The sequence below is a fragment of the Mustela lutreola genome, chromosome 15 (genome assembly GCF_030435805.1).
Source record: "Mustela lutreola isolate mMusLut2 chromosome 15, mMusLut2.pri, whole genome shotgun sequence".
Lineage (NCBI taxonomy): Eukaryota > Metazoa > Chordata > Mammalia > Carnivora > Mustelidae > Mustela > Mustela lutreola.
The window spans coordinates 38,525,046-38,596,444 of NC_081304.1; the positions used below are offsets into that span (position 1 = coordinate 38,525,046).

Below are 71,399 nucleotides of genomic sequence, written 5' to 3' on the forward strand. Positions count from 1 at the left end.
CGGAGGAGGATAGGAGGGAAAATACAGTGACATCAAGAGGGAGGAAGATTCCGGATTTCATGCTGGCAAGGAGAAATGGCTTGAGAGATTCCTTTCCCGACAGAGCCAGGTGTCTGGAATTGTACCCCACATTGGTGAAGTAGGTCATCACCAGTTCCAAAACTAATACAGGGAACGGTGTTTTGTATTTCCTTGGATTTCAGTACGCATTTGTTGCATCAAGAGGATGGACCCAGGAATGAGGGGAGGGAATTAACATCCACTGAAACCCACGCTCTGCAAGAAACTTCAGATACTCCTTCAATTCATTCCTCACAATCTGGTAAGTATTGTCACCCCCTCTTCACAGGTGAGACATTCAAGGATCCACACACACCAGCGGACCCTGGAGACCGTCCTTGGACCCCGAGCTGACTCCCAGCGCCACGCGGGTCTTTAGCCAGCGCGGTTGCTGCTGGGCATCTGGGAGTCAGAGGAGGACTGGGATTACTGATTTAATTGAAATTAATACTGACTTAATTGAAACCAAGTCCCGAAGAGTTCTTTACAAAGTGAGAAGTTCTGGTTTTCTCCTCGGAGTTAGGATGTGGGATGGTGCTGAGAACACCCGCAAAGTCAGCAGCATGACCTTCGGGGGGATGGGAAGGGCGAGGGGAAAAAAGGACAGAAAGGAAGTCCAAAGACGTATGGGTCGAGAGCCAGGGGGAAAAAAAATAAAAAAAAAGAATTAGGCAGGGATGTGGGGCAAGAGGAGAGGACAAGCACCTCCGGGAAAGACTTTGCAAAAACGGATACATTTAGGTTAGTCAGCTGAAAGAAGCACAGAGTGCACAGAGGGGATTGGGCAAGGAGTCCTGCCGAAATCACAGAGGGTTCATTGTTTCCATGCCCATTTCCTGCTATCACACTTGACGGAGGGCAACCAGACCGGAAAGGACACCGCCGCCCTCCATACCATGTTTACAAGTAACTAATGACCTCTCTCGAGTATAACACAGGTTCCTAGAATACAGTTGTAATTCTAGAAGCCAACGGGCTTGCCGTAATGGCCTCTACATAATCGTTAGGGCTTTCTGCTCTGTTTGGGCAAGACATGCAATCCTGAAGCTTTCTTTGTTTTTTGTTTTGTTTTAAGGGCCTATGGTCCATCTTCCATCATCAGAGCAAGTGTGAGTTTTGGAAGTTCCCTTGGGCAGAAGCACTGGTTAGACTGGATCTGAGGAGGGTGGTGGCCGGGATGACCTAGTGTGGATTATACCCAAGAGCTTGGTACAAGGGAGTCAATCCACGAATATTTGAATAAAAGGTGCATATTTGCTGAAGCTTTCTGGATTTTGTTTGTTTGTTTGTTTTTGAGGCTATACTTTTTTTTTTTTTTTTTTAATTCCTAAATAGTTTTGAGCCTTTCTGATGTGTTTAGCTCTCTGCTAGCCTTTGGGGATATAATACTCAATAGGGCATGTGTTGTAGCCTCAAAAACTTATGGTTAATGAGATGATTGTTTGAGAATGAGAGCATTCAGATGCTATAAGCTTGACTTTGTTACTTTTTTTTTTCTTATTTATTTGACAGACAGAGATCACAAGTAGGCAGAGAGGCAGGCAGAGAGAAGTAGGGGGAAAGCAGGCTCCATGCTGGGCAAAGAGCCCCATGTGGGACTCGATCCCAGGACCTTGTGATCATGACCTGAGCTGAAGGCAGAGGCTTTAACCCACAGAGCCACCCAGGCGCCCCTGAATTCACTGAATTCACTGAATTTGTTACTTTTTAGAGAAATTCTTCTATCTCTGGTTGGATATCTCTGCTCACATAGAAGGCTATCAGACCCAGAGAAACTTTTGAAAAATCAAGAAGCACAACAGGTTTTGTTGTCATTGTTGTTTTTGAGGTTCATTCATTCATTCAGGAAGCACTGAGGGAGTCTCAGCCCCGTGTTAGGAGCTGGATTTGGTGCTCAGGAAGTAAATAAAGCACCCCCACATCCTTATCTTCTAGGAGTTCATATTCTAGCTGGGGAGACAGACACCACAAGAGAGAATGCGGTAGTGTACGAAATATCAGGGAGGTGACCTTGGGACAGGTGCAGCACATTGAAAGGATGTCAGGTTGTATTCCGGGGTGGGGGAAGTGGGTAGCTCTGCTTCACGGTTCTCTCATTTTGTCTTCAGACAAACAGACCCCTCAACCCTATCCCCTATCTCGCACTACCCTGACCACCACTCAGGAGCCCTTCTGACAGTGCACACCCACGCACCATTTCCGGATGCTCACAATTCCATCAAGACCATGAATGGATGAATTCACTTCCGTGCTCCTTGGGTACCTCCTCTGTGAGATGAACATCCCGTGGCCATGGGGCTGCTGGATGTCAAGGTGAAAATGGATGTGAAAACAGCTGAAGGCCAGTGAGGGGTCTGTTACTGTTTCTTCCGGATGCAAAAGAAATTCTTTTATGAGGCTTTTCCAGAGCTTAAGTAGACACAGGTTTAAAGTGCAGATCCTTGTGTTCTGTGTTTCCACAAAGGGGGGGGGGGTGCTCTGAGTCATAGGAGTGACAGAGTACGGAGGGTCTGCACACAGTGCATTACTGCGGTTGAGTGACCCTATCACACACCCCCCCGCCCCCATCTCAGGGGAAAGGCCCTGAATCCCGCTGGGAGAGTCCTCTCCTGTCCACGGGTTCTAGCTGGACCCAAGCAGGTGCATATTAACCCTGCTCTGCTCACCTGCCCTCACGCTCAAGCCCCGGTTCTTGACGGCACACCTGCCATTTTGCATGGGAATGGAGTGGGGGCCCGGGAACCAGACAAAGATCACAAGTCTGCAGGGTGGCTCCATGGCACCCGGCTCCCCTCTGACAACGCTAGTAATAATAATGTGGGCATTCCTGATGGCAGCCCAAGCCACTGAGCTTTGCTTAGACACTCAGTGCTTGACACATTTTAACCCATCAGAGTCTCCCCTCAGCCCTACCAGGTGGGTACTCTTTCCTATCCCCATTTTACAGATGAGCAAGCCAAGGTTTAGACAAGGTACACAGCATGCTTCCGGTAACAAAGCTAGTGTGTGGTACATCCAGGACTTGAACTCATAGCCATCTGGTGCCAGCACCTGAGCCCTTGACCGCAGCCCTCACGGCCTCATGAGGTGCATGGACAGCAGCGTGATTCAGCGACCCTGGACTCTCATTCCCACACCCGCAGCGGGGTTTGTGGGCAATTTGCTTACCTCCCGAAGCCTCAGTCTCCTTGTCTGTAAAATGGGCAGAATAGCCTCATGGGACAAATTGAGATGTTGGTCTGTGCGGAGTACTTAGTGGGACATTTCAATGTCCACGGTACGCAGCTTGCAGAACCCATTTGATATACAAACACTATGGTTCCTTTAGAACTGGGATTGTCCCTCAAATGGGCTTAGGCATTGGCATCGTTTTAATCCATGACTTCAAGCTCTCTCGGACTAGAACTCCTCCTCACAGGACCACCGGTATCGTGACTTTGAGTGAAGACTGTGGATGTTTTGGTTTCAGGTGGCAACCTCGGCATGTTTTCCCAGCAAAATTAATTAAATGTACCCAGTGCTCTCCGTGCACCTTCCCCGTCTTTCACATAACCAGGCTTGTAATTTCATGTGCTTTCCCTTGATCTATTTTTATACCGCCACATACTAATTTATCCCTTAAATATATCCATCACCCAGGATTTGCATTTATTTATTTTTATTAGGTCCCTTGCCTGTCTCCCATAGTTTAATCGGTGTTTATTCCACTTTCTGAGTAGTGGAGGGCATCAGTGACAAAACGTGGGCCCAAATTCTGGACTCTTGCGGGTTGCCTGCTCTGTGACCCGGGGCACCCCCTCCCCCCCCGCCGCCTCCTGCTGTTGTTCCAGATCTCAGGGTGCTCATTTATAAATGGGAAGGAGACCTACAAGGAAGGATTGTTGTGCGACTCATAGAAGCAAAGGTAGTGTCGTGCGGTAGCCACACAAGGCACCGTCACAACAAATGAGCCATCTTCGTGGGGGGTTATCGTCCATCACCAAGTCCTCAGCACCAAGCATGCGGTGGTAGGCAATGCCATAAAGACAGTAAATGTGTGGTCTGCGGAAGACGACTGGCTGGCCCCCCAGCTCTTGCTGGCAGGGCGACTCTGGACACATGATGGCACTTTGCTATGCCTTGGTTTAGAGAGGGAACAGCTATAAAGCATGGAGATGATAATAGCACCCACCTCCTTAGTCTATATTAAGATGCACTCAGTGGTTCTTAACTGGGAGTGATTCTGCCTCTAGGAGTCTGGAGACGTTGTTGGTGGGGGTGGGAGGCTGCTAGCATCTGGTGGGGGGAGGTCAGGGGTAAGGCTCGTTATCCTACAATGCACGGGACAGCCCCCCCCCCCCATGATCTAGAATCATCTAGCCCAAGATGTTCACGGTGCCCAAGCTGAGAAACTCTCACTAAATGAAACAATCCAGGTAAACTCTTTAGTTTCGTTTTTTGTTTTTTCCCCAGGTAAACTCTTACTGGCACCCTGAAAGTGTCTGTCTTGAGGAGTAAAGCTGGCTATATCTGGAGAAAGCCACAGAAGGTTCTAATGTCAGGCTCAGCGCTAGGATGGGAACCTTCACTTCACGCTAATTCCACTGGAGGTCCCCTGGGTCCATCCGGCTCCCTCTCACATCTGTTCCCTGGTGCCACCTGTGTGCACAGCAGTCCTGCTCGTCCGTCTTCAGCTCTGTGGATGAAGGAAGGAACACAGCCCGATTCAGGCCTTCCTGATGCTTGTTACCCTCACCCGACGCACAGAACATGCCCGGTCATGCTCAGTAAAACCAAGAGCTGCCTCAGAGGTGGTTGGCAGGGGTTGTGGAGGGATAGAGATGTGGGAGTTGTTGGTTCTAGAAAGAGGACAGGGCTCTTGTAGGAGGTGCTTGCTGTTGGATGAATGGGGGAGGGAGGTTCATCCCCCAGGGACAGCTGGCTTTGTCTGGAGAGGATCCTCACTCCCCAAAACTCACAGAAAAAGACACTTAATCTGCAGGAGGAGAAGTTTCCAGCTTTGGGAAGACCAAAGGGACAGAAGCTGGAAGAGTGGTTGTTCACAGGACCACGCAGGGTTAGGTCTGCCAGGGACCACAGGAGTCATCTGACCTCTCCGATCCCCTGAACGAGGAAACATATATCTGTAAAAGTGTCCCCAGAGCTCATGGGAACACGTCTAATTGAGCATTATATCTTCACAGGCTGGTAGAGAACTTGATACACGAGAGATGCTTAATAGGGCATGAGTGGATCTATCAGAGCGTCCCCCCACCCATCTCGGGGGAAAGGCCCTGAATCCCACTGGGAGAGTCCTCTCCTTGTCCATGGGTTCTGGCTGGACCCAAGCAGGTATATAATAACCCTTGCTCTGCTCACCTGCCCTCACGCTCAAGCCCCGGTTCTTGACGGCCCACCTGCCATTTTGCATGGGAATGGAGTGGGGGTCTGGGGGGCAGATAAAGATCACAAGTCTGCAGGGTGGCTTCATGGCACCCAGCTCCCCTTCTGACAACGCTAGTAATAATAATGAGGGCGTTCCTGATGGCAGCCCAAGCCACTGAGCTTGGCTTAGACACTCAGTGCTTGACACATTTTAACCCATCAGAGTCTCCCCTCAGCCCTACCAGGTGGGTACTCTTTCCTATCCCCATTTTACAGATGAGCAACCCAAGGTTTAGACAAGGTGCACAGCATGTTTCTGGTAACAGAGCTAGTGTGTGGTACATCCAGGACTTGAACTCATAGCCATCTGGTGCCAGCACCTGAGCCCTTGACCACAGCCCTCACGGCCTCATGAGGTGCATGGACAGCAGCGTGATTCAGCGACCCTGGACTCTCATTCCCACACCCGCAGCGGGGTTTGTGGGCAATTTGCTTACCTCCTGAAGCCTCAGTCTCCTTGTCTGTAAAATGGACAGGATAACTTCACAGATGAAATGAGATGTTGGCTCCCGGCCCATGTGGATTTGCTTCCCTCTGTGAAAATGCAGTCTGTGCAGAGAATGTAATGGGGTGTTTCAATGTCATGTCCCCCGATATCCCACAGTTCAGGGATCTCTCTGCAATAGGCACAGACCCTGGCCCTGCCCACCCCCTGGGGACATCTGTTGGTTTGACAACCGGCATCTGTACGGAGGACAAGCAGAGACCTAGGAAACAGCCAGACCTCTCCAGATTGGTAGGAGGAACTTTAACAGGCAAGGGAACTTCCTAAAGGGCTTGTGTCCTGGCCGCCTCAAGATGGGTACAGCTCTGCATCGCCTGCCAGAGCCTTCAACGTTTGTACAGAGGCCTGAACTAGATAGGCCTGAACTAGTCGCACATACCGCTTAGTTTTTCAACAGTGCCTTACTCTCAAGGCTGTGTCCTTGCAAGCAGCTCCCACTGTGGGAATGGCAGGCGGAGTGAACATTCCAAGGACAGGGGAGGGGCCGAGAAGCTTTTGATTGTCTGGGCCCACCCAGTTCCCTGGTCAAGCGGGGGTCTTCCATGACCTTCCCCAACAACAGAAAGAAACATGCTGTTTCTTAGCTATTGGCGTCCTCCGAGATTGCTTTATCAAAGTGCCTAGACCAAAATTAGCAGGCCATCAACCCATGCTAAACGGAATGCATAATCAGACACAGAAAAAGGAGACATGGACCCATAGGCATCTGTTTATATTTATATATAGATGGAGAGAGTGAAAAGGCATTTACCTCATTTTCTTTCCACAAAAGCTCTTGAAAATCTGCCTTTGGTGGCTCTTCTGTGGGACTTCATACCACGGACACCGTGACCCCACTTCTGCTCACCTCCGCCCACCACTTGTTCCTGAAGATCAGAAGCTGTTCTAACCAGGAGGAGGGGGAAGAAGTTCCCCTTGGTGGCATGGCAGGTCCAGCTCTTAGGCACCGCGTATTTCTCGGCTGCCCTGGTCACCGCCAGCTCACCTATGGCCCACCTATGGGGGTGCCGATAAAGTTGTCTCTGAAAGCCTGTCTGTGGCGGGCTGACTTCAGGGCCCTCTGTGCCTCTGCCCTCCTGTGTTAAGCAGTTGGCTCTGGGGGTTGAGAGAAAACAAACAGCAATGGGTTCTCTCTCTTCCTTCCTTCCCAGGGAGAAAAGAGCAGCAGTAGTATCCAATAAGAAGACACAGGAAGAGAGAAATACGCAATAAAGAGTATTTTTTTTTTTAAGATTTATTTTTTAATTTGACGGAGAGAAATCACAAGTAGGCAGAGAGGCAGGCAGAGAGAGAGGGAGGAGGAAGCAGGCTCCCCACTGAGCAGAGACCCCGACGTGGGGCTCGATCCCAGGACCCTGAGATCATGACCTGAGCTGAAGGCAGAGGCTTAACCCGCTGAGCCACCCAGGTGCCCCCACAATAAAGAGTATTGAGAGAAGGCAACTAATACGGAGAATGGATGGGGAGTGGTGGGATTGGAGGGGAGCTGTCAGGCCCTATGGAGAAGGGAGATGACGTAACATTAAATCAGGAGCCGATGCCTCAGGTCCTGGGCACCATTTTTTACTCATTGGGTAGATTTGAATCAGACCTGCTTTTTTCATGTGAGAGGGAAATGTGTGTCTTTAAGCAGAGGGACTGGACAGGTCAGATGTGCTCCAGGAATCTCTGCTCAGCCTACCCGGAGGGGTCAGGCCTTAGGTGACGAAAAGACTAGGGGTAGGTGTGTCTCATGGAAAGCAAACACAATAAGAGAAAGGAACCCCTGATTCAGTGCTAAAGGAGTGAGTACTCCTATTACAAACCAATTTTTGGCTATCAAAAAATTGATGGAGGGTAAGGAAGAGTTTGGAGGCTGTCCCATGACTGTCTTCCTTATTTCACACCAGAAAGCATTTATTAAGCACCTACTGTTTTAGTTATTTCTTTATGACATCATTATCCCATCAGATTAGGAAAGCAGAGAAAAGCTTGTATGGGAAATGTCAGGGTCAGCTGTCCATTCAGGCAGGGGGAGTGAAAATGGAATAACCCAGTAACACTGGGTAGGTAAGTAGGACTTGCTTCACATGTGACCTCAGCATCTACCAGCTTTTCTTTTTTTGGTAGTCTATGAAGAAGGGGGAGAACCTTGTCAACAGCCTCCAGACTCAGGATTTTGCATCCAGTAACCCCAACCGAGGTTTTTCGGGTGCACAGTTCCTTGTTGAATTCACCGGCTCGGGCTCCACTGAGGTCTTCCTTTCTCCCGTGTGGGGGAATCAGTGGACAGCGCTGGGGGGTAGGAGGTGTCCCTCACCTTCTCAGGAGCTGGTTTCAGGACAGGGCACAGGTTTCTCAGGATCCAAAGAGGGTCTCCATTCTTGCATCTCCAAGAAGCAGCCTCAGCCTTGGAGGTAAGGGAATTCTCACATCACAGAGGACCTCCTGTGCCCCCATGTTGGGGTGCAGAAAAAGAAACAAGTGATGGGTGCATGAGCGGGGTAGAGGGTGGAGACAGGGAGGCCAGCCAAGTCCCTTCCGAGCCGGTGACATATGAGAAGAAGCCAGCCCTGGGGGAAACCTTTCCAGGCAGATGGAAATGCCAAGTGCAACACTCTGGAAAATGGCTTGGCATGCCGGATAGATAGGAGGAGCTCCTGGAACGTGGCTGATTCTGGTGGGGTCCCCATTCTGCCCTCCATAATCCCATAAAGGAAGAGAGCCTTCCCCACCCCCTGGAGATTCTGATTCAGGGGGGCGGAGGGGGCAGAAGGAGGATGGAGCTGGTCCCCGCATGTTTAACAAGTGTTGGGTGATTGGGGTTCACCTGACCTTGTCATCATCCCACTCCAGCAGATGGTGACATGGCATTAATGACCAGAATCCCAGATTCTAACTCATTTTTATCCCATTACCAAGGCATTTATGATTTGGTCAAGGATCGTGTCAAATTGTAGTGGCATAGAAACCTGGTGCAGGAGGCCCAAAGAAGGAAACAGCACAGAGAGGTTACCTGGTTTTCCAAAGGCCACCCAGCAAGTTAAATCCATCCCAAGGCTCATATCAACTGGTAGCTGAATCCCAAAAGTCCTCTCTGTATGGACCGACTTCTGTAGTTTTCTCCTGGAAGGACAAAAATAAAACCACTGGAAATAAAATCTCAACGAGACACACACTGAATGCCCGCCTTTGCTCCCTGCCCCACCCTGGTACACCCTTCGCGACAAACAATTTGCTAAGCAGTTGCAGGAGGTGTGTACTTATAAATCAACCAAAAACAGGACCTACTTTGGTTTATAAGTTGATCTCTAAACCTTCTTTAGGGCAATGACAACAAGTCAGGAGAAAAGGTATATCGAGGCCTCTCCAAGTTTGAAATAAGAATGCCATCTGTAGGGGCACCTGGGTGGTTCAGTGGGTTAAAGCTTCTGCCTTCGGCTCAGGTCATGATCTCAGGGTCCTGGGATCCAGCCCCGCGTCGGGCTCTCTTCTCAGTGGGGAGCCTGCTTCCCCCTCTCTCTCTGCCTGCCTCTCTGCCTCCTTGTGATCTCTCTCTCTCTCTGTCAAATAAGTAAATAAAATCTTTAGAAAAAAGAAAAAAAGAATGCCATCTGTATCTGAGAAAACAATGTGTCTTTTTCCCCTTTTTTAAAATTAGGGAGTGATGGTGACAGTAGTGCTACCTAGCATGGGTTACATAGGAAATTAGCATTCGAGCCCATAGTCGATCTGAGCTTCCTGGCCCTCCTACCTGTTACCACTTGCAGGAGGCGGCACTCTGCCCTTTGTGCTCACCCTCCCTGAGCTGCAGGCCCAGGACCGACCTCGGAGTCCCCAGGGCAGGAAGAGGGTCTCCCTTGCTGCGTCTCAGAAAAGCAGCATCAGTGTCAGAGAAAATGAATTCATCCATACCTCCATTTACTCATTCCCAAGTGGATACATTTACCAGAGCCAAAATCTCAGCACATTGTTTAAGTGGGGAATTAAATTGCCTGACTTGCAAATGAATTAATCTGGAAATTTCCTTAATGTTTAGCCATGCACTTGATATTTCGCTTTCACCAAAAAAACTCCCCCCCCCCAAAACAAAACCCACAATTACACAAAATTAGGGCAGAGCCTGAATGTTTGGGCCAAACAGACCCAATCTAAACCCAGTCTGCACACCCCCGATACATACCCACCTTGACAATGGGTAAGGTGCTGAGAATCAGACCAAAGAGGAGAATGTTGAACGAGTACAGTGCCATAAAAATATTTTTAAGGATCCTGGAATATCTGATGTTTGTGTATAAGCCATACTGTTCATTGTAATTGAGTCTTATCTAATAAAAAGCATCCTTAAGAGGAGCTGTGTGGAAGATTTTTATTTGCCAGGTTGAACTACTATATTTGGCAGGAAACAGGCATATATATTAGGATTCTTGGAAAGACTGACAAGTACAGATTTCTGATAACTTAGGCTCAATTTACCTTCATGTGGGAGGGGCAGTAATGGACCTTTCTTTTTTTCTTTTTTTTAAAAAAGATTTTATTTATTTATTTGACAGACAGAGGTCACAAGTAGGCAGAGAGGCAGGCAGAGAGAGAGGAGGAAGCAGGCTCCCCACTGAGCAGAGAGCATGATGCGAGGCTGGATCCCAGGACTCTGAGATCATGACCTGAGCTGAAAGCAGAGGCCTTAACCCACAGAGCCACCCAGGCGCCCCAGTAATGGACCTTTCAGGCAGCTCCCTGGGGCTCCCTTCTTGGCCCCACAATATGTCATGGGTTGGTCACTGCAGAGCTGTCCCCTTTCTCCTCCCACACGTCAGTAACATGGGCCCATGACGTTGATGACATAATGTTAACACATAAAGACTTGTCTCTGCAGCGGGACACTCTGCAGGTGTTGTCTCAAAGGAGAGAATTGGGGGGGGGAGTGAACCCATAGAAATTCAAGGCCCAGTCACCAGCATAAAGTTCTGGGGAGTCATTTGGTCAGATAAGACTCGAGTTGTGTCAGAAGCTGTGGTTGGAAGTGTTGGAGAGGATGTGGAGAAAGGGGAACCCTCTTACACTGTTGGTGGGAAGGCAAGTTGGTGCAGCTACTTTGGAACACAGCGTGGAAATTCCTCAAAAAAAAAAATTAATAGAACTACCTTATGACCCTGCAATTGCACTACTGGGTATTTACCCCAAAGATACAGATATACTGAAAAGAAGGGCCACCTGTACCCCAATGTTCATAGCATCAATGTCCATAATCGCCAAACTATGGAAAGAGCCAGGATGCCCTTCAATGGATGAATGAATACAGAAGATGTGGTCCATATATGCAATGGAATATTACTCAGCCATCAGAAAGGATGAATACCCAACTTTTGCATCAACATGGATGGGACTGGAAGAGATTATACTGAGTGAAATAAGTCAAGTAGAGAAAGTCAATTATCATATGATTTCAGTTACTTGTGGAGCATAAGGAATAACATGGAGGACATTGGGAGAAGGAGAGGAGAAGTGAGTTGGGGGAAGTCAGAAGGAGAGATGAACCATGAGAGACTGTGAACTCCGAGAAACAAGCTGAGGTTTTGGAGGGGAGAGGAGTAGGGAGGTTGGGTGAAACTGGTGGTGGGTATTAAGGAGGGCACGTATTGCATGGAGCACCCGGTGTGGTGCATAAACAATGAATCTTGGAACACTGAAAAAATAAAATAAAATTAAGATGTTTAAAATAAAAAGAAGCTGTGGTTTGGAAGGTACCGGACTATCAAGCCCCTAAGAATACGAAGGGCTACCTCTTGAGCTAGACAGGTCTGGGATTCCAGAAGGGAGGGGTGGAGCCTTGGGGCAGAGAGCGCAGAAGGAGAAAATAACCCTGCATTGGGGTCCCAGCTCTGGAACAGCACAGAAACCTGACAGGGTCCCCCAGAGCTTCAGTTCCTAGCAGTATGCACAGTTCTCCGCCAGGTGGAGCCTCTAAACCAAGGAACAGCAGGCCACAGTACGTGCTCCCCTTTCCATCAGAGGATAGGCTGAGAACATGTTCTATCCATTCCCTTCTCCCAATGTTCAAACCCTCATTGTGACCAGAGGGCCATGCCTGCCTGCAGCAGAAGAGCAGCCTGTCCACCAGCCCACGGTTTCTGGAGTGGGGGTGCCGCTGGGCCCCGTAGAGTACACAGATCCTCCAGATGCCACCCTCTCATTTCTTGTAGCCGTTCCTGCGGCCTGTAGGAAGGGAGTGGGGGAAATTCCTGCTGGTGCCTGGACTCAGGAAGGACCCACAGCAGCTGATGGGCTGAGCTCAGAGTGGTTGGCTTGTGATGACTCGTGAGTCCCGGCCACCAGCCCTTTGCACTGACTGCTAGTGGACTATTCCAAAGAGATGAGCCCTATGGCTTGGACAGGGGAAGCTGGAGGTAGATGATCATGAATAAGCCCTCATGAGGTCAGAAAAGGTGGAACAATGTTTGGGTTCACTTGCAAGCGCCTGAGGCAACCCTGACTTCCACCTCCCAGTTCACAGTGCTCAGAAGCCCTGTGGCCACCTGGATGGTGCTGCCCTAGATCAGGTACAAGCTTTAGCAGCTGATCTTTCAGGGATATAGCTGATTAGATGCATAGGAAGCATGGCCACTGTAACTCCCGGGTGGACTGGCATCTTACCAAGGATACTGGATTGCCCTTGAAATACACTGACTTGGTTAATGCAGTGCCCGCACATTATGGACAATGCCCCAGGCCCTAGCCAGAGGGGTCTGGAGCCAACTACCTGAGTTTCTAGCTGGTGAGAGATGGGGAAATTGCTTCTACTGACTCCCTCCCTCTGCGTTAGGATTCTGAATACGCCTGGTTTGTGTGGACACTTGGCCTAACTCGAGCTTTCCCTTATCACTCTGAAAACCAGGCTGCCACCATCCGAGGATTAGAGAAGCTGAGTACCATGTAGGGATGCACGTGCCAAATACCCTGTCATCAGGGGTCACATTCCAAAGGTCATGACGTGCAAGACCAGGCCCAGGAACAGGACATAGAAAGCAAGTTCCAACTCTCCTAAAACCTGCAAGCAGCAGGCATAATAAAAAGAAAAAAACAGAGTGCTAAAGCAGCAGACTGAATTACTAACAAGTAAAACGCCTGTGTCCAGGAGGCCTGAAGCACTGTCCCAGGCTTCCATACATTTGAATGATCAACCAATAGGGCTTGCTCTTCCATATGCCAGAATGGGGGCCCCTATGGAGACACCCAATGCCATAAGGTATGGAAGTTTCTAGAAATAGCCCCGACTATTCCCGTGGATCAATGTGCTATGTTGCTGAAAACACCAAGCCTCACAACGCCCGGGAGAGGCATTATCTACTGGAATCTGCAATAAGACATCCCACCAGGATGGGTGAATTGCTTTGCACCCCTCGGTGAGGGGGAGCTACTCACGTCTCTGTGGGGATCCTGCATCCCGCTGCAGAGCTGACCCGTCGAGAACATTCTACCTGGAATGGAACAGGCACTATCAAGAGTGGGGACAACGTGGGGGTCTGGGTCTGGTCTATCTCCTCAACACCCCCCCCCGCCCCCTGCTGCCTCTGCTGCCAACACGTATGGTACGGACAGCTGGGTGACGTCCCTCCAGCTGCGAACCTCTCTCTCCCCAAGGCCAAGCGCACATGTTCTGTTTTCCACTGCTACAATCATTTGGCCACTGTGTTTGTCCCCTCCACTGGCCTGGAAGACAGCACATGCCTAAACCCTTACTAAATTCACCCAGCAAGCCTTAAATGGGAACTGGCAAAACCTGTCTTTACTGAACACTGGAATGTCTAATGGAAAAAGCTGTCCTCCAAAATAAGATGGCCTTGGACGTTATTGCTGCCTCATGAGGAGGCACCTGTGCCATTATCCCAACAGAATGTTGTGTGCTCATCCCTGGTGAGAGATGGGGAAATTGCTTCTATCTAGCCCGCTGATGTCTCCTCTTTATTAAAATCACACAAGGACACAAGTGAGTGTCCTGAGGGATCTGATTCCCCAACTGAGAGGACTTCAGAAATCAGCGATTTGGATCATGGGGCTCTTCATGGGAAAAACTGGGGGATAATTGGGGGTTATTTGGGGGATAATTAATTTGTGTTTTCTCTTGCATGTGCCTATCCTATTGCTCTTCATTGCACCTGGAGCTTGACACCTCCATGCAGGTGAAACCCTTTACTGAGGGGTAGGTACGTGGTGGAGGAGGGGGCAGGTGAGCTTACAAGAATGGGTCATGAGGGGCGAAATGTTGCAAGGGCTGACGGAGAGGACGTGACCACGGCTTAACCCCGAGCTTGACCCAGGGCAATCAGAGGTTCCTCACCGTGTTCCCTGTCCTTGGAATATGCATTCTGCTTGCCTTCCCTGTGCTAGAAGGTGCCCATGGACACAGCTCTGAGGGAGCGAGGTGCTGTTGCGAGTACTGGATGGCATATGTGACCGAATCCAGTGATGGCCTCTATGTCAACATTTAACCTGCGGGATGTGGAGAGCTGAAGGACTTGCCGAGCCCAAGACAAGCCAGGTTAGTTAAGTTCCTTTGCTTGTAAACCCGCCGCCTACTACTCCGGAGAGGTCTGCCTCTTTCTCCACCTCTTCTTGCCCTTTCTGTCCTGGGGCCAGTCTATAAACCAATACCACCTCTCCTGGCACTGAAGCCCGAGTTATCAAGGGTAAGAAATGTGTCTTACTCCTCTTCGTGTCCCCTAAAAGCAATAGAGGGGCTGGTGCAGTTGGAGTTCAGCACACTTGTTAAAACTGGTGAGTGGCGCCTGGATGACTCAGTGGGTTAAGCCTCTGCCTTCAGCGCTGGTCATGATTTCAGGGTCCTGGGATCGAACCCCGCATTGGGCTCTCTGCTCAGTGTGGCGCCTGCTTCCTCCTCTCTCTCTGCCTGTCTGTCTAGTTGTGATCTCTGCCTGTCAGATAAATAAATAAAACCTTAAAAAAAAAAAAAAAAAGACTGGTGAGCTGAAATTTGAGATTCATCGGGGAAGTGTTCCCATGAAGGAGGGCCTTGGGCTGGAAAATGAACAGCAGGGATGTGGCCTGATGGAAAGGAGGACTTGGCTGCTTTCTGTATGTGGAAGGAGGAAGTAGTACGTGATGAGTGTTTGTGCGTGTGTAATGGGGGAGTGGGATAGCAATGCTTGCCCCCTTCCTACATTTGGGAAGGAGTATTTGGATCTGCTTTCTGAGCTGTGTTTTCCAGGCAAGCCTGCCTGAGTTCAAGGCCCAGGTCTAGCACTTAGCAGCTGTGTAACCTAGCGAGGATACCTCACTTCTGTGAATCTACTTTCTTATCTGTGTAATAGAGGTAAGCAACCACAGCACACACCTGTCAAGATGGTTGGGAGGGTTATATGAGATAAGACAGCCTCACACAGGTCTTGACAGAGGACAGATTCCTGTTTTTGGCGCCCTTGTTTTGAAAACCCTCTGCCTATCTAGACAGCCCTACACGCAGGGCTCAGGGGCCTCGGAGATGGCCCATGTGGGAGGTGGGTTAGCCTCTTCCATTTGTGCTTCTGTGCCATACTTCTGTGCTCTGAGTTCCCAGGATCAATACACTGCTAATTCAGTGTCACATGTTTACTGCCCCTGAGAGCCTTCTGATACTGTTCTGTTTGGATCTGGGTTGGTAAGAGGGCAGATGGGATGGAGAAATATTTTGAAGTAGATACAAACCAGGAGGGACATTCCCAAGGCTGCTTTCTTCTCAAATGCCTTCCAAGGAGTACTTAAGCTTGGCCTGCCCTGGGGACACCAGGTTGGCTGAACAAGGCGCCTTCTTGTGGCTCTGTCCCAGCTTGGCTGTGTGCACTGGGGTGGCCCCTGGACCTTTCCATTCCTCCCAACCTGATAGGATTTAGCACCACTGATTATATAGGTTCTGGCCATTTGATCCTTGACACCAGGCAAAATCACACCCACCTGCTAGCAGGAGCGGACTTCCAGGGGATTTTCAGGAAAAGGAGGTAGGCAGCTGAAACCCCAATCCTTTGCTCTCACCTCTATCTCCAGCTGTGCTTCCATCTGGCAAATCCTGGGGCAACACACACACACACACACACACACACAGCCCAGAGGAAATGCAAGCAGCCAGCCCTACCTGGAACCCCAGCTGTCTTTCTTCAGATACAGACCCTTGGGACAGCAGTTCGGGGGAGGAGGGGGTCTACTTGTTGCTCGTTCTCTGGGTCTCCAAGGGACGCCTGGCCCTTCCATCCGAGGATAGGTTCCTTGCTCACTCCCTGGAATGTTCCCCTACCGCTCGGCTGGCCAGCGGCAGACGCACTGTGGTTTTAGATGGCTCCTTACCTTCCCCACGTTGCGTATCTCCCCTCTGGAGACCCCAGGCCGAGTGTGACCTGGGAGCAGAATTCGGGCAAAGGAATGCTGCCTCCACCCCCACACCTGGACCCTGGGAGTTTATCAAGTGCCTCCCTGCCATCCACCGGGAGGGGTGTCACGTCCTCCCTCCCAGGGCCAGTTCTCCACCTTCCGCGAGCCCCCCTCCCCCCAGCTCCCTCCGCAAATGGCCAAAAAGAAACTTTCGCGGGGTCCCGGTCCCCCTTCCCACCTCCCGCCCTGCCCCCTCCCCCCACCCAGCAGCCCGGGGAGGGGAGGCGGGGGGAGGGGAGGAGGCCGGCTCCCTGGGCGCCCTCTGGGTCTCGCCTTACTTCCGGGAGGCGGGGGTTGGGGGGGTTGGAGAGGCAAGGCCCGTGGAGCCCCAGCGTCCTGCCAGCCTCCGGGTCCGCGCCTCTCCCCGCGGTCGCGCGCTGCCTCCTCTCCGGGCGCTGGCCGCATACCCGCGGCCCGCCGGCATTTGGAATTCCGCCCGCGAGAGACGGGGGCCTGGAGGCGGCGGCGAGGAGGGCCGGCGGCCGGCGGCGAGCAGCGGAATCCGGGGTCCGGAGCGGCGCGGGGAGGCGAGCGGAGCGGCGGCGGCGGCGGCCGGGGAGGCTCCGCGCAGCGCCCGCCCGCAGTGCATCAGCGTGGCCGCGCGACATGCCCGGGATGCTCCACGCGGGGCATTATGCACGGGTTAACAGGCTCCGGGCTGCCGAGCGACTTGTTTGAAGCATTTTCTCCCTCGCTCTCGCTTTTAATCTTGTCTCTAGTGGCGTGTGTAGGGGGGAGGACTTTATTTCCATTGGCTAAGCTCTCCCTTCCCACCCACATCTCTTCCACATCACCTTGGTGTCTCCCTAAATAAAACCAGCCCTCCTTATCGCCTGGAAAAAATCAGGAGCTAGAGTTTGAATGGGTTTATATAAACACTCACCCCTGGCGGCGTGCGGCTGGGCTCCCGGCATAAACTCAAGGCACCCGGCCTGATGCGTGCCTTGCCGTGTTCTTTCCCTTGAACGTCAAGGTTTGAGCAGAGCCCGAGGACTGGGAACTCTTCCCTGGAATTGGATCAACCTGAAGCCAGTTGCGGAACTGCACAGGGTCCCCATGGACCTCAAGGAGAGCCCCAGCGAGGGCAGCCTGCAGCCCTCCAGCATCCACATCTTCGCCAACACCTCCACCCTCCACGGCATCCGCCACATCTTCGTGTATGGGCCGATGACCATCCGGCGTGTGCTCTGGGCCGTGGCCTTCGTGGGCTCCCTGGGCCTGCTGCTGGTGGAGAGCTCGGAGAGGGTGTCTTACTACCTCTCCTACCAGCACGTCACCAAGGTGGATGAGGTGGTGGCCCAGAGCCTGGTCTTCCCAGCGGTGACCCTCTGCAACCTCAATGGCTTCCGTTTCTCCAGGCTAACCACCAACGACCTGTACCATGCTGGGGAGCTCCTGGCCCTGCTCGACGTCAACCTGCAGATCCCAGACCCGCACTTGGCTGACCCTGCGGTGCTGGAGGCCCTGCGGCAGAAGGCCAACTTCAAACACTACAAACCCAAGCAGTTCAGCATGCTGGAGTTTCTGCACCGCGTGGGCCATGACCTGAAGGATATGATGCTCTACTGTAAGTTCAAGGGGCAGGAGTGCGGCCACCAGGACTTCACCACGGTGAGTACTTGGCTTTCAGCTCACTTTTGCGCTTGGTTCTCTTGAGAAGTGCCATGCTGGGCTCGGCTAGGGCGGGCGGGTTGAGGGTGTTCTCCCTGTGCTTTGGAACAGGAGGGAGAGTGTGGTGCCGGAGTTGAAGGCCAAGAGGGTAGTTGGCCGGAGTTGTTGGGACTGGTCGGAGAAGTCTGCCTGCTGGGATGGGCACGGTTGCCTGGTCAGATGTGGAAGGTGAGCAGGGGGCCTGCGGTGGGGGGATCGGTCCCCCAGATGTGCTGAGTTGGCTTCCCTCCCAACCAGAGGGAGGAGGCTGGAGCTGTCCGCTGTCCAGGGCACTTGGGATCTGAGCTGTGTGATTGGAACAGCTTGTCATTGACGAGGTGGCATTTTCTCTCTCTCTTTCTCTGCTCGGAAGTGGCATCAGGCACTGCATCCTGTGGGCTGGGCTGGAGCTGAAGCTGCCAGAGAAGGGGGTGTGGGGCCCCAGACAGCCTGGGTGGTTCCAGTGGCTTTGGGAGCTTGCTGGAGCAGCTGATGCTGCACAGGGGTAGAAGTCTCGGGGCTTCCTTTTCTTGTGTGGATTCCGAGCTCCGTGTGGGGAGAGGAGAGGCCGGGGGACCCCGGGTCTCCTGGTCTGCTGGCAGGTTGGAAGCAAAGAGATATCCAGGGTGCTTGGGCCCGAGAGGAGCGTGTAAGTGGAGGCCCGTGTGTAGGAGAATGGTCAGTGTGGTGTCCATGAGGCTGAGGGGGTTCAGGCTGGCTCGTCTGGGAAGCTTCGGCTTGAAACTCAAAGGCTCGGTTTGCTGTCTGTGCAATCGCTTAACAGCGTGCTTGTGAGAGGAGTGGTGTGGGGAGGGGGCGAGCAGCTGTGGGATTGGAAAGCCTGGAGGAGGAGTGTGGAGCTGAGTAAAGACGAAAGGCGGAGGGGGATGTGGCTCACGTTCAGGATGGGGCTTCCTAGAGGGGCAAAGAACGGATGGGAAGAGAGCTGTCGTTGCTGGGGTCCTCTGTGCAATTAGTGGGCTGCCAGTCAGAACTCGGGATAAGGGGTCAGACTGCAGCTGCATACCCCTCCTTGCTTCCAGTCGAGTCTGGGGCACTGGGGGCCGTGGGACCCTTCAGAAACCCAGGGTGGCTGCTTTTCCCAGAGCTGCCTTAGGGAGAACCCGGAGCTTTGGAGTCTCAGAGCCTGGAGCTAAATGGCCATGGTAGATTCCGGATGGCAGGTGCAGCAGTTGCAAAAGAACTGGACTCTGTCCTCCGCACTTGTGTGGGCCCTCTGCCTAAGGGAGACCCGCCCTACCTTGCCGAGAGTGCATCCACTCCCCACCTGCTCTCTGGCCCACTGCGTACCGGTCTCTCGCTCTGAGTAGTTTCTGCTAATGCCACAAACAGGCTCTGCCTGCAGCCTCTGTGATTCCAGGTGGCGGTCTGTGATTCTGGAAAAGCCCAGAGTGCCAGAGAGGAAGGGGCATTGCCCCTTGCGTCCATAGAGCTCTGGTTCCTGGGGGTGCGGTTTTTACCCTTCGTTTTTAAACACTGAGGGAGAACACAACAAAATCCTTGGTAACCTCTTTATACTAAAGAGGAAGAGGGTCTGGGCTGGGGGGAAGGGACCAGCCATCCTGGGAGTCCTTCAAAATGGAGCAAACAGGACCCTGAAACATGTCATGCACACATGATGTCTCAGGTGGCTCGAGAAGGGGACAGTGACGCATTCCTGGAGGCTGAGACGATCCCTGTCTCCCACCCGTGCTTTCTAGTGCCGTGGTAACGCTCGGCTTCACCACTGCATCTGCCCGCTCGAACATGCTCTCAGCTGTTCCTCTGTCTGCCTGAACACACATGGAACACACAGGGAAACTGCAGTCGGTAGCAGACCCTGGGCGAGTTCCCAAGCATCCCCATAACTGCGTGTCCAACTAGTGGTTTCCTCTCCATTCATGATCAAGTTCCAGCTCCAAGGCAGGGTTCTTAGACCCACGGCTGCTGTTTTGCGCTTAACCCATCGTTTGAATCACTGGAGTCTCAAGAGGCCAGAGATCAGGCCTTCCAGCCTCACCTGGGCCTTTGACCTCTCCAGGTTGTCTCTCAAATAGCGAAATTGCTTGTGGATATGGTTTGTTACATAGTGACCGGCTGTCCTCACCAAACCCAGGACGGACCTGGCTGCGTGTTCCCCCTTGGACTGACCCTCAATGTCTGACCTCCCCCAGCACTGAAAAGGGTGTGAGCCTCAGGGCTGGATCCCCAAGCTATTGGGGAAGTGTCAGAAAGGAAATCTGGAGGGGGCCCCAGGTGGACGGCTGATCTTTCTCCCCTTTTGATGGCAGTGGGATGCCATGCCGAGCCTCTATGAGAGGGGACATGGTGCCAGGTTTATCCCAAGACCTTGCGGTGAGGGGTAATCCTTCCCATTCCCCCTTTGTACACCTGTCCCTTTTGGCCTAGAGTCTAGTATGCTGATTCCGAGGCTCTGGCATCCATAAGAGGGTGGAGGACCTTGCAGGTCGTTATGGGAGAAGTCTAGTTCAGGGGTGGTCTTGCTCATTCATTCTCTCTGCTTCTCTCCGTTGGTTTGTCCAAAGCTGGGTGGCTTCTTGCTTAATGTGCTGTGGCTGACATATTAGAGAAGTATGGGGGAGGGGAGGTCCCAGGTGGATCACTTTTTCTGTTTTTCTTTCTCCATAAAGCATACCTAGCACTATCTCCAGGGCTAAGGCTTTTGCATAAGGTTTCTTATTCCAAGTTCTTAGCTCGTGTGCAATGAAGTGCGTAATACCCTTTAATTAGTGAATGAGCCATGGTTCTAGCACAGGGAAAGGCTGTTTGTGGAGGTTAAAAGTCCCAGGAAGCCAGGTGTGGAGTGCTGACTGCCACGTGAACACGTGTGTCCCATGCTGATGTGGGTACACCCTTAGCCCTCACGTGGGACCATCTGAATGCAGATAGGCATGTGTTTGCCCTTCCGGGGGAAGCATGTTTGGAGGTCTGGATGGGATGTTTCTGGACGTGACGGACGTGACGTTGGATGATCTAACGATCAGGAGCCAATTCTTGGCTTGAATGGGTTTGAATCCTAGCTCCGTCATTTTCTAGCTTATTCCCTAGGCTTCGACTTGGTCATGTAACATCTATTAATATGTGTTTTTATGTATCACAGGGTTATTGGGAGGAGGAACCATGGGAGACACACTAAGTGAATGTCTTTTTGTACTTTGTGACATGTGCGGGTGGAAGGCTGGAGTGGGGGGCCTTCTCCTTGCTAGGAGGAGGGTTATTATTGTCCATGGTTCCTGCCCTATTTGCAGCCCACTGTAGGAGTCAGGTCATGAGTCCTGCTGTGAGGATTAACCAGGGGGCCGGAGGGGGCTGCTGCTTTCTCTGTTTGGAGCCCAGGGTTAAAGCCCAGCCTTGTGGTGGTGGGATTTCTTAGAGCGGAGGTCCCAGCTGGGTTCGATAGCTAACTATTGCTGACAGGTGGCAACTCCATTGTGTGTGACTAAAATGTGACCATGTCACGTTGCTTCTCTGCTCCTCACACTGGGGTTCATCTGTCTCCAAGTTCAGGAACGCAAGTGATCCTTCAGTTGGCACTTTTAACTCGATTTCCATAGTTGTGTGTGTTTGTGCTTTAAACTTGAGATTTCTGGGTCTCCTGGGGGCTCAATCAGTTGAGCATCTGCCTTTGGCTCAGGCCATGATCCCAGGGTCCTGGGATTGAGCCCCACGTTGGGGGAGTGGTCCCTGCTCAGCTGGGTGTCTGCTTTTCCTTCTGCCTCTCCCCCTAGCTTGTGCTCTCTCTCTCTCTCTCAAATAAATAAAATCTTAAAAAAAAATTTTTTTTTTTGAGATTTCTTAGGAAAGGCATTTCTTACTGAAAGAGCGGTCTCTCCACAGTGAGATCTTGCTAGCGGCACATCTGGAGCTTAGACACCTGTATCACATAGCATCACAAAGATGTGGAGGTGAGGGTTTCGGAGGCTCACATGCTTGGAATTCTTGCCCAAGGCTGGCAGGTCCATGGCTGAGCTCTCCGTATTTATTACACAAGGAGCAGGTGCATGAAGACTGGGGGCTTTGGGGAGAGAGCTGTATTGGAATTCTCCCGGTACCCCCATTTGCGCTGTGATCTTAAGCACTTTTCTTAGCCTTAGTTTCCCCATTTTAAGAATCAAAACAGTAATACCTGTCCCTCAGGTTGTACCCCACCAGGGCAGCAGAATATGCCCAGAGCCTGGGTGTGGCGGAGGAGGCCTGGTGCATCCGGGGCAGGCCCCTTGCTCTACTGCGCGGCCCACGGGAGTATTACTGAGCCTGCGCTAGATGCTGGCTCTCTTGACTCCAGGCCAGTGTTCTTCCCACTCTTCCTTACTGTGACTAACCACTAGCTCTACAGCACAGTGCTGTAGAGCTTTGCTCATGGGGTTCTTCGTTCTCTGCAATGCTTAGATTTCCACTTTTCCCTGGGCTTTGGTTCCCCTGGAGTTCTGCGGCCTAAACATCCTCTCCTTCCCCACCGCCCAGCCTTCCCCTGTTGCATCTCTGTGCTACCGATTTACCCCTGGGGGGCTTGGTCTGCTCCGACCCCTGCAAGGAACTCCGTGACCTCCGTATGAGGTATACAGCTTTTGTTACAGTGGGTCCCATCACTGCACGCACAGGCGCCTCTGTCCACCCAAGCGCACCTGCTCTGCAGCGGTTCCAACTTCCCATCAGGGCCTTGCCATCTGAGAGCTCACCGCTCCTTTCCCATCCCCTCTAGACGGAGGGCTAGTTGACAGCAGGCATCTCGGCTTGAAGGATGGGCTCTCTGCACAGTGGGTGCCAAATATGGCCCCGCCTGTGGCCAGTTGTCAATTACAAGTTGGTTTCTGTTTCCTGAACTGACCCAGAATCCTCTGTTTGTGGGCTCTTTGAGCTTACTTTTGGCTGCCCCCCCCCCAACCTCCACCTCCAGATTTATTTCTTTCAATCCGACATGTCCTTTAAAATCCTGCTCTAGTATCTCTATAGCCTTTTCCAGGAAACCACTGCCAAACCCTCACCTCCATGGCCGTAATCTGCATGAATTTCTTCCTCCTCTGTCTTTGAAAGAGAATTTTGGCTCCCTCCTCCGTCAGAGCACTCACCGTGCCTTTCCTAGGCTTAGACTCATAAAGTGTTTACGCTAGAAGAGCCCTCAGAGATGATTTGATTTAATACCTGAATTCTTTAACCACGGATAATTCTTATACGTTGCCTATTTCTGTTCCTCTTCCCTGTAAGACATGTTGTCTTTCCTGACCTTCTATTCTCAGGGCTTAGAAGTGCTTAGCACATGGTAAGCTCTCAGACTGTGTCTTCCAAGTGCGTCAAGTGGGCTTGAAGCTACTGGAAGGTGAGAGGGCACTCTGGCTGATATAAAGGGAGATAACAATTTTTCAGCCTCCTTCTCCAGCGTAGGTATCTGGGATCCCACTGGCACCACGATGACATGTCTCATTATTGTCATTATTTTAATAATATGCTTTCAGATGACAGAAACAGTCCAAGCTCATGGCTGAACACTTGGGCAGTGTGGGGAAGGAATAGAGAAAAAAGAAAAAAATTGCCTATGGTAGCATCGCAGATGCAATTATAGGTATTATTTGGGACTTGAGAGTATCTCCATTGGGTCACACAATATATGCACGTTTGTGTGTCCGCATGCCTGGGACCACACCTTTTGTGCATCAAGTGTCCTGTCTGGCATGCAGCACACGGCCAATCAGCGTCAGCTTGCTCTCTCTTCTTCTTGGGAACCTGGGGTCGTGTTCAGGGTGTTAGAGATTCCCTCCAAGGTCCACTTAGAGTCAAAGCATAATCCAAAGCTAGGTCTGATCAGTACCCGTCTTGTGGGCTCTGTTTTGTCCTTTCTGCCAGAAGCGCTGGGGATAATTTGTGAGAGCCAGTGGTAACCACCCCTCTTAATTCAGCCTCCTTGGATTTTAGGGTCATAACTAAGTACCTGTTACCCTCCTCTGATGCAGTTGACAGTCCAGCTGTGCGTTGACCAGAAGCCACCTCAGTCCCCCTGTTTGTTGTATGTTTGCAAGGATGAACCACAGATGTGTTCATGGATACCCAATGAGCTCTCCTGACCCCGCTTCTGGATGAGGTCCAACCTTATGACTATGCAGAGCCATGAGGACCATGGGCTGTGAAGACCATGAGATTCTGTACAGACCATTCCCGTCTGCCTTAGTATACGGGTGTAGACCCCAGCTGTCTCCATCCCCTGCGACATCTCTGGGCTCTAGGACAAGTGGTCTACATTGCACTTTTAGTCCTTAAGGGGCTTGGAAGTTTGTAAGCATTTTGCCATGTTGTCGGAAAGGCAGCCACTGCTAGGCTGAGCGAGCGAACAGTGTTTCTTGGTGCCACTTCTGGTTTGTAGGACATTAGTCGTGTCTCCCTGGAAGCACTGAATTCTCTGACATGTTGGATGGATAGGGTGGTGACTGGGAGCTGACTGTTACAATGACCCACATCATCTACGTGCAGAGAAAAGCTAACACTACCAACAGGCCACAGAGTCAGGGCCTTGTTGCACGTGGGGTGAATGTATTTATCTGTGCCTCTGTCCCGGGAGTCCTTAGCCTCCAAAACAGCTGATGGAAGAAGGCCACCCGAGAGTTTATTGAATTGGTAACAGGACCCTTCCCCCTTCTGTGGTGGTTCCCTTTTCCTTCCTACAGAAAATCCTTCCCTTAATGAAGAGAGGAGTTTTAGAAATTTCTCTCTAAAGCGAATCCTAGTTTGCTACTGATTTCTATAGTAAGGGCTGAAATGGGATCCCATTAAAAAAAAAAAATCCCCCAAAGGCCGAATACGGCGGTTTTTAGCCCTGAAGTTGCAGTTCATATTTCAAAGTACCAGGGATCCCATTCTCTCCATCAGACCAAAAATATATCACCTAGGTCAAGAGATATCTGAGAGTATGCTGCGTGTGTTTTCTCTTTTTGGTCTGAGGGTGTCTGTGTGATGGAAATGGGTTGAAATAGCAAAACGTTCTGCTGAGCCATTTGACCCACAGTCTATTCTAACCTGGAACTAATGACCTGCATCATCATCGCTGCAAGTGAGATTCCATATATCCCACGTCTTAAAACTAGTCCATACAGATGGACCTTAGTGGTTACTGGGTAGCAGATGCCCCCAGAAATACATGGTCATTATTTGATAAATCTGAAGCTTGGGATAGAAGCTTGTTTATCAGATTAGGCTTTATTTGGGGACCGCAGTCCCCAAAGTTTCAGCCTTTGGATGCTAAAGCATCTTTCTATCTCCCAGGTCTTATTTTCTCATGACTCAGGTGTGCTCTGTATTGATTACCTCAGTGATCATGGAAATGCATACTCCAGAATGCAAGCCCGAGACATGGGAGAAATGTATTCGCCTGGACTTATTGACTACTGTTGATTGAGTCGTACAACGTAGGGCAAGGTAATTAGCCTCTAGGGGCCTCAGTTTCCTCATCTGTAAAATGAGGGGGTTGAACTGCGTGATTCCAAAGGATTTGCCCTCCTGTAGAACTCTACCGCAATAAAGTATAATCTACATTTACTTTTCTGATACCACGTCTGTTCCCTAAAACTACAACTTTTAACTTCTATTTGGGAGAAGGAACAAATGTTCTTTTGTAACCAGATATACCTACCCATTTATTTGTTTGTTCTATTTAGAGAGATCTGTGCAGTGGGAACAGAGACACTCTGATACGCCGAGTAGCTGTAGTGGGGTATAGGGAGGTGTAGCACCCTACTTTCAAGATCCTATCCATGAGCCACTATGTGTATTGGACTGACTGGCGTTTCCATCACTAGCCTCGTGCTTGTGAGTGGGGATGCACCTATAAATTAGCGAGGACATCTTTGGAAGATGCTGCCCAGACTCCCTCTAGGGGTGCAGGGTGCTAGGGGTGCAGTGTCTGACCATGCCTATGTTTACCAATGGCACCGCCACTCCTGGAAATAGCTGGGAAGTTATTCATCTCTTACCGCCTGGGGCTGGCCAGTGGCTGGTGGCTCACTGACCCAGGGGTCCGAATTGCCAGCCATCTTGCCTCGAGATGGAACAAACTTCCAGAGTGCTTTATACTCCAGAGTTTCCTGGGGGATCAGGCCGAGCAGGAATTCTCCTGTGCTTTCAACATCTTTTCTCTCTTACCTGTATCCTACGAACCTCACTCCCTGAGGTCTCTGCCTGGATAAACCACCTGGATGAGAAACCCCATCTCAGGCCTTGTTAGGGAATATAGTCTGTATGGTGATGAGTTTTAGCTTCTCCATCTGTTTGGTAACCTGGAGAACCACCTAGGCATATAGATCTGTGTCTGGCTTAGAAAGAAGGAAATAGCGGTTTCAAAAGTCTTTGAAGCCCTGAACTTTCTAGATCTGTGTCCTCAACTGGGGCCTATAACAATTTGCAGGAGTGGTTTTTCTGTTTTTTTTTTTTTTTTTCCCCCCAATTAAATGAGCATCCGAGCGACTTTCTAATTAGGATTCACACCTCTGGGCACAGCCGATTTGTTTCTCTTTGGCGCTTCTCGTCCAAGGAAAACCCTTCCTGAAGTTGCCCATAACCTCTGAGCTGAGCTATCCCTATTCTCCTGCTTACCCCAAGCCGCTCATATTCTAGCTCACACCTTCAGCAACATCTGAATTCTCCTCTTTTCTGCTCTGAAAACTTCCCTTTCAGTGCCCCTCCCCCAGCCAGCCTTCACTGCCATTTCTTCCTGGATGTGCATCAGTTTCACTTTGAACCACAAGGTAGAGACTTTCATGTTGGCCATGGCTTTAAAAGCATGTCTCTAAAGCAGGAGGTGGGGAGCAGTGTTTGGCTGACCAGGGGTGATGGTCTTCATAGGGCACCGAAACCATGAGTGATGAGTGTTGGAAAACATGGAGACTCGTTAGACTGCAAAGGAAAGTGGGTGACCCAAGGCAGGGCCGTTGCCTTCTTCAAACCCTTGCAAGGCAGTCTCAGGGAGGAGGAGTGAAGCTTTCTTTCTGCAAAGCTGGAGGGCAGAGCTAGCCCCAGTGCGGGAGAGGGGAAGAAGTTCAGAGAGGTGGCTACTGGCTGATTGGAAGGAACTCTCCTGCAAGTTTCGAGGACCCCCACCCCCTATGCCCAGTCAACAGCTCCGGGCCAGGCCATGCAATTGCTTATTACCAGTGCTGTAGGGGTAGATCAATGTCAGGTGAAGAGTTGGATTTACTAGCCTCTAAAGTTATTTCCAATGCTGAGCATTCTTGATTTATTTCCTTCCTGAACAGATAGATACTTGAAGTCAGAGGTGAGGGTCCTTGGCATTTGACATTGGAAAGAATTGATCATAGATGCAAGCCAGCTTGTCCAGCTTGTAGATCCACCCCATTTTGCAACCCCGGCTGAGGCTGAGTGTTTCAGAAGCCAGGACGAGAAGGGCACTGTGGGCCCATCCCTGCACACAAGAGAGTGGGTGTTTGGTTCAGGCAGGAAGTGCATGGGTGCCTGTGGCCAGGGCTTGGGGTGGCTGTTCGAAGACCTGGCCTCCCGAAACGAGGATGCATGCCTGCCTTGAAGTTCCCAGAGGAATTTTTCATAAGTTCTGGGCTCTAGAACCAGTCCTAGAAAGCAAATTCTGGATGTGGTTTAGTCTGGCCTGGTTCTGGGGACTGGGATGTATATGGATTAGAGGTGACTCTTGGGTAGGTGGGGGTAGAGACAGACTGAGCTACAGGGAAGGAGGCTAATCTGGCCCAGAGAATGTCCTGTTCTGGAACACCAGGGGATAGAAACCAGGGGATGGGAACACCAGGGGATGGAAAGACAAAGGGACTTTGGCACTTGAGATAATTACATAGGAGATGAACTTTGTGGTGTGATCATGGGATTTAGGGCCCCATAGGTGTATGTTCCAGGTTTGTGGGACCGTGATTTTTTGATTAATAAGAAACCTATATTTGGTCTTTGTTCCTGGCTCCTGGTACAAGAGCTTTAAAAACCCTTGGAGTTTCCTGAGGGATTGGAGCAAGAGGAGCATCTCTGGTTATTCCTAATAAGGGCCTTTCAGCCATACCCGATTTTCTGCTGATGAAGTGATTGCTTTACGATGGAGGCTGGTTGCCAGAGGAACCAACCATCTGACCAGAGAGGGCAGGAGTTTGAGTCAGTCATTAACGACCAATGACTTAATCCAGGGTGCCTGTGTTATGAATCGCCACAGAAACCTCTACATGAAGGGACCCGGAGTGCTTCTGGGTTGGTGAACACGTGGAGGTAGGTAGGGGGGTAGGCATGGATGCTCTGTGCCCCTCCCCTGTATCTTCAACACAATCTGAATTATCCTATAAATAAAACAGTACCAATAAACACACTTTTCCTGAGTTCTCTATGTCCCTCTAGCAAATTGATGAACGTGAGAAGGGGGTTGTGGGAATCTCTGATGTACAGCTAGCTGGTCAGAAGCATAGGTGGCCTGGATTCCTCAGTGGCACCTGACGTGGGGGTGCATTCTTGTGCGACTGAGCCCGTAGCCTGTGGGGTCTGCATGTGTTCTGGGTAGTTAGCATCAGAATCACTTGGCACGAGGAGAACAGCCCACACATTTGGTGTCAGAAGTGAAGGGTTCTGGGAGTCAAAAACAGCTCAGTAGAAACCTTGGGAAAATTATTTATCCTCTCCAGGCCTCAGTTTCGCCATCTGTTAAATAATAATAACCCTGGCACTTGCCTCCTAGGATTGCTGGCAGCCATGGAAGGAAATGCTAGAAGTGAAACTTCTAGCAACGGGCCAGATGTAGAGGGACAACTGTTTTGTCGCTACTGTTATTTTTGTTAGGGCTAACATGAGCCAGTGATAAAACCCAGTGAGGGAGATTCCAAGAGCAGAAGGATTTTTGGGGAAGTCCATACTGCCATCAATAAGTCTCAGGAGTATGGGGAATGAGGCTGCCATGAAGCCCTGCGCTCAGCTCCTGCTGGGGACGGGGGGTGGGGGGAAGAGACACTGGAGACCCTACAACTATGTCCCAACTGGAATTTCTCCTGTTTGGTCATCCCTGTGTCGTCAACAAAACCTGTGAATTACTAACATTTTCGGAGCCCAGAATATATCCCAGGTGCTGTTCTGGGCCAAGCACCTCATTCGGTCTTCACGATTGCCTTGGGAATGATGGAATATGGGTAACCCTTTTTCCCTTGGAAAAAATGGGGCTCAGGAACGTTAAATGACAGGGCTAATGTCACTTAGCTAGGAATTGGTGGAACTGGGATTTGAACCAGGAACTCTGGTTCCTAGATCCGGGATGCTTTTGCTACAAGATGCTTATTTGAGCCTCCGGATAACTCATAGTGGAAAAGGTAATGATGGATCTGTTTCCCAGTTAAATACAAATGAGGCTCAGAGAGGTCTGATTGATGACTGGCACAAGGTCATTCAGCAAGATGGTGGCCCTCTTGGGGATTTGAGTCCTATCTTGATTTCCTGGGACTATCTTCGGTAAGGACCTCAAACTTATTTGTATAGTACTGAGCTGGGTGAAAGGCCATTCGTCGGCAAGTCTTCAGCTCCAAAGAATTGGGGTTTAGGCCTAAGCTCCCTCAACTTACCTGTGTCCTCTCCTGGCTACCAGGAACTTGGCAGCTGCCAGACCTGCAGCCAAGCAGGAAGACTGTCTAGGCTTAGTTCAGCAGGCAAGGCAGAGGGGTCAAGCAAGCCCACAGCACCCTCTTCAGGAGAGTTGAGATGCTGGAGAAAAAGTCCCTTCTTGTCAGGGTGACACTTGGGATCTCTCTGAGTTGCCCCATGTGGAGCTCAGGGCTCTGTGCATTTGATTCTGCCCAGCCTGCCCTTTTTGCCTCTGCCTCCACATTATATCTATTTACTAATTTAGTTTATTTATTTATTTTTTTAAAAGATTTTATTTATTTATTTGACAGACAGAGATCACAAGTAGGCATAGAGGCAGGCAGAGACAGAGGAGGAAGCAGGCTCCCTGCTGAGCAGAGAGCCCGAAGCGGGGCTTAGTCCCAGGACCCTGAGATCATGACCTGAGCCAAAGGCAGAGGCTCCCACCCAGGTGCCTTACTTATTTATTTTTTAAAATTTTTTATTTGAGAGAGGGCTAAGAAGAGAGAGAATGAGTGGGGGGAGGAGGGGTAGAGAGAGAGGGAAAAGGAGACTCCCTGCTGAGAAGGGACCCCCCCCCCCACTTCCCCCTCCACGCGGGCCTCAATCCCAGGACCCTGAGCCGAAGGCAGTCGCTTGACCAACTGAGCCACCTTGGTGCTCCTGCGTCCACATTTTAAGTCAGAGTCTGCGTGGCAGAAAGGATGACCTTGGGAGAAGCAGATGTGTTTAAGGAAGCAGGTGGCTAGAACTTGGTAGAGAGAATCCCCACTTCTGCCTCTGAACCAGTGACTTGCCTCTGAAGGTCTAGTCCGAGTGCGCCCTGATGGGTAAACGGGCAGGTGACAGAAGAGTGCAGCGGTTAGGAGCTGGGCTCCAGAGCGAGGCTGTCTCAATTCAAATTCTATAATCAGATGTTAGTTGGGCAAGTAAGTACTCAGTCTGGTTTGGGGAGAACTGAAGAATTTGTGATGTATGTCACCATAGACCTCAACCTCTCTGAGCTTCTGTTCCCCCTTTCCTTCCTGCCATTTCCACCCACACGGCAAACTTTAAACTTCTCCTCCAGGACTCTAGTCTTCCGTTTTCTCCTTTCTGTGGTGTAAACTGAGGCTTTCCGGTGGGAATCTCTAAAGCACCGCCTTGGGTTTTCTCCTTCCCCATGGAGGTGGCAGTGGGGACCTCTCTCCAGAGCGGGAGTGGTTGCAATGGGGCTTTCACATGTCCCCCAGGATGATGTAAGGATTCCAGGTTCCTGTCCCGCCTTCTCCCTGAGGGCCCTGAGAGGGGCTTGTCCCTCTGTTCATGGAGCACGAGGAGGCAGTGATGAGAGAACAGCGTCCCCATGAACTGGGAGTAACCGTGTCTTCTAAAGTTTGGGCCAAGGATGCTTCTGCCTTCCTGGAATGATTTCTTAGCAGAACACCTTCTGTCCCCTGGGCCTGTTAGCTATTTCAGGGACATTTTAAGTGGCTATTAACAAATGTTGAATTATGGCTGCAGACCTCTGGGAGCTCAAGTGACATTCACATGAATCATAAGTGAGCTCTGTACAGTCGAGGCTGCCACAATGGACTGGGATTAAACAAACAGGAGCCATTGTTCTCTCCAAAGCAATGAGGCAAGAACATGGCTCCTCGGAGCCTGGGATCGCAGGCAGTGTGCCCCTTAGGAGCTGTCCAGGACACAAGGCTCATTGCTGCAGGGCGGACAGATGCTCTGTGGTTTGCAGAGAGGCGTACTCGAGCCCAATATCTGGAGGTATTTACCGACCATGGGCATGTCCCAGGATAGGCCAGCCAGTCTCTGGGGCTATGAGCTGCCCAGAACATTGATTCGACAAATATCTTCTGAGTGCTTCCTACATTCTGGGCTAAGCTCTAGAGAAATGGAAATCAGTAAGGCCCAACCAGGAATTCAAGATGATCAGTCTAGTGCGGAGGCTGAGCAGTAAAGAGATTCCTTGAGCCCGAACAGCCAGAGTTTGCAGAGTCCAGAGGCAATACTGGGGCGGCCCCACAAATCTTCCAAAAACAGATGATATGTATAATTTTTTTTTTTAATTTCAAACATGTTGCAAGACAAGTTCAAAGAACTATGTGTCCTTTTCCCCACGTCCCACCGATGTCCTCTCTGGCTAGAGGACCTCGCGTAGGGGTCCCTCAGCGTCAAATCCCCCTGTTGTCAAAGCCCCCGGTTGTCCAATGCCCCAAGCCTCCTTTTCTTGGGCACTGTTTCTTAGTTTCTCCCTTTCATGACCGTGACATTTTTTTAGGATTCAAGGGCCACCGTCTTGCAGAAGGATTTTCTGTTTGGGTTTCCCTCTTGATTAGACCCAGATAACAGATTTTTGGCTGAATTTCTCAGAATTGATTCAGGATTTTTCTCACTTCCTCCCGTCCAGAGGCACATGATGCCTATTTGTCCCAATACTTACCATGTTAATTTTTATTCCTTGATTAACCTGATGTCATCCATGAAGACCCTTTGAGACCGTGTAAAGCCCCATTTCTCAACCCTCTCTCACCCTCTGGCTCTATCATCATTGATTTTTCTTGCCTGAGTTGTTATAGTGATGCTCCCCAAATGGTGATTTTTCTAATTCGATCATTTCATCCACATCTATTAGTTGACTTTCTAAAATATAGATGAGCTCTCTTCTCCCTTTTTATTCATTTATTTATTTAAATCAATGTAGTTTCAGATCTCTATTGTATTCAATGGGTTATAATCGTCAATCAAAATCTCTATTTTATTCAATGGGTTCATGTCATCATTTCAAAACTCCAATTTTCCCATTTTGGGGAACCTCTTCAAGCTGACTTTTGTGTTCTTTTGACCTTGCCCTGCAACTTTTGAGCTCTTTAGCAGTTTCTGGCCCAGCCGGATGTTCCAGGTTCATCTTTTTCTTTTCCTTACTCAGTCCTGTAATTGGTCATCTCTCCAGTGAACTCTGGTTCCTTTTAGTGGGAAATGCTGCTTAGAACGAGGATCCAGGTTCTAGACTCGCCTCAGTGAGGGCTCCACTGCTCCTGGGCTCAGTGGACAGAACTTGGATATTTGCATAATACATTTGCATCTACAGGGAAAGCCATAATCTCACACCAGTACTTCCTACACCCAACGGAGGGCTTGAACTCCCCACCCTGAGATCAAGAGTCCCATGCTTCTCCGACTGAACCAGCCAGGCCCCCCTAACACCAATACTTCCAATTCTGATCTACTATCACAAGGTTCATTCTAGATCTTTCCTCTTTCCAGATTAGCCTTTCCTTTTCCAGCAGTAGGAAACCAGCCTCCCATTACCTTCTCTACTTGTTTGTTTGTTCCATTCTGTTGAACAGAGACCATCTCCCTCTCCTTAGGGCTCCTGCTCTGCTCGGACACCCCCTCACCTGGGCCCTGTCCTCAGGAGCTACCTTCCGGCTAGACTCTAGTGCCTTCCTTGTGTGTGCTCTGGCTGGCTGTTCACCAGCTGCCTCCCATTCTTCCTCAAATCTCCGCACTTGTCCCCCAAACATTTTTACAGCTTTTTAACTTAATACGTTCAGCATCCACTCAAGAAACAATCAAGATTCGTGTGGTGCATTCGGTTCTCCTGTCTCTTTAATCAAAGAGCTCTCCTCCAACGTAGCACACACACAGAGTTTTTAAAAATAGCTTTATTGGGATACAATTCTTCTATTATACAGTTTACCCATAGAAAATGTTAAATTCAGCGGGTTTAGTGCGTTCAGTGTTGTGAATTTCAGAACATATTCATTACTCCCCAAAGAAACTCGGTCCCCATTAGCAGTTGTCATTGGCTCCCATCCTCCTTCCTCCGGCCCCTCCCCCACACTAGCCTCAAGTGATGACTAACCTGCGGTCTGTCTCCACGGATTTGCCTCTTCTGGAAACTTCCTACAAATGCAATCATACGCTACCGTATGTGGTCTTTTGTGAAAGAGCTTTTATGTAGCATAATGTTTTCAAGTTTCATCCATGTTGTAGCCTGTGTCAGAACTCCGTTCCTTTTTATTCCTAAATGATGGTCCATGGGCTGAATGGGCCTCTTTTGATTTATCTTCATCAGTTGATGGACGTTTGAGTCATTTCCATTTTCGGTGATTATGAATAATGCCGTGATTCACACTTTTAGTAGTGACTTCTGGAAGAGAACAGACGATGGTCTTATACAATCTGATTATTGCCTTGTGATTTCGTTGAACCTGCTCCTTCTTTCCCTGCATTTCTTGTAAACAGGGAGTTATGCATCAGGACCTGATGAGATTGAGGGTAATGACTTAGGCAGGAATACGCCAGAGATAAAGCTGTAGACCTCCTTCGGTGTCATAGCAGGAAGAGTGTATTGCGTGGTTGTCCCACTCTTAGAGATACTAGTTCTGATCACGTGGTTAAGGCGGCGCCTGCTGGGTCCTCTGTTGTGTTCTTTCCCATAATCAGATGGTCCCCACCATCTGTGGGATGGTAGATGCTATGGTACCCTGCAAATGTTTTGTTTACCCTGATAGTTGAACCGGAATTAACAGTTTCATCAGAGGTGGCAAAATAGTGATTCTCCCATTGTATCGTTCTTTCTACATTTACGAGCTAGTGTTCCTGTGCAAAGAAGAACATTCCCTCATCAGCCGGGGACCAGCTCTGATTCCTCCTATTAAGGCAGGGTGAATGCTTCTAGTTGTCCTTCCATTGCCAGTTTTCAGAGGACAGGGTTGGCGTTGTAATTGCCATGCTGGGCTCTGAGGGGTGGTGGTTCCCAGATGGACCAGGGGTAAGGTGTTCACCAGAGAATGTTCGTGGGTGGGGAGGGAGCTGGGAGGTCAGTAGGTCTCCACTCAGCTGTTGTCAAGGCAACCACAGACTCCTTCCAGATGCCATGGTAAGCCAAGATGGACATGTTCATCTCCTAGATGGATCCTAATTCTTTGGCCTGTGTCTTGGTATCTCATCACTTCCCTGGAGCCTCCCCTGGCAGAGACCTGGTACTGGTATGGCCCCGTCTCAGTCTCTGGGGAACTCACGTAGCAGCCCCTCCTCAGTGGGGCAGAAAGGAAAGTCTCCCACGTGGATCCCATTTCATCGAACTACTGCTAAATGAAGCAAGCGTGTCTACGGAGCATCTGTTCTGTGCCAGGCAATGTTGCAAGCGGGTCCCAATGACACCATGAGGGAGGTCCTTTCCTCTTCCCGTGTTGTGCATATGACCATCGCACAAGAGATTTAGGAGATCGCCAGGGTCTCAAATGTCCTGGTTCCATTCATTCCCCTGTTTTACCTTCTTATGCAGTGAATGACCAAAAGCTTCTGCTGGGAGGGGAGCACGGGGCAGCGTCCCTATCCTCTGCCTCCTGCCCCTATCTCCCTGCAAACCTGAATGGCTCCACAGCTCTCTGGCTGTCAGCCTGGAGGGGGCACTTCTGAGTGCAGAGAGGGTGCAGCAGGGAGGGGTTCACAACGGGGAGAGGCACCCAGGGGACACAGGTAGTGTTGTCCCTAGGAACCCATGGCATCAGCCTCTGTCCCTCCCCCGGCACCTCTGCCTGCCATTCCACAGTATAGGCAGCTTCCTTCATACATCCTGCTGTCTGCCTCGCCTGCACAGGGGCGCTAATTATCTGGCATGCTAATGAGCCCAGAGGATTAACACGGAACACGGGCAATGATGACTTCACTTGGTGGATCCAAGGCTACCTCCCTGGGAAAATATTTCAGTCTGTTTGCTGGGAGAACATCTCACAACCAAACAGCACGTGTTGACTAAGTTCTCAGTTGTGGAGAAGCAAGTACATATCCACAATGTGTAGTTTATTCAACCTCCTGTTCGTTTGTTCATTCATTCATTCATTCATTCATTCATTCATTTTGTGTTCCCTGAGGGCCCACTTTGTGCCAGGATGGATAAGACACATCCTCTGCCCGCAGGCGAATGTCCTATTTTTAGAGGGATGAAGATACATAAGTATATACCTTTAATTAGAATTGTCTTGAGAGAATTAGCTCTACTGTGCGTGGCGGGGGCAGTGCCTGGCAGAGGGGAGAGGGAGTCACTACAACTGGGAGGACTGGAAGAACTCCAGGAAGAAGGTGGCATTTTAGCTCAGCCTTTAGGAGGAATAGAATTTTGACAAGGGGAAAGGGCAAGTGAGGGCATCGAGGGGCTGTGGAGCCGTGCGCATGAAGCTCCGGGACAGGTGGGCTCAGGGTGTGCAAGGTGTGTCCTTGGAAGAGGCCGGAGAGGGGGGAATGTCGCAAGCCTAGGCCAGAGACTGGCTGTGAGGGACCCTAAGCTGTCTGCTGTAGGTCATGGGGAGCTACTGAGTGTTTGGAGGGACGTGCTTACTACATTGTCTTCTTCTTCTTCTTCTTCTTCTTTTTTTTTTTTTTTTTTTTAAAGAATTGATTGTGCTTGGCAGCATCCCGGTTGAGCATGGTTTTAGATAAGAAAGATGTTGCAAAAATATGAATACTGTTTGATTGTTTTGTTATTTATTTATTTTTAAGATTTTTATTTATTTACTTTGAGAGACAGAGTGCATGAGCCAGAGGGGGTGGGGGGCGGGGGGCGGAGGAGAGGCAAACCCCCCGCAGGGCCGGGAACCTGATTCAGAGCTCAGTCCCAGGACCCTGAGATCATGACTGGAGCCGAAGACAGACATTTAATCAGCTGAGCCACCCAGGTGCCCTGTTTTGTTGTTGCTTAAAATTTAAGTCTTGCCTTTATTGGACTCTTCTGATCCTATATTGGTGAAGCTCGAGTCCTTGGTGTGAATTACTGACTCCAGAGCACAAACAATACTTGGGTACTGAAAAACAGAATCATCATGTATCAGGAGAGCTCATCAAGGCTGAAAAGGAAGATTACAGCCTATGATTCTCAACCTTGACTGCCCGTTGGAATTACCTGGGAGAGCTTTAAACGCTATGTCTGGGTCCCACTCCAGAGACGCCTGGGTTGAAGTTCAGGCATCAGGATTTTTCAAAGCCCACCGGGTTAGTTCCAATGTTCAAAATTAAACACTGCTAGTAAGAGAACAAGCAGCCTGGAGAGCTGGCAGCAGATCCCAGTGCTAGGTTTTACTGACTGGTCCTCTCCCCCCGAAGTGCTAGCTCTTGCCCAGTGCTTAGCCCCGTCCTCTCTGTAGCTCAGGTTGTGTGCCTGCCATGTTCATGTTCACAGCCTTCCAGTGACCAGCAGGCAGGCCTGTCTGCCACAGCTTGGCCTTCGCATGCAAATACAGTTCTCAGCTCCGACTGGCCAGGCCATTGCTGGCTGAGGCCTTCCTGGGCAGAACTCGGAGAAGCTGTGAGGTTCTGCTCTTGGAATTATGAATCAAGGGCTTTCCAGTTTCCCCAGCAGGAAGAGCCTTTATTTCAGGCAAAATATCCCATTTGGCTTTGGAGCTCTGACAAGTTGTCCTGTGGGGTCTCAGGCCTCCCTCTCTGGTTGCCAGTCCCTCAGTGATGCCTGTGGCTGGGAGCTGTCTGGTCGAGTAGGATTCCGGAGGTCGGGATGCTGTTCTTTCTGCGGCATGGACTGAAGGGACCCCAGAAACTACTGCCTGTGTGTGGGCTAGGGGTTTCAGGGGACCCCAATAAGAGTGGGAGCTCAGTGCTCAGCTGCCCTCCTAGAAATGAGTGGCCACCTGTCTGTCCACCAAATGATCAGATGCGGGGTTTCCTCCTGAGGTCAGACCTAATTAATTTGGGGACCATCATAAATAGGGACTTAGCTTCTGGGGTACATGGTGCCAACTGGCATTGAGAGAAGGATGAGGTCCATCTCTTCTCTACCATGGCTGTCCTCATACTTGTCTGTCCAATTGCACTCTTACTGGTGTCAGGCTCTTGACCTATGTGGCACGAACCATCTGGTCTGCCCCTAGGGACCTGGTCAGGGTGACTGTCCAGTTTTAGTGAGAGGGCAGTGTGGTTCATCTCTGGACAGTGGAGAGCTCCCCCAGGCCATGAGCACTTAAGGACTGATGCTGTGTTTGGGGAGGCGGTGAGGGGGAAGGGCAGTCACAGGTGGAATTGACCACTTCTAAAATTCCAAATACAAAGAAGTCTTCATTTTCAACTCCCAAGCCTTTGCTGCCAGTGACTCCATCATCCTAGGAAAATTCAGGATGCTTCCTGCCAGGACATTTCAGCAGGGCCCAGGATCTCCAGAGTCTGTCTGCTGGAGGGAGTGCAGGCTTGTTTGTTCTTGGGTTGCCTTGGCCTTGGCTGGCCCTTGTCTCCCCATCACAGATATAAAGGAGGAGCCTTGGTGTTGGAATCAGAGAATCAGTACCGGAAAGCTGATTCCAGCACTATGTGAACTTGGTAAGCTTCTCCTAGAACAGTTTTTGTCTCAGGATTTCTCTCCCTGGGCACTATTAACATTTTGGACCAGATTCTTTTTTTTTTTTTTTTTTTTTTTTTTTTTTTTTTTTTTAAGATTTCATTTGAGAGACAGAGCATGAGTAGGGGTGGGAGCAGAGGGAGAGGGACAAGCAGACTCCCTTCTGCGCAGGGAGCCCAACGCAGGACTCGATCCCAGGACCCTGAGATCATGACCTGTGCCAAAGTCAGATGCTTAACCAATGGAGCCAGGTGCCTGTGGACCAGATTCTTCTTTGTCAGGAGGGGCTGTGTTGTTCATGGTAGTATGTTTAGCAGTATTCCTGGCCAGTAGTACCTTCCTTCCACCTTAAGTTTTGTCTGCCCAGGGTCTCCTATGGGGCAAAACTGTTGCTGGTTGAGAACCACTGGTTTATCTGAGATGAAGATGAAAACCCCATCCGTCAGAGGTTGTCCTCAGCTGTAAGTATGTGTGGTTTGCAGGAGACAGCACTTGGCACACAGCAGGTGGCTTCGGCAGACACGGTGAAGCCCAGGCAGGCTGTGGGCTCCCTTGGCTCCGTCACAAGAATAGCTTTCCCTGTTGGTGCCAGGCCCTTCCAGGCTCCCTGAGCCAGGAGCGGACACCTGGCTCACTGGCACCCTTGGTCCCCTGGCCTGTGGCCAAACATGGGAATGTCTGCCTTCTGGGCTTCTGTCCCACAGCCCAGAGCCCCAGCTCCTCCCTGGGGTGTGGCCTGATGTTCTGTATGCCACCCTGTAGGGCCAGGCTACCCTGGGGCCTTTCCAGGGTCCTGGTGATTCTCAGGAGTGAGGTCCTTCCCTTTCCCTTCTAAAGAAGGTGCTGGAAGGAATTAAACATTTACTGAGCATTACCATAGCTTTACTCCCACCCACCCAGAGGAACTCTGTCCTTGCTCTGTACCATGTGAAGAAGAATAGAAAATCACTGAGAGAGAAGCAAGATCCTTGGACGCAGAGAGACCTGAATTCCTGTCCTCTCATTGCCTCTGCAAGGAGAAAATGGATCTCCATCCCTCTCATCCCTCATATACATATTTGCATCATCTATCATATGATCTCTATGTCCCATATTACATCTCATATATACGAGAGAGTTAGTACGAACACTTAATTACATCAGGCAATAGAAGCCGAGCACAGGGTCTGGCATATAATAAATAGGAAATATTTGGTATTTATCATCTTCCTTTACACAAATGAGTTCCATTCTTTCTCCTAGTGAAGGGAGGAGGCAGGTATTACATTGATGTGACCCCAGTGCGGTGAGATTGGGGTCAGGCTTCTCTCTGGAGGAGAATGTGTTTCTTGGGAGGCCTTGGGTTCCCTCTGTAGACTGAAGAGGCCAGCCAAGCCTGGGCTTCTGGGATGGGGGGTTGAGGAATGACCTGCTTTTCTGAGCCCTTCCAGTTTTGGGGGAGCGTTCATGTGTACCCTCACCATCTGATTCAACAGCCTACCATGGTGGGGTGGGCAGGTGCTTTTCCTGCTTTATAGGTGAGCATATTCAAGCTCCAGGACACTGAAGGTTTTTCCAAAGTTGTGCCCTGGCATGGACCCCAATCCAGATTACCCAGACTTGTCACCCCTGTCCTTTATTTATCATGACCTTTGTTCCCTGAATGAGGCATTAGGATCCTCCCTCCTCAGAGCCACCACCCCAGCCCCCACCAAGCATCAAGCCCTGAGGTGGAGAGCAGGTGCCTCAGATTTCAGGGAAGCACCCATATTTGTCTTAGAAGTTCTCAGAACACCCTCCCAGACAGCCAGGGGTCCTAACGTCCCCCATCCCCCACCCCGGTATGGAAAGGGTTTGACTCGAGGTAACTCACCAAAAGGCCAGAACTCACTCAGACACTCAGACAACCTGTTCCAGATTTTCAGACCTCCCAGAGATCTCTTCTTCACCTGGTCCTACGTGAGCACAGGTCCTCAACAATGGCCCTGCCCAGCCCACCCTAAGAGAGATGAAGGAGCCATAGACTGAAACAGGTTTTCCTCACCTTTTTGATAGTGTGTGAAATACCTCTTAAGGATCCGAGGACAGGATTCAAGCTTAGGATGATGCCATCCACTGGCTGGCCTGGTGACCACCGCTGATGCTGTCAGGGGACCACAGGCTGGCCTCCCCTGAGGGACGGGGAGGGGGTGACGCAGTGAGGGCTGGCCGTGCCCAGGTCCTGGCAGGTGACAGCTCCAAATGGGAGTGGAGCTGGGGACAGACCTTTCTGGGGCTCCTTATATGTCCTGGTGGTCAAAAGGGAGGAGCCTCATCAGTGCGAGGGTGAGTCCTCTGGGGCTTGGGCAGTGGAGCTTGGGGGCTGGCTGTTTCTTTAGGGGTATGATGGCTGACTCCTGGAGTCCCCTGGTATTCATTTGCCGAAAGTCTGCTGCTCCTCCAACATCCATTTCAATGAAGCCTTTTTCTTGAGGCTTTCCCGAGCTCTACTTGCTCCCCTATGCACCCCAATGGGCCCGTCTTCTCCCTCCATTGAACCCTTCTTCCTCTCCCAGGATGTGCTCCAGAGTTGCCCTCGAATGTACTGATTGATAAACTTCCCTCACCCTGACCTCCATGTCCTGTGTTCAAAAGTCTTTTACTGAGCATCTACTATCTTCAAGCAGTTGCTAAGGGAGACACCTGTTATACAAACATCAGGAAAGCAAGGCCCAGCCCGTGGGGAGCTTGCAGCCCTGATGAAAACAAGCCTTCTAAGACATTGTATGTGGTGATACGCACCCTGATGGGGAATTCCAAAGCTCAGAGGAGGAAAGGTTTTCCTCTATTTGAGGAGCCGTTTGGACACCGAAGCCTCCCAGAGGCCAGAAGCATCTTTCGGGCAGGGACTGTGTCATTCGTGTCCATTCCCTCCATGCCTAGAGCAGCATCTGGAACACGCAAGATGCTCAGGACATGCATGCTGCATTGCGAAGAGGCAGATTCGTTTTCCCATTTTTGTCCAGGCTCCTTTGAGGCCTCGCCTGTGCTCCCATTACAACGGTATTATAACTGTCGGCATGGCTGTCTTCACATGAGCTGTGGACCCCTGGAAGGCAGTGGCTGAATCTAATTCATCACCGCATTATCTTCAGAGTCTGCACAGAATAAGCATTTAATGGAGCTTTACTGGTAAGCAGTAATGGGTGGCAGTAACTGTCCCCTAACTGATTCTACTTGGAAAGTATACGAGAGGTTTTATTAGATCATCCTGTCTTTCTTAACACGTCTGGTTTGATCCTTTCACAATGTGTCAGTAAATGAATTCCCCAACCCCACAGATAGCCCGAAGGGTGCAGAGCTACCCTTACAATGGAAGAAGTGTGACTTTTCACGGTGGCCTTGTTGTCACTCAGTTGGGCCCACCCAGTTCCTGCCCTCCCCCCCCCCCCAGCAGCGGCCTTCTTAATTGCAGCCCTCCCAGTTCATCAGACCCTCCCCCCGACCCCTGCTGTGAGGTAGGAAGTAGTGTGTCTGGGAGGGTGACAGTTCGTATGGGCCTTCATTCTGTACTTGGTTCAGAGCTCAGCTTCTGGATTTCAAGAAACATTGACCTGGGGGGGAATCCAAGAAGATGGCATTTAGCTTTGGCAGGGACTAGTATGCACCATTTTAACTATCAGTTTGAGCAGATAGTAAAAGGGTTCTGTGGCTAAGGAAGTGCAACAAAAATCTGGATGAAACAAAACTGCCTGGGTTTCTTTACTGCAGGACTTATCAGCACCTTTACTGTGAATCTTTTGCATGCTCTGTGAATCTCTAGGAGGATGTATACTAAGTGGTGATGTTCCTTCTTAGCCAAGAACCTCTTAATACTGCAGAGCAAACTTTTCGGAATTCTCCATCCCAGGTCTAGTATGAGATGTGGACTTCTAGACTGTGGAATGGGTTCTTAGCTGACGATCAATGTGTATGTCAAATATAATCATGTGATACCAGGATTTCCAAAGCTGATTCTAACAGGGATTATCTAGAGTTTTTGGAATTTACAGGGTAACCAAAATCAGAAAGAGGATTCTCTGCATCAAATCATGGAGGGTCCAAAATCTTGTGATCACCTCCCTTAAGAGCAGGTCTCCAGGTTAGTTGCCCTGGTTTCAAATACATTGGAGTTGTGAATAGAAGAAAAATAAGGAAGAGAGTGGATTTAAGCACGAAGAGGTCATAGGATTGTAGATCTGAGCCTGACAGAGCTGGCAGCCGGTGGTCTCACTTTGCAAGTGAGGAGAAAGTCCCAGAGAGGGTAGCAACTTGCCCAAAGTCGACACAAGTACAAAGCAGGGGCCAGGTCCAGGGCTTTCTGTCCAGCTTTCTGTCAGTGGCCTAAGGGGCTCAGGGCTTGGCCTCAGAGTCAGGGAGAGCTGGGGTGCTGGTCCACTGTAAATGGTGTGCAGTAATAAGCTCGCCCCCCATTCGCCACTGGGAATGGGGTCATAGGGGCCCCACCTCATAGGGTGGTGCAAGCTGTTGCTGGGATAACGGCTGTCACGTGCTCCACATAGCGCTTGACGTGTAATCTGTGTTTGATAAATGTGAGCTATTAAAAACTAGGTTCATAAATGTTTCATCTCCTAGTTCACAGGCCCTTGAACTCTGGGGGAGGGGTATGACCTCATGGTGCAGACCGATGTTAAGGTTCTTTTCCTCTTTTCGGTTGATCAGTGTTCACTTTGTTAGGGAGTCCAGGAGTCTGCAGCCTAAGGGAACACTGGAGAATATTCTGGAAGAGCTAGCCCAGCCCTGATGTGGATCTTGAGGGGGTGGGGAGGGCAAGAGGCTCTAAGATGCAGCCTAAAGTGTGTGGAGCTAGAGAGCCCTCTCTGTGGACATCCTCTTCCTCACTCTGCCCCCACAAAAGAACTGGACTCTATTTTGCATCTGTAGGGCACCAAGCAATGCTTTGCCCAAAAAGTGTGTTAGAGGCGACCAGAATAGGAATTTCTTCCTCTCGCCCCTGGCCCCAGTGCTAGAACTCCCTCCCCCTGCCTCAGTGTGAGGTCAGCAGGGCAGGGCCTGATCCCCTTTCCCAGTTACAGATGAAGCAGGCTCTGAGAGCTGACCTGCCTGAGGTCGTGCGGTGACATAAACTGGGCCCTCTTCGTCTATCCGCTTCAGTAAGTGTGGATTGCCGGGGAAAGCTGGTGGCATGAAGCAGGTGGCCAACAGCTGTTCCAGTGAGGCCCGGGGATGCTGCGTGTCCCCTGGCTCCCTCATGAGGACAGCTTCACCTGCTGGCGCCGGGCCCTGTGAGGGTCCCCCTCCTTGGGGTCAGTGGGAGCTCAGCAAGTGGGGCTTCTCCATGGGGACAGGGAGGTAGGTGGGTGCAGTGGAAGCCCACAGGGCGCTCTGAGAAGGCCGTGTGATCCAACCCATCCCCACCTCCACAGACCCACAGATCGGATGTGTTCATTATTCCCAGCCATGGTCCAAGCCGCTTACCATGCCTTGTTTCCTTCCCATCCATCCTCCTCAGCCTCCCTCCTGTCCTCCCTCCCTCCCCACCCCACCCCGCCTCCCTTCCTCCCTCCTCCCTTCCTTCCTCCTTTCTTTCTTTTCATCCCCCCCCCCCCCCGACCTCAGACTAACACAACCCAAGGTGTTAAGCACAGAGAGGGATGGTGACCGTCTTTGTTACAGGGCACGTTCCTGGCGGTCTGGGTGCCCTGCTGGCCCCATGCATTCCCTCACTGAATTCTTAGGGCGGACTCTGGAGGGAGGAACCCTTAGAATCCCCTCTTGACAGATGAAGCCATCTGATGTTCGGAGAGGCTCTCGCTGGCCACACACAGCCAGCACAGACAGAGCTAGGGTGTGGATCTCGGAGGCTCCAGCCTCCCTCGCCCGAAGCCTGGAGCTCAGCAGCATGCCACGTTGAGAGCTCAGTGCCCCAACCCCAACCTTGGAACACAGTCCCAGTCTGCTCATCACTCACTGGGCTCCTCTCCTGGAGTGGGACGGGTCCCCACGTTCTTGAGTCCAGCTGCCTCTCTGTGGAGGACTCCGGTGGCATGTGGCTCTCCATTGGAGCCCTCAGTGTTGACCAGGTTGGGGAGGATCAGAGGGAGCAGTGGCTCCTGGCTGACTTCACGAACGGGGAAGGAGCATGAGAAGGGGGGCCCCTGCTCCTTGTGTCTTCCCTTCTGATGCTAGTGACTTACTTGAAGGGTGAAACTCTTTGCTACATGACTGGCTTGGGAATGCGCTTTGTCGGGGGTGGGGTTGCTTGTCTAGAGAGAAGAAGGGGCTGCACCCCCCCTCCCCCAAGCAGACCAATCCTGCAAGTGGCGGCTGCCCATGGTGGCCACAGCCTGGCATTTCAGCTGGCTCTGAACAAATTCAGGAATATTACATTTGGAGGAGATCCCCAAAGACCGTCCTGTTCTTTGCTCTTCAGAGTTCAGCTTGAAGCTAAGGCGATATCAGCAGATGTGGGAGTGGGAAGCATGCAGTGTGGATGCAAGGAGGTCCAAGCCTGGTGGTGGTCAGTCCCCACTTGCAGCTAGGGGAACCCCAGATCTGACGTCTGTCTCCTGTGTTTCTGCTTACAATCCTCTGACTCTGAATGTGTGGGTTTATACCTCACAGCAGGTCCTTCTCCAGCTCTCGGAACACCAGCGGGGTGTCCTGAAGTCCACCTGTGGCACTAAGTACCAGCGTTGCTGCAGGTTAAGGGATTGGTCCCCCGAGACTGTCCCCTACTTCCGAAGCCGGTTCGAGGCCCAGCCTCCCATGCTTCTGGCCAGCTGGTTGGAACTCAGGGTTCCCATGATGCTGGAATGACCCACAGGACTCAGAACTGTTCCTGGTTTATTTTATAAAGGCTATGACTCTGGAACAGGTGAATGGAAGGAGATGCACAAGGCCAGGTCTAGTGGAGGGGTACAGGGCCACGAAGCTCCCCCAGGGCTGCATGCTCCCACCCTTGATGCGTGTCCCAGCCTGGACGGTGGCCCCCTCTGGGGTCCTCATTCATCCTTGCAGGCCTGCCGGGCTGCGAGTATCTGGTCTCAACTGTGGCTCCTCAGTTTGGGGCACGGGACAGTGGGCTACCCTCCCCACGTTTACCCGGGAGGGCCAGAGGCTTAGCGACAACCCCGGTAGACGTCAGTTCCCGCCTGCGCCGCAGGCCATCAGTGCCCTGGAGGGCGGCCGTCCCTGTGATGGTTCTGGGCCGAGGCTTGCTCCTGTACAGTGCCTATGCCTCCTCCGGGGCCTGCTGTCTCCTCCCCTGGGCCCTCTGCATCCTGGCACGAGCCAGTGGAGGAGACACGCCAGGCCTCGGGTGCTGCAGCCCAGAGCTGACCCACTTCTCTGGTGTTCACACTCTGCTGAGCAGAAAGCTCCCTCCTGGGGTCCCACTCTGCCACAGTGGGGGCTGAGCCACTTGGTCCAGCTGTGTGTTGGGTGGTGGGGGGGTACGGGGAGGAAGCATGTGTGGGGCGGGCCAGCTGCATCTGTCACACCGTCTCCTCCCAGCTCCCTGCTTCCATGTGTCTGAGCTCCCACCAGGCTCCTCAGCTCCAGAAACACCTGCCCACCCCTCACCCACAGCCAGGTGGCTGTGACACGGCGGGGATACCTGGGCATGAGAACACAGTTCTGTGGCCTGATGTGCGTAGGGCTGTGAGGAAGTCCCACCGGCTCTGCATATATGTCTCCTCCCTGGGAAGGTGGCCGTTACCACCCTGACAGCTCACCGTCCCTCCTTTGTTAGATGGCACTAAGTGGGAGCAGAGGGGACCTTGCCAGGACGGGGCAGCTACATCGCCCACCACTGGAGCAGCCGTGCACTGGACTTTGAGGCCATTCGCTTTCCCTTTGGAGACTGGTTCTCCAGTCTTCTAGAGATTCCACGAGCCACCGAACATCCTTAAATTTCTTTTCTGATGAAACCTAGTTAGAGTGGGTCCTGTTGGGTTGGCGTTGACTCGTGGTGTCCTAGTCAAACACAGGCCTGTGGCTCTCATCGTCCCCACTCCACCGTAGTTTCAGAACAGAAACCACACGAACACGGGCACCTGCTGTGTGCCAGGACCTGGGATAGATTCATGGCGAGGCCTGGCCACTCGGCAGAGCCTGGCCGAACAGCGGGGCAGACAGAGGGCAGACACGTGCAGGGGTGTGTAGTGTGGCAGGAGGGCCGTGATTGGAGCACGGGAGGCTCCCTGGAGATTCTGGGGAACAAGCAGGCAGATCTGCCTGCGGGGGCAGGGAAAGCTTCACAGGGTGGGACCTGCAATGTGAAGGGAAGGTGTTTTCCAGAGTAGAGAAGAGAGGACATAGGTAGACGTCCCAGGGGATGAGTGAACAGAACACATTCCTGGAAGAACTAGGGGAGAATCACAATCCACCATAACATGCGGGGGAGGGGCGGAACAGAGGCTGAACAGGCAAACCCAGAGCGGATAAACATCTTTGGCTGCAAAGGCAAGAGGTTTGGACCTGACCAAAACGGCACAGAGAATGCATTGAAGGAATATAGGTAGGATAGTGGCATGCTCATGTTTGTGTTTTAGAACTCTTCTCCCCCAGCAGCCCTGAGGAGGGTAGGTTAGGGTCCCAAGACCACTTGTAAGACTCTGGGAATAATCGGAGTTTTAAAAATGCTCTCGAACACATCCGTCATGCGTAGGTGCCCAAAGCACCTTTCAAACTACACTTGGCAAGTGTATTAAATATTATAGAATTGTGCAAATGATAACATCATCGAGTTTTACAAGGTGCCAGGCACCGTGCTAAGCATTTTCCATCTGTTACTAATTTTTTACTTAACTTCTGTGACTCCATTTTCTTATCTGTAAAACGGTGAGAAAAACAAGGGTACCTTCACTGAGTTGTTTTGAAGATAAATGGCTTAATGCCTATAAAGAGCCTCGAAGGATCCCAGCCCAGGTCAGGGCTTCTGTAAAGGCTTGTGGTCACGCAGTCCTCTGAGGGAGGGGGACCTCGCTCCAGCTTGTAGGTCAGAAGCTGAGGCTGTGTGTGGTAGCTCCAGGGTTCAGACCTGGCTCTCAGCCAATACACTACCTCTGTGGTTGTTGTCACTGTCGTGATGAGTTGAATATCTGAGATGTGTGACCAAGGGGACTCCCAGGGGGCACCCTCCCAGCTCAGTGGGGAATACCTGTGGGAGCCGGCTGCCATTCCCAGGAGTCTGCCTGCTCCCTCTCTCTGAGTCTGCAAAGGGAAAGCAGGGCAGGAGGCATTTGGAGCTACAGAGCGTTCCACCCGCCTGACCTGGGCAGGCTCCTGCTGGGTTTCTGGGAGATGGCCCCAGCTCAGCTTGATCTCAGGAGCTCTGTCTAGATTGCGGGACCCCGGACCAGCCCAGAACCCCTCCAGGCAGGTAGAAGTCCTCTTCTCTGTCCCACCAGCGGGGCATTTCTTCATGGACAGGAGCGTCTGCTCAGAGCTTCCCATCTCCCTTGGAGAGGGCCACGTAACGGGGGATTCTAGATTCCTCTTCCAGCCTGGGTGAGACCCATTTGCCGGCTTGGAGCAGTGGGAGCCCCGGAAGCCTGCAGAACCATTGACGGGGGGCAGTGAAGCCAGGCTCCATGAATTTTTGATGGACTCCCCTCCTGAAGATATTAGTGTGCCCTTGAAGGCAGATAATTGAAATTCATATTTGGGTATTCTATTACTTTGCGATATTCTTTATGAGGCTGCTTTGTGTTTCCCGGTGACTTGGTTGCAGCCTTAGTGACTCCATTATGGAGAAATATATCGATTTGTCAGGGCGGTGTCAGGGGCTCTGCTCTGATGAAAATTGATTTATCTCTCTCCGAGCAGCTTGTGTTTTTAATTCGTCTTTGCCTCCAACAAGGCGCGGGCTTGGGCGGGGTAGGGGGGGTGCGTGTGAGGAGGGCACCTGCCATGTCAGGAGCGTTCCCCGGCACACACTGTGAGTGAAGGTCGGGGTGCAGCCCTGGTTCTGGCTTTATGTTCTGTGCCGAGGAGATAAAACAGCTCCTCTGCCTCTGCTGGTGTTTATAACACTTGTGTTCACTCTTCCCCTCCCCTGACACTGACACACGTAGTTGGGTGTGACAGATGAGGGCCATCACTCGCGCCGCCATGGGAGAATGGCTCTCTCTCTCCCTCTCTCTTCCCCTCTCTAGACAAGAAGCAAGTCGATATCGAAGTGGCAACTGGAACTAGGGAGGTCTCCACTTGCATTCCGATGAACTGCTGGGAAGAACTTTTAATTATCAGACAACTCTGATGGCCTCGTTCTAGCAGCCTGGTGGGCCTCTGTGTACCCGGGATGGACCCTATCTCTGGCCACCTTTTGGCTGTGTGAGTTACCTGGTCTCTCAGAGAATGGCCTCCTTAGTCATAACGAGGCTAAGCTGTTGGTGTTGGTGGAAAGAAGGGATGAAACAACTCGTTAAATTTTTAGCAGGTTGCCAGACCCCAACTCGTAACCACGATGTTGAAAGCCAGTAAGTACAATAGACAAGATGAAGGGTTGCTTGTTGGGTACCTGCTCTGTGACCTTGTTGGCTTTGGTGGTGTAAGTGACAGAGATGGTTCCTGCCCCACAAGGAGCTCAGTCTAGTGGTGGAAATGTGCCGGGTCGAGGTGACCCCATGACTATGGTGGTGGGTGCTGGGGTACTGTATTTAGACTGGGAGGGGAAAGGGTAGAGAAGACTTCTTGAAGGAGGTGGTACCAGAGGTAATTTTGAGGAGAGTAGAAGTTGGTTAGGCAAAGAAGAGAAGCAGGGTTGAAGGCAAGAGCAAGGGTGGGTGAAAATCTTTCAGTAGACAAAATCGTTAGAGTTGGAATATTCCCGTAGGCTTGGCACAAAGGGTGCATGTGAGCGTGGTGGTGGCAGGTGATCCCAAGGTAACGATTGCAGCCCTCATTGTCAAAGGTCTGGAACTGGAGTGAGATGATTACGCCCCATTGTCAATGTCCTGAAGGCTCCGAGGACCCTCCGGGGTTTTACAGGGAGAAGGAAGTGTGATTAGATTGTTTTTTTTTTTTTCTTAAAGATTTTATTTATTTGACAGAGATCACAAGTAGGCAGAGAGGCAGGTAGAGAGAGAGAGAGAGAGAGAGAGAGGAAGGGAAGCAGGCTCCCCGCTGAGCAGAGAGCCCAATGCGGGGCTCAATCCCAGGACCCTGAGACCATGACCTGAGCCGAAGGCTGAGGCTTTAATCCACTGAGCCACCCAGGCGCCCTAGATTGGTATTTTGAGAAAGATACTTCCAGCCACCATGTGGATGTATAGAGGGACACTTACCTGTAGGAACCCAGAGCAGGAACACTTACTTGAGAGCTTTTGTAATAATGCAGGTGTGAAGAGAGGAAAGATTAAGGGTGTGATGGTGGGAATAGTCAGACAAGGCAGGGAGGAGAGGCAAGAGGGAGGGGTGTCACAGGAGTGAGGCTGGCTGAGGAGAGAGAGGAGGCCAAGACACTGTCCACTGGCAGGAAGGAGAGTGGGTGTGTTCTTTTCCTAGGCCTGGGGCTGGAAAGTAGCACGGATGGGGTGGCTTCAAACAACAGAAATTCATTGTCTAAGTTCTAGAGGTGGCAAGTCCAAAATCAAAGTGTTGGGAGGACCAACCTGTGTGGAAAGCCTGTGAGGAGAAAACTTTCCTTGCTTCTTTCAGCATCTGGGGTTTGCCAGATACCCTTGGGATTGCCCAGCTGGCAGGTGTGTTACCCCCATCTCTGCCCCCATCATCACATGGCCATCTTCTCCCCGTGTGTTCCCTCTCTGCCTTTAAGGATACTAGTCAGACTGAATCAGGAGCCCACCCAACTCCAGGATGACTTTGTCCTAACTAAGTCAATCTGCAATGGTCTTATTTCCAAATGAGGTCACATTCAGAGGCGCTGGGGTTTAGAACTTCAACATATCTTTCCGGGGGCCACAACTCAACCCATAATGGTCTACCATCTGGACCCCTAAATTTATGTCCTTTCCCCAGGGAAAATACTATATTCACCTTATCCCGATAGCCCCAAATGTCTAATGAGTGTGTGTGTGTGTGTGTGTGTGTGTGTGTGTGTAGGGGGGAGGGAGGTTTGCAGAGGATTAGATTTTGGAGCTGGGCCTTGAAGAATGGGTCATAGGTGGGCATGTCAGGGAGGCTGGTTTTGCAGGCACAAAGAAGAAAAGATGAGGAGAGAGGTTACCTAAGCATTATCTGGGGACTGTAATACACTTAGGAAGTACATTCAGAAGTGGGGCTATGATCAGGCTAACCAGAAAGTTCTTTTGTTCACATAATCTCACTTGGTCCTCATAGTAACACCTGGCAGAAGAGATCTTATTCCCATTTTCAGATGAGAAAATAGTGACTTTGCACAGGGTTTGGTAATATGTCAAGATTTCATAGTAAAAGATGGAACTGGGGCTCAACCTAGTGTCTTTTGACTCCAAGGCCTGTGGTCCCTCTACTGTGTCTCCTTTATTACTCTTCTCCCTTTCCTCAGCACTGTGATGAATACTTGCTTCCTCAGTGAAACCAGAAAGAATTCCATAGGGCTGACTGGGTGGGCCCAGATGGGGAAGCCGCTGGAGGCAGCTTATAGGGTGAATCTTCTAATTTCAGGCTAGCATCTTCCTGCCTCAGCTCTTGGGGCTCCAACATGAAGACCATGGAATGGACAAGGGGGAATTTCTGTCTAATATAGTTCCATGAAAGCTTACCTAGCTGTGCTCACAGAGGACATGGTTAGGTCAGGACTGATGCCTGGTCCATGTTCAAGGTTGTGTTAGGGCTGCTCCATAATGTGGGTCTTGGACAGCACGGCCCTAGAGGACCGATTCCATGGCTGGAAGGAGACCATGGCCACATCTCACAAGGTCTATAGAGAAGACCAGGATTCAGAGAAGTGAGGACACACTCCCTTGCATTCAGGGGAGAAGCTGACTCTAGCGCGGTACCCAGAAGGCCTTAGTTTTTGGGGTCAGACAGTCTTGCTCTGTTTCCTGACCCTGGCCAGCATTCTCTCCAGGACAGATGACCCGGTCAGAGTCCCACATCCGGGAACATGGCCAGAGGCACATCTTGCTGACAGTGGCTAGGAGTTCAGTCCATATGTCTAAAGGGCAGGGCTTATGCCTGCACTGTGTCAACCTCAATGAAGATCTTCTGGAAGTAGCTTGGGCAGAGGGAATTGTAGGGAATTGCTCCTTGTCTGCTGAAGAGTTCTTCATACTGCAAACAGAAAAATACGTTTTTGAAAAACAAGACCTTGATGCTAACAATGACAAGATTCCTTTTTTTTTGAGTCCTTACAGTGGGCCCAATGTTACTCTGAGCCTCTTCTGTTACCACTAACTTGTTTAACCTTTTGGTAACCTATGAGGTAGACCAGTATACCCATTTTATAGATAACAACTAAAGCTCAAGAGAGATTAAGTAACGGGCCCAGCACAGCCTGGTAAGGCAGGGGAGGAGATTAGGACCCAGGGCTGCCTGGTCCCTAGCTATGTGCTCCATTCTGTGCTTCCTGAATGCTCCCCTCCTCCTCAAATGACCCATCTGAGCCTCCATCTGCAGCCTAAGGAGGGGTCCTGAAGCCTCAGGGGAGCTCTCCATGGTCTGGCATCTGGCTAGGAGGTAGCTTTAGAGGGTGTCCTTGAAGGGCACAGTAGAGCTGATTTTCATTCCAAGGCCCAGGCAGAAGAACATCCTTGAAAGCTGATGGAAGATGGGCCCCTTGCCGTTATGTATCTAACCTCCCCGGAAACCTCTCCTCCTGTGTTCTCAACCTTGGTGAGTGATGACATTAGCCAGTCGATCTGCAAAACCAGAAACCTCGGAGTCATCCTCAGCTCCTCCTTCCTCTTCAGGGCCCCTCCCCCTTCCGTCAGTCCCCAGGCCTGCCCTTCTGTCTCACAGGGGTGTCTGGAATCCAGCCTTTCTTCTCTCTACCCCACAACCACCCACCACGACCATCGTCAGAGTACGGACTCGAGGATCTTTGGTCAGGATAATTCCAGTCATTGCTCTTTAGCTAGAACTCCTTAAGTGAAGTCCCTCCCACATTCGACCCATATTCCTCAGGTCACCTCTTCTGTTATTAAGCTGCACCAGCCCCAAGCTCCTGGTATACTTGCTCCCTCCAAATGACGTGCCCAGCCCCAACTCTGTCTTTCATGAGCCGCTTCCCTGACTTCAGATGCCCTTCTTCCATTTCAGTGCTGGAAAAATCTCCTCTCCACCTGTCAAAGCCCTAGCATAGGCCACCTCCTCTGGAAGTTCCCTCACTTCCTCCAGCCCTGGGAGTGCTCCCTGCCCCCTCCTCTATGCTCTGCCTTCACTGACTTCATAAATGGGGCTCACACCAACTAGACAGTTCCATACTTGGTGATTACATCTCTTCCCCCCAGAGACAGGACCTCATTCCTCTTTCTCTCTCCACCACTAGAAGAGTGCTTAGGCAGTCATCTGTGCTAAATAAAGGGTTGTCAAATACATGGTTGAAAAGCCCTGACAGATTGATGGTTCACAGGGCATACAGTTGGTATATGGACCCACTTGCAAAAGGATTGGAATTTCTTGAAATTGGCTTAGCAGATCAGGAAGTCTGGTTACAGCTCAGAGGTCTGCGTCTCCAATCCGATCATGCCATGCAAGAGGAAAGACATGCTAACAATGCTCCTGGGCTTGTCTGATGGCATCTTTTAAGTCCCCCTTCCCCCGTAAGGAGAAAGCAGGTGCTATAGGGAGGGAGAGGGGACAGAAGCAACTTTGAAGCCTTCATGAATGCGGCTTGGTAAGAAAGAAAAGAAAATGCCACCATCAGCATCACGGCCACCCCCTGACTAGAGCGTAAGATTTCTTTAACACCTTAGCAGACAAACTCCCCCACAGGAGGACTCACACTGCCGTACTAGCCCGCACCGAGGTGTAAATCGCTGATGTGAGGTCTTTGCTCAAAACAGACGTCTCTAAGGAGGATGGAGGGCCCTCCCACTGGGGAGCACGAAATCCATTCTGGACCCTGGGTGCCCGCAGCCCTGTACCAGACCCTGTCTGTTGCTTTCCTTAATCATCATAGCTGCCGGGGGCGGGGGGTGAGGGGTCAGGGTGGGAGAGGTGGGAGGTAGCTCATCCCATGATGCAGGTAATGAAACAGAAGCCCAGCAAGAGGAAGGCATTTATCTGTCACTACACAGCCAAGGAGAACAAGGACTCACACCCAAGCCTGTGTGGATCTGACGTCTGTCCATTTTCTATCCCCTCTGCTGAATCAGGAGGAAGGAAGGGGCTCAGAGGTATCAGTCACATGGCTCTCTCCGTGACCTTGCCAAGAGCCATTTGCACCCTGAACGTGAGCTTCAGTGAAGTGATTTGGCTACTGACTTATGCTGTTCCACTTCTGCCTCACACGGTTTCCCACCCTCCTTGGGTTTCAGTCTCTAGGTCAGGGCTGCGGAATCCCTGTGGAAGGAATGTTCCCGGCTCTATCCTGCAAAACTGCCCTGTGGGCAGGGAACATATTTCCACATATAAACCTAGATGCGCTGTTGGAGCCGTATTCGTAAAACCACGGGTACACGCATCAGGAATGCCGGTGCAAGTCACATCTGAAGTACGGTGTTTTCAACTTGTTTAATGCCTAGAGGCCACACGGTGCAGGGAGCCCTGTCTGGAGGAGAGAATCCAAGATAGGGCAAGTAGGGCAGCTCTAGGAACAACACTGTATGAGGAGTATTTGAAGGAAATCCAAGATGTTCAGCCTGGAGCGACTTGTAAATATTGGACTTAGCCAAACACAGAAGTGACGGAGCGAACGATTTCTAGCAAATGGGTTGATCAGTAAATAAAGAATTTGAGCCCTCCATGAATGGCCTTCATATATTCAACATGGATGGAGAATTGACTGTTCTCCACGCTCAGCACCGGAGCCCATAGGAAGTGGCAGCCTTGGGTGGCGAGTTTCCCGGGGTGGCAAGGGCCCAAGCAAGAGTTCGACTGGCTTCCTGTCATGGATAATCTTCAAGGGGCTCCAGTACTAAATGGATGATTGGAAAAGATGAATTCTAGTTACTGTGATTCAAATGTCCAAAAACTCCCTAAGGGGAGGTGTAGTCGCTCCCTTTGTGCGATCCAGAATCCTGAGCGTGGGGCACTGTCATTGCGGGATGAGTGGCTAATGCAATGAGTGGCGGTCTCTCCACTAACGACGGAGTCCGAGCACAGCGAGGGGGGACCAAGCTCGCCGTTGTTTCCCGTGCCCCAACAGAACTTAACGGGAAGAGGGCCAAAATGAAAGCAGAACGAATTTGGCTCCAAGTAATGTGTTGACCCCCAAGGGGACCAGCTGCTGAAATGAGCATCTGAGGGAAGGTTGTGTCTCTGTCCCAAGTGATTCCTTGAAATCTCTTAGGTGTCTGAGCCTGTAAGACCATAATCATAAGGAGTACAGTGTGCTCATTAGACATAGCCCTGGGCTATAGAATCAGCGTTAGACAGAATTATTCAAATTGCCCTGATAACTGTTGGACTTTGCAATTTTAACTGGTCGTCGTGGCTCATTTTTCCCCCCCCCTGGCCGCCTCCTGCCTACAGCTCTCAGGCCTTCTTGGCCATTGTCCCAGGAGCTCTGGGGAACAGCCCTCTCTGGGTCTGTGCCTCTACCCTTTGGCTTATAGGACAAACCTGTCGCATACCTTCCAGGATGCCCGCCTCCTGTTTTTTTGTTTTGTTTTTTTTTTTTTTTTTAACCTCACCTCACCCTCCCTGTCCTCGACACAGAAACATCGTTCAGAGGGAGAGCGGGATGCTTCTGCACCAGGCACTGAGCTGGTTCTCCTACATGCCTGACTCACTTTTAGTCCCTCCACTCCCCGCCCCAACCTGAGATCTTTTCTGTAGCTGGGGCTCTAAGGACCTAGCAAAGTTGCCCGAAACACACAGCTGGCTGGTGGCACAGTCAGATTCAGTCCAGGTGTGTGTGTGTGTGTGTGTGTGTGTGTGTGTGAGAGAGAGAGAGAGAGAGAGAGCATGAGCGAGCTTGTGCATGTGGTTTCCTGGACTCCAAATCCAGTGCTCTTCCTATTCCATGAGAAGAAGGGATAGTCCTGTGCCCCCCACCCCCGCCATGCGGCAGCCCCTCTTCTTGCTGTCATAGCTCCCCCCAGGGCTTTCCTGGCTGGGTTCTGAGCAGGGCAGAACATGCAGTCTTCCGATGGGTGAATGCCAGGTGTGCCTCCCTTTGCTGTGCGCCAAGAGCTGTTCTAAAGAGGGGCTTCGAGTGCAGCCGTTGAGAGCACTGTTCTCAGTCCTGGCAGCAGGTCTGTTTCATTCAACTCGGTGCAGGCAAGACGCGGCAGACAGCTTGGACAACGGCTCTGCCAATTTCTCCTTGATCCGAGAGCATCTGCCCAAGGGAACGGTGTGTTCTGAGGAGCCTTATGAACAAGCCTCACAGTCAGATGAGAAATCCCACCTTCTGACTATCTTTCATGTCTGCCCCGGGGTCACAGTTCCTTGACTGTAGTCGGGGCTCAGTAAAGAGACAACGGGCAACTGAATGCAAGGCTGGAGGCTCCATTTTTTCATCTTTAAAATGACGGGCTAACGGTATCTTCCTGGCAGATGGTGAGCACCCAATCAGCAAGCTTGTTTTATTCTTCTGTGATTGGTGCTTGCTAGATCTTGGATGATATTCATTTCCCTTCACCCCACCATTTTTTGGCTAGAAGCAGGGGGGTACCGCCGCCAAGGGGTCAGCAGCTGCTGGGCGCTTAGGACCCGCTGCTCAGAGCCCAGGTGGAGGTTCAGCAGCCAAGATGCTGTGGACCAGAGTCCCATCTGACCCTGGAAAACCCACCAGTGCTCTCTTCGCTCCTGAGAAAGCGCATTTCATTTCTGATACCTCCCCGGCCCTCCCATTCTCCAATCCACTCGACCCTGTCCCTGATTTGGGAAGAGGGGACATGAGAGAGAGCAGCCTCGAGCTGGGCGAGCTCAGCTGCCCAAGCATAATACCACCCAGAAACACTTATAGGTGCACCTCGCCAAGGGTCTCCTGCGCACTTAGCAATATCGAAGCTAGGGGAATCGTCCCATGACATCCCCACAGACAAGAGCTTACCGTCTCTCGCTGAGTGAGGACATTCATTCTAAGAGGCTTCAGGGAGCATCACTGCCCAGCCTGTAACAAGGGCTTATCTTGTAAATGTCCCAAGAACCAGGGAAGGGTTGGTTTCACATGTTGGTTTCACTACAGAGCCCAGGGATTAATACGTAACACGTTCAGTGTTGGTGAAGCGTCAGATCTGTGGCTGGTTTGAGCTGAGAATGACTCTGGCTCAGAGTGAATCCCCTATTTACGCACCTCCCTTGGTTGCCCTATGAGCATGTATACGAGTATGGGCTGAAGGTCTGCTTCCTGATCAGCTTTGTCTTGCACTTGGGGAATTTACGGGAGAGGCTGGGGGTGGTGGAAACGTGAGGAGAACCATCATTTTACCTTATTTTTATTTTTATGTTTTTGGTTAATGAATTTATTCTGGATGATATTTTTGTTAATTTGTTGCAATGGGCTCAGTGTTTGTGTTTTTCATTTATTGAATTTTCATTATGTCCTTGTGAAGTTAAAAATCACCATCATCATTTTCAAATGAAAAATACTTTGAGGTTATATGTAAGTTGCTCGGTTTCACAAATTGAGAATGTGAAAGTGCTAGTTGTCAAATTCTGGCCTTTTCCATTTTGAATATATTATTCTTTCAACCCAAACTAGTGTCTCTCTTCAAATACAACTTCTTAACAATAATGGGTATTTTGAGAAATTACATTAAGTTACTAATATTTTTTTTAAAAAGTCTTATATTTTCCAAGTTCCCAGGAGCATTTTTTCCATATGGGTATGCATTTTAATATAGTTATGATCATTACATATGAATACTTTTGTATTCTCTTCTCTTGTTGTTATATGATACGCTCTTCCTGATACTGTGAAATAATCTTTAAAATTATCCTTGGTAAGAAGGCAAAATAATCCACCAGGTTAATTTCCCATAATTTGCTAAGATGATCTATTATGAGTCACTTTTCTTTTCCTCACTTTCTGCTCTTATGAACAATGCTGCAGTGAAGATGTTCATGCATAGACCTTTTTCTCCCAAAGCTGTATTTTATAGGGGAAGGAACAATGGGTGGGACTCGCACAGACTGAGCTTGAACGCAGGTTCTCCATCATAATGATGCTGCTGGGGCCACAGAGAACTCATTAGCCATTGTCCTAACTTCTTCATCTATAAAATGGGAACAAGAATATGTGTCAAAAGACTGATCCGCAGAATTGATAGCATAGTGACCGTAAACATGCCTCACTCATGACTGATATGTAATCAGTCTGGGCCCTTCTCTCCTGTTTGGAGAACCCCATTCCTAGAGTGTGTGAGTGCATATGCTCTTGTGAGTTTTGTACCTATTGCAAAATTCCTTTTCAACAGGGTCAGAACAGCCTCTGGTGTCACCAGTAATATGTGAAAGTACTGTCTCACCACAAGCTCACGAGCAATTGATTTTATTATTTTTGGTGCCCATAGTTTGGAAAGGGCAACAAGATAGCAATAAATATCAGCCGTATGCTCTTTACTTGCAAAGATGATGGTCTAGATGTTCACCGAAATGGAGTCACAAAGCTTCTGAAGGGCAGACACCGCTTAGTGGCCCACAAGGCTTAGATGTAAGTCCCGTATGACTAAGCAAATCCCCTTGAACCAAGCGACGGATGGGATGTAAAGAATGTATTCTTGACAGGAAACATTATCTGACCTGAGCATGGCTGCCTGGTAGATACGGCAAAACCTTCTTAACTGATGATTTTTTTAAAAGGAGGACTTGTCATCAGATAAGGAGGCTTAACAAGATCCTCTTCCAAATTGGATTTGACGTGTGCCCGGCACTCGGGCAGCTGAGCTCTCCCTCCCCCAATGATTTTCCGCAGCTACAGCCCAGGGCGGCGGGGCTTTGCCTGGCCTGCTGCTGACACAGCTGCTAATCCCAGGCTAATGAGCGGTCCTGAGGCAGGGGTGGCGGTGAGGCTGGGGGAGCTGGCAAGGGCATTGTGGGCAACTAGAGCGGCCTGAACCGCAGGCTAGGAAGACACTCGTTTCCTAGGGCAGCTTTCCCAGAGTCACGCCGGGATCTAAATCAGGCCAGGGCTCCGGGTCCTATCGCAGTCTGAGCAGAGTCTTAGACAGGATACCAGACTGAGAGAGAGAGAGAGAGAGGGAGAGAGAGAGCGCACATTGATGAGGTTGACGTGAAGTCCACATTCATTTGTTCAGGCTATAAACCCACATAGGAAGATGGGCAGTACTGGGGGACTGTCTTTTCAGGACATGTCTTCAAAATGGTTTTATTCATTTTAATTTGATTTTACTCAAGATAAAGGTTGGGGGGAAAGGGTACATTGGGGGTGATTTGGCTTGGATGTCATTTTTATCCAGGGATGGCTTTGAAGACCTCAGCCCAAAATGATTTCTAAAAAAAAAACACTCCCCCATCCTGTCACATCCACACACTGACACATCTACTTAATCATAAATCCATACAGTATCAAGATAGGTGGACAGATGGATGGACAGGAAAATTTTTTCAGGGTTGGAATATTGAGATTCCTGTCTCATCCATGACAGCTCTGTCTTGCAGGGCACTTTATCTAATGCATCTGAATTTTCATTTCTCAACGTAAAAAATGAGAATGGGTCACCTGGGTGGCTCAGTCAATTAAGCATCTGCCTTGGGCTCAGGTCATGATCCCAGGGTCCTGGGATGGAGTCCCGCATTGGGCTCCCTGCTCCTCAGGGAGCCTGCTTTTCCTTCTCCCTCTGCCTGACGCTCCCCCTGCTTGTGCTCTCTTTCTCTTTGTCAAATAAATAAATGAAAATCTTAAAAAAAAAAAAAAAAAAGAGAGAGAGAGAGAGAAGAAAGTATAAGAATGGTTAAGTCTCCAAAGAGGAAGTCTTAGTGGTCAAGGTGTACTTGAAGAAGTACAGATCTGTACAACAGTGAGATTAATTTAAAACCTATCAAAGGGTAGATGTGTGTGTGTGTGTGTGTAAGGACGTTGATCAGTAGGAATTCTCATCCCTTCCTGATGAAAGTGTAAATTGACGAAACTACTTATTTTGTAGTTCTGCAAGTGAATAGTAGTTACACAGTAAAGATGGATGATTCTTACAGCCTGAGAGAAACAAGTTTTATGCTTTAGCTTCTTCTGGAACATACATGGGAAACGTATGCACATAGGCATTCGCATTTTGGTATTATTTGTCCATATGAAAATGGCAAACAGCCTAATGGCAATCAAAGGCAGAATGCAAAAATAGCTTTGATATATTCCTACGATGATGTGTGACACAGCAGAGAGGCTGAAGGAACTGGTGGCAGCTTTCAGGAGCTCCCATTGACCACGTTTGAGACAATTTGAGCCCCCAGATAATTAAGGATGGTAATAAGCAATAAGCCCTGCAAAAATAGGAATTCATGAATCTATATTTTTTAAAAAATATTTTATTTATTTATTTGACAGACAGAGATCACAAGTAGGCAAAGAGGCACGCAGAGAGAGAGGGTAGGGGGAAGCAGGCTCCCTGCTGAGCAGAGAGCCTGATGCGGGGCTCGATCCCAGGACCCTGGGATCATGACCTGAGCCGAAGGCAGAGGCTTTAATCCACTGAGCCACCCAGGCACCCCTGAATCTACATTCTTAATTGATAGAGGGAGACATGGATTCAGTACATAGATTAACACATATATACATGCACACATACATGCATGAGAAGGGAGGTCTCTTGTTTACATTAGAATGCTGTGGGCAGATTGGCCAATCTGGAGGGAGTGCTGGAGTTTGGAAATCATTATTTTGCAACCATCATGGAAAAGATGGGTAGGGAAGAATCATCGTTGGGTATTAAATCTAGGAGAGTTTTAATGAGAGCAGTATTTACATTATTTTTAAATGTCTCTGGTGTTCAGATTATTAGTTGAAAGGAAAAAAAAACAGTAAGTATATACTGAAAAAATTGGCAACATCTCGACTGAGTGATCAGAGTTAACATCACCATTGGAGAACAGATGGACATTGTGTGTCTCCAGATGTGATATCCTAGGAGAGTGAATGACCTTAATTTAATCATGAGGAAATATCATATAACCCAAAATGGATAACATTCTATTACAAGATAGAAGGGCTGTATTCTTCAAAATGTTATTGTCATGAAAGACCAGGAAAGACTGTGGAAACATTTCAGATTCTCTAAAGCTAAAGGAACTTGACAACTAGACAGGATCTTGTACTGGAAAAGAGAAGGATGCCTTAAAGGACATTTTTAGGCAAATAGATAACAATCGAAATATGGCTGGTATGTTAGTTGAAGTATATCATGAATGTAAATGTATGAATTTGATAAGGGTGGTGGTATTCCTACTCACGGAAATACACATTTTTAAGCATTTATGGGAAAGTTCTTTGATGTATGTAAATTATTGTCAAGTGTTTCAGAAAATAATTAGACACACAGCAAATGAAGAAATATTAATAAAGATGAATCTATAGAAATAATATTTGGATGTTCCTTGTACTGTTTTATTTTTATAACTTTTGGCCATTTTTTATTAATATGTAGAGATGCAGCAAAACCAATGTTTAGAGGAACAAATGGTAGCTTTAATGTTTCTATTAGGAAGATGGGTATATAATCGATTATCTGAGTTTCCACCATAGGAGGACAAAAAGAAAAGCCAATTAAACCTAAATTAAATAGATGGAAGGAAATAATAAAAATAAGAGGAGATACCAAAAAAATTAAAAAAAAGAAAACAGAAAAGAAAGAAAACTGATGGAGTCAAATTCAAAAGAAAAATAAATTTGATAAACTTAGTCAGACTAAAAGAAGGAGAAAATACAAAGTGTCTATTAATATCATAACAGGAATTAAGGAGAGACTATCACTACAAATCCTACAAACACTACAGGTTTTAAAAGGACAACAAGAGGATATTGTGAAAAACTTGCCAACAAATTCTACGGTTCAGGTGAAATGAACAAATTCCTTTCTAAATGTCAAGTGACCAAAACCCCAAACTGATACACAAGATGATGATAGAATTTGGAATAGCTCCATACCTATGAAACGACATTGAATTTTTTGGGGATTGGGGAGAGAGAGTGAGTGCAGGGTGTTGGGGTGTGGGGAGGGGGAGAGGGAGAGAGAGAATCCTAAGAGGCTCCACGCTGAGCAAGGAACCTGACTTGGGGCTCAATCTCACAACCCTGAGATCATGTCCTGAACCAAAATCAAAAGTCTACTGTTCTCAGTCAATGGAGTGAGCCACTAGGCACTCCTGAATGGTATTGAATTTCAAACTCTTTCAACAAATAAACCTTAGGGGGGGAGGAGTCAAGATGGCGGAGAAGTAGCAAGCTGAGACTGCTTCAGCTAGCCGGAGATCAGCTAGATAGCTTATCTAAAGATTGCAAACACCTGAAAATCCATCGGCAGATCGAAGAGAAGAAGAACAGCAATTCTGGAAACAGAAAAACAACCACTTTCTGAAAGGTAGGACCGGCGGAGAAGTGAATCCAAAGCGACGGGAAGATAGACCCCGGGGGGAGGGGCCGGCTCCCGGCAAGCGGCGGAGCAACCGCGCACAAAATCAGGACTTTTAAAAGTCTGTTCCGCTGAGGGACATCGCTCCAGAGGCTAAACCGGGGCGAAGCCCACGCGGGGTCAGCGTGGCCTCAGGTCCCGCAGGGTCACAGAAGGATCGGGGGTGTCTGAGTGTCGCAGAGCTTGCGGGTATTGGAACGGGAAAGCCGGCTACAGAGACAGAGCCGACAGTAAGCTCGCAGCTCCGTGTTACCTTGAACCGGTCGCAGGCTCGGTGAGCTCGGAGCGCGGCCCGAGGTCAGGCAGACGGGAGTAACTGGGCGCTGTTCTCTGAGGGCGCACTGAGGAGTGGGGCCCTGGGCTCTCGGCTCCTCCGGGCCGGAGACCAGGAGGCCGCCATTTGTATTCCCGTCCTCCGGAACTCTACGGAAAGCGCTCAGGGAACAAAAACTCCTGAAAGCAAACCCGAGCGGATTACTCACCCCGGCCCCGGGTAAGGGCGGTGTAATTTCGCCTGGGGCAAAGACACTTGAGAATCACTACAACAGGCCCCTCCCCCAGAAGATCAACAAGAAATCCAGCCGAGACCAAGTTCACCTACCAAGGAGTGCGGTTTCAATACCAAGGAGAGCAGCAGAATTCCAGAGGAGGAGAAAGCCAAGCACGGAACTCATGGCTTTTTTCCTGTGATTTTTTTTAGTCTTGCAGTTAATTTAATTTTTTCTTTTTCATTTTTTTTTTTTTTTCTCGCCTTCGGGTAAAATTTTTTTTTTTTAACTGTTACCTTTTTCTTTTTTAACGATTTTTTACTAGTTTATCTAATATATATATATATATATATTTTTACATTTTTCTTAGGTGTTTTCTTTTTTTTTTTTTTTTTTTTTAATTTTTTATTTTTTATAAACATATATTTTTATCCCCAGGGGTACAGGTCTGTGAATCACCAGGTTTACACACTTCACAGCACTCACCAAATCACATACCCTCCCCAATGTCCATAATCCCACCCAGGTGTTTTCTTTTTTAAAAAAAAAATTCTTTTCTTTTCTTTTCTTTTCTTTTTTTTTTTTTTTTTTTTTTTTTCTTTTTTCTTTCTTCCTTTTTGAACCTCTTTTTATCCCCTTTCTCCCCACTCACGATTTTGGATCTCTTCTAATTTGGCTAAAGCATATTTTCCGGGGGTTGTTGCCACCCTTTTAGTATTTTACTTGCCCCTTCATTTACTCTTATCTGGACAAAATGACAAGACGTAAAAATTCAACACAAAAAAAAGAACAAGAGGCAGTACCGAAGGCTAGGGACCTAATCAATACAGACATCGGTAATATGTCAGATCTAGAGTTCAGAATGACAATTCTCAAGGTTCTAGCCGGGCTCGAAAAAGGCATGGAAGATATTAGAGAAACCCTCTCGAGAGATATAAAAGCCCTTTCTGGAGAAATAAAAGAACTAAAATCTAACCAAGTTGAAATCAAAAAAGCTATTAATGAGGTGCAATCAAAAATGGAGGCTCTCACTGCTAGGATAAATGAGGCAGAAGAAAGAATTAGTGATATAGAAGACCAAATGACAGAGAATAAAGAAGCTGAGCAAAAGAGGGACAAACAGCTACTGGACCACGAGGGGAGAATTCGAGAGATAAGTGACACCATAAGACGAAACAACATTAGAATAATTGGGATTCCAGAAGAAGAAGAAAGTGAGAGGGGAGCAGAAGGTATACTGGAGAGAATTATTGGGGAGAATTTCCCCAATATGGCAAAGGGAACGAGCATCAAAATTCAGGAGGTTCAGAGAATGCCCCTCAAAATCAATAAGAATAGGCCCACACCCCGTCACCTAATAGTAAAATTTACAAGTCTCAATGACAAAGAGAAAATCCTGAAAGCAGCCCGGGAAAAGAAGTCTGTAACATACAATGGTAAAAATATTAGATTGGCAGCTGACTTATCCACAGAGACCTGGCAGGCCAGAAAGAGCTGGCATGATATTTTCAGAGCACTAAACGAGAAAAACATGCAGCCAAGAATACTATATCCAGCTAGGCTATCATTGAAAATAGAAGGAGAGATTAAAAGCTTCCAGGACAAACAACAACTGAAAGAATTTGCAAATACCAAACCAGCTCTACAGGAAATATTGAAAGGGGTCCTCTAAGCAAAGAGAGAGCCTACAAGTGGTAGATCAGAAAGGAACAGAGACCATATACAGTAACAGTCACCTTACAGGCAATACAATGGCACTAAATTCATATCTCTCAATAGTTACCCTGAATGTGAATGGGCTAAATGCCCCTGTCAAAAGACACAGGGTATCAGAATGGATAAAAAAACAAAACCCATCTATATGTTGCCTCCAAGAAACACATTTTAAGCCCGAAGACACCTCCAGATTTAAAGTGAGGGGGTGGAAAAGAATTTACCATGCTAATGGACATCAGAAGAAAGCAGGAGTGGCAATCCTTATATCAGATCAATTAGATTTTAAGCCAAAGACTGTAATAAGAGATGAGGAAGGACACTATATCATACTCAAAGGGTCTGTCCAACAAGAAGATTTAACAATTTTAAATATCTATGCCCCCAACGTGGGAGCAGCCAACTATATAAACCAATTAATAACAAAATCAAAGAAACACATCAACAACAATACAATAATAGTAGGGGACTTTAACACTCCCCTCACTGAAATGGACAGGTCATCCAAGCAAAAGATCAGCAAGGAAATAAAGGCCTTAAACGACACACTGGACCAGATGGACATCACAGATATATTCAGAATATTTCATCCCAAAGCAACAGAATACACATTCTTCTCTAGTGCACATGGAACATTCTCCAGAATAGATCACATCCTCGGTCCTAAATCAGGACTCAACCGGTATCAAAAGATTGGGATCATTCCCTGCATATTTTCAGACCACAATGCTCTAAAGCTAGAACTCAACCACAAAAGGAAGTTTGGAAAGAACCCAAATACATGGAGACTAAACAGTATCCTTCTAAAGAATGAATGGGTCAACCGGGAAATTAAAGAAGAATTGAAAAAAATCATGGAAACAAATGATAATGAAAATACAACGGTTCAAAATCTGTGGGACACAACAAAGGCAGTCCTGAGAGGAAAATATATAGCGGTACAAGCCTTTCTCAAGAAACAAGAAAGGTCTCAGGTACACAACCTAACCCTACACCTAAAGGAGCTGGAGAAAGAACAAGAAAGAAACCCTAAGCCCAGCAGGAGAAGAGAAATCATAAAGATCAGAGCAGAAATCAATGAAATAGAAACCAAAAAAACAATAGAACAAATCAACGAAACTAGGAGCTGGTTCTTTGAAAGAATTAATAAAATTGATAAACCCCTGGCCCGACTTATCAAAAAGAAAAGAGAAAGGACCCAAATAAATAAAATCATGAATGAAAGAGGAGAGATCACAACTAACACCAAGGAAATACAAACTATTATAAGAATATACTATGAGCGGTACTGGCACAAAAACAGACACATAGATCAATGGAACAGAATAGAGAGCCCAGAAATAGACCCTCAACTCTATGGTCAACTAATCTTCGACAAAGCAGGAAAGAATGTCCAATGGAAAAAAGACAGCCTTTTCAATAAATGGTGCTGGGAAAATTGGACAGCCACATGCAGAAAAATGAAATTGGACCATTTCCTTACACCACACACAAAAATAGACTCAAAATGGATGAAGGACCTCAATGTACGAAAGGAATCCATCAAAATCCTTGAGGAGAACACGGGCAGCAACCTCTTCGACCTCTGCCGCAGCAACATCTTCCTAGGAACAACGCAAAAGGCAAGGGAAGCAAGGGAAAAAATGAACTACTGGGATTTCATCAAGATCAAAAGCTTTTGCACAGCAAAGGAAACAGTTAACAAAATCAAAAGACAACTGACAGAATGGGAGAAGATATTTGCAAACGACATATCAGATAAAGGACTAGTGTCCAGAATCTATAAAGAACTTAGCAAACTCAACACCCAAAGAACAAATAATCCAATCAAGAAATGGGCAGAAGACATGAACAGACATTTCTGCAAAGAAGACATCCAGATGGCCAACAGACACATGAAAAAGTGCTCCATATCACTTGGCATCAGGGAAATACAAATCAAAACCACAATGAGATATCACCTCGCACCAGTCAGAATGGCTAAAATCAACAAGTCAGGAAATGACAGATGCTGGCGAGGATGCGGAGAAAGGGGAACCCTCCTACACTGTTGGTGGGAATGCAAGCTGGTGCAGCCACTCTGGAAAACAGCATGGAGGTTCCTCAAAATGTTGAAAATAGAACTGCCCTATGACCCAGCAATTGCACTATTGGGTATTTACCCTAAAGATACAAATGTAGTGATCCAAAGGGACACATGCACCCGAATGTTTATAGCAGCAATGTCCACAATAGCCAAACTATGGAAAGAACCTAGATGTCCATCAACAGATGAATGGATCAAGAAGATGTGGTATATATACACAATGGAATACTATGCAGCCATCAAAAGAAATGAAATCTTGCCATTTGCAACAACATGGATGGAACTAGAGCGTATCATGCTTAGCGAAATAAGTCAAGCAGAGAAAGACAACTATCATATGATCTCCCTGATATGAGGAAGTGGTGATGCAACATGGAGGCTTAAGTGGGTAGAAGAATAAATGAAACAAGATGGGATTGGGAGGGAGACAAACCATAAGTGACTCTTAATCTCACAAAACAAACTGAGGGTTGCCGGGGGGAGGGGGTTGGGGAGAAGGGGGTGGGATTATGGACATTGGGGAGGGTATGTGATTTGGTGAGTGCTGTGAAGTGTGTAAACCTGGTGATTCACAGACCTGGGGATAAAAATATATGTATATAAAAAATATATGTTTATAAAAAATAAAAAAAAAAAAAAAATAAAAAAAAAAAAAAAAAAAAAAAAGAATATACTATGAGCAACTCTACGGCAATAAATTTGACAATCTGGAAGAAATGGATGCATTCCTAGAAACATATAAACTACCACAACTGAACCATGAAGAAATAGAAAGCCTGAACAGACCCATAACCAGTAAGGAGATTGAAACAGTCATTAAAAATCTCCAAACAAACAAAAGCCCAGGGCCAGACGGCTTCCCGGGGGAATTCTACCAAACATTTAAAGAAGAACTAATTCCTATTCTCCTGAAACTGTTCCAAAAAATAGAAATGGAAGGAAAACTTCCAAACTCATTTTATGAGGCCAGCATCACCTTGATCCCAAAACCAGACAAGGATCCCACCAAAAAAGAGAGTTATAGACCGATATCCTTGATGAACACAGATGCGAAAATACTCAACAAAATACTAGCCAATCGGATTCAACAGTACATTAAAAAGATTATTCACCACGACCAAGTGGGATTTATTCCAGGGCTGCAAGGTTGGTTCAACATCCGCAAATCAGTCAATGTGATACAACACATCAATAAAAGTAAGAACAAGAACCATATGATACTCTCAATAGATGCTGAAAAAGCATTTGACAAAGTACAACATCCCTTCCTGATCAAAACTCTTCAAAGTGTAGGGATAGAGGGCACATACCTCAATATCATCAAAGCCATCTATGAAAAACCCACCGCAAATATCATTCTCAATGGAGAAAAACTGAAAGCTTTTCCGCTAAGGTCAGGAACACGGCAGGGATGTCCATTATCACCACTGCTATTCAACATCGTACTAGAGGTCCTAGCCTCAGCAATCAGACAACAGAAGGAAATTAAAGGCATCCAAATTGGCAAAGAAGAAGTCAAATTATCACTCTTCGCAGATGATATGATACTATATGTGGAAAACCCAAAAGACTCCACTCCAAAACTGCTAGAACTTATACAGGAATTCAGTAAAGTGTCAGGATATAAAATCAATGCACAGAAATCAGTTGCATTTCTCTACACCAACAGCAAGACAGAAGAAAGAGATATTAAGGAGTCAATCCCATTTACAATTGCATCCAAAACCATAAGATACCTAGGAATAAACCTAACCAAAGAGGCACAGAATCTATACTCAGAAAACTATAAAGTACTCATGAAAGAAATTGAGGAAGACACAAACAAATGGAAAAATGTTCCATGCTCCTGGATTGGAAGAATAAATATTGTGAAAATGTCTATGCTACCTAAAGCAATCTACACATTTAATGCAATTCCTATCAAAGTACCATCCATCTTTTTCAAAGAAATGGAACAAATAATTCTAAAATTTATATGGAACCAGAAAAGACCTCGAATAGCCAAAGGGATATTGAAAAAGAAAGCCAACGTTGGTGGCATCACAATTCCGGACTTCAAGCTCTATTACAAAGCTGTCATCATCAAGACAGCATGGTACTGGCACAAAAACAGACACATAGATCAATGGAACAGAATAGAGAGCCCAGAAATAGACCCTCAACTCTATGGTCAACTAATCTTCGACAAAGCAGGAAAGAATGTCCAATGGAAAAAAGACAGCCTTTTCAATAAATGGTGCTGGGAAAATTGGACAGCCACATGCAGAAAAATGAAATTGGACCATTTCCTTACACCACACACAAAAATAGACTCAAAATGGATGAAGGACCTCAATGTACGAAAGGAGTCCATCAAAATCCTTGAGGAGAACACGGGCAGCAACCTCTTCGACCTCTGCCGCAGCAACATCTTCCTAGGAACAACGCAAAAGGCAAGGGAAGCAAGGGAAAAAATGAACTACTGGGATTTCATCAAGATCAAAAGCTTTTGCACAGCAAAGGAAACAGTTAACAAAATCAAAAGACAACTGACAGAATGGGAGAAGATATTTGCAAACGACATATCAGATAAAGGACTAGTGTCCAGAATCTATAAAGAACTTAGCAAACTCAACACCCAAAGAACAAATAATCCAATCAAGAAATGGGCAGAAGACATGAACAGACATTTCTGCAAAGAAGACATCCAGATGGCGAACAGACACATGAAAAAGTGCTCCATATCACTCGGCATCAGGGAAATACAAATCAAAACCACAATGAGATATCACCTCACACCAGTCAGAATGGCTAAAATCAACAAGTCAGGAAATGACAGATGCTGGCGAGGATGCGGAGAAAGGGGAACCCTCCTACACTGTTGGTGGGAATGCAAGCTGGTGCAGCCACTCTGGAAAACAGCATGGAGGTTCCTCAAAATGTTGAAAATAGAACTGCCCTATGACCCAGCAATTGCACTATTGGGTATTTACCCTAAAGATACAAATGTAGTGATCCAAAGGGACACATGCACCCGAATGTTTATAGCAGCTATGTCCACAATAGCCAAACTATGGAAAGAACCTAGATGTCCATCAACAGATGAATGGATCAAGAAGATGTGGTATATATACACGATGGAATACTATGCAGCCATCAAAAGAAATGAAATCTTGCCATTTGCAACAACGTGGATGGAACTAGAGCGTATCATGCTTAGCGAAATAAGTCAAGCAGAGAAAGACAACTATCATATGATCTCCCTGATATGAGGAAGTGGTGATGCAACATGGAGGCTTAAGTGGGTAGAAGAATAAATGAAACAAGATGGGATTGGGAGGGAGACAAACCATAAGTGACTCTTAATCTCACAAAACAAACTGAGGGTTGCCGGGGGGAGGGGGTTGGGGAGAAGGGGGTGGGATTATGGACATTGGGGAGGGTATGTGATTTGGTGAGTGCTGTGAAGTGTGTAAACCTGGTGATTCACAGACCTGGGGATAAAAATATATGTATATAAAAAATAAAAAAAAAAATAAAAAAAAAAATAAAAAAAAAAAAAACAAATAAACCTTAGGTCCCAACAGTTTCCCAGATGAATGCCATCAAATATTTAAGGAAGAAATAGTACCATCTTACAGAAATTCTTCCAGAAAGTAGAGGAAGGAAAAACAGGCATTAACTCATTTTATGAGTTAAACCACGATAGAAACTTTGCACAAGAATGAGATATTCCTCCCTAGGTGCAAAAATCTTTAACAAAATAGCATTAAATCTTTTGATATATATAAAAAGCATACTACATCATGATCAATTAAAGTTTATCCCAGAAACACCAGTTTGATTCAACATTCAAAAATTAATCAATGTGATCTGCCAGATTAATAGGCTAAAGTAGAAAAACCATGATTGTCTTCATAAATGGGGAAAAAGGGGTGCCTGGGTGGCTCAGTCAGCTAAGCATCTGACTTTTGATTTTGGCTCAGATCATGAGGTCAGGGAAGTGAGATCGAGCCCCATGTCAGGCTGCATGCTGAACCTGGATCCTGCTTAGAATTCTCTCTCTTCCTCTGCCTTTGCTCCTCCGAGTGTTCTCTTTCTCAAAATAAGTAAAACTTAAAAAACAAAATAAATGGGGGGAAAAAGTATTTAACAATATTCAACACTCATTCACGACAAAGATTCTCAGCAAGCTAGAATAGATCTCTTCTAGCAGCACTTCAGAATACTCAGACTGATAAAGGGCATCTCCAGAGTACCTCCAGTTAATACTTATTAGTGAAGCACTGAGTGCTTTTTCCCTAAGATCAGAAGAAAGGCAAGGATATTGGCTCTTCTATTCAATATTGTATGGGGGTGCTAGCCTGTTCAATGATGCAAGACAAAAAGTGGGAAGATTCAAAAAGGAGAATTTAATTCTATTATATTAATAAGCAAAATTGCATTTAATAATTTAAATAATTCAGAATCATAGCATAACATAAGAAAATCCTAAGGAATTAACAAAGAAAACCCTTAGAACTATTTAAATGGATTTACCTTTATTTCAGGATATATGATGCACAAGCCACGTAACGTTAGGTTTCTATAGACTGACAGAAAACAAGGGGAAACAAAATTAAAATTTTATTCACAATATTACAAAAATTATGCTGAGCAAGAAATTTAAAATGTGACAAAAGTCTCTACTGTAAACTCTGAAACATTAATAAGAAAAGTGAAAGAAGACCTCGGTCAATGGGAAGACATGCCATATTGGTGAGATGGAAAATCCAATATTGTTAAGATGTCAGAATTCTCCCCAGTGCTCCATAGTTCAACATAATTCAAATAAAATTCCAAGACGCTTTTTAAAAATAGAAAAAGATAAGCTGATTCTAAATTTATATTTATGTTATACTTTATGTGGGAATGCAAAAATGCAAATGATTTTGAATAGTCAAAACACTCTTGCAAAGGAAGAACAGGGCTGGAAGACTCACTCTTTGCCTTTGAGACTAAAGCTACAATAATTAACCCAGTTTGATATTGGCATCAGGATAGAGGCATAGATCAACAGTGCAGCAGACCAGAGAGGACATACATACACGTATATATGGTGGGTTGATTATTGACAAAAGCAACAAAGTAGTTCAAAGGGGAAAGGAAAATTCTTTTCAACAAAAGGGTGCTGAAACAACCAGATGGATATCTGCTTGGTGAGAAACATGGACTCAGTCCCCTACCTCACACTGCACAGAATTTAATATGTGACGGATTTTAGGCCTAAGTGCAGAAATTAAAACTACGAAGCTTTTAGGTGAGCTCGCAGGGTAGACAAAAATTTCTAAGACAAAATTAAAAAAAAACATGGTCAGTAAAAGAAAAAGAACTCCTAAATTAGACTTCATGAAAAATGAAAACACAAAAATTGGTCAACAAAACCTATCCTTATGAAAAAATGGATAGGCAGATGTGGAGAAAATGCTTCCCAAACCCGATTTCTGACAAAGAGCTTCTATTCAGAATATGTAAAAGAACCCTTTCAACCCAA

At 48.6% G+C, this 71,399-nt stretch overlaps 1 protein-coding gene and 1 long non-coding RNA gene across 3 annotated transcripts; one reads left to right on the top strand and one right to left on the bottom strand.

The window, feature by feature from the left end:
• Positions 1–7,852: 7,852 nt before the first annotated feature.
• Positions 7,853–17,069, bottom strand: LOC131816263 (uncharacterized). Of its 2 annotated transcripts, XR_009347992.1 has the most exons (5): positions 16,666–17,069; positions 15,671–16,353; positions 13,391–13,446; positions 8,985–9,094; positions 7,853–8,416 (listed from the first exon to the last, which is right to left on the bottom strand). It is a non-coding gene; the product is annotated as an uncharacterized LOC131816263 (long non-coding RNA). The 2 variants fall into 2 exon arrangements; XR_009347991.1 differs by having other exon boundaries at positions 15,671–17,069.
• Positions 17,070–17,229: 160 nt separating this feature from the next.
• LOC131815624 (acid-sensing ion channel 2) lies at positions 17,230–22,772 on the top strand. Its single transcript, XM_059147411.1, has 2 exons — positions 17,230–17,998; positions 22,761–22,772. Exons 1-2 carry the CDS (start codon positions 17,444–17,446, stop codon positions 22,770–22,772), a joined length of 567 nt encoding a protein of 188 aa, XP_059003394.1. The 5' UTR covers positions 17,230–17,443.
• Positions 22,773–71,399: the final 48,627 nt, after the last annotated feature.

Coding starts and splice junctions, on each gene's coding strand:
- LOC131815624 (XM_059147411.1), top strand. CDS start 17,444: ATGGACCTCAAGGAGAGCCCCAGCGAGGGCAGCCTGCAGCCCTCCAGC.